This window comes from Ixodes scapularis, unplaced genomic scaffold (genome assembly GCF_016920785.2).
Source record: "Ixodes scapularis isolate PalLabHiFi unplaced genomic scaffold, ASM1692078v2 PGA_scaffold13__105_contigs__length_92229423, whole genome shotgun sequence".
In the NCBI taxonomy this organism is placed as follows: Eukaryota; Metazoa; Arthropoda; class Arachnida; order Ixodida; family Ixodidae; genus Ixodes; species Ixodes scapularis.
The window spans coordinates 17246175-17318263 of NW_024609839.1; positions in this window are offsets into that span (position 1 = coordinate 17246175).

Sequence of the window (72089 nt, forward strand, 5' to 3'; positions counted from 1 at the left end):
CGTCCCAACATATTGATGAAGACAACCTCTTAGGCAAGCAGAGTAGCACATCCTTCTTTCTCAGCCCCCTCACTGCAGACGTATTCTACTGAAAAAAAAAACAAACACATAATAGTCGGCATCTTGAAAGGCAAGAAGACTACTCCTTATCTCAAAGCGGTTGTATCAAGCTCACCAGCAGAGAGTTGTATTGCTTTGTCTTCTTTTGATTTAATAAAAAAGATAAGTAGTTACTTATGTATACGGAGTTCCCATTGAGGTTTCCTCATGAGCCTTTCTTGTTCTTCAGCTGCGGATTCATGAAGTTACCATGCCTTGCTGAATGCACATCTCAGGCCACGTCAGATGTGCTTTCAGAATCACATGGTGGGTGCATGGTTGTTTTTCTTTTTGGGGGAAGTCTTTGTGGGGTCGCTGTATTTGCTGTGATACTTGTGTAAGTTGCAATGAGCTGTAAATAAGACACGATTTTGGGCCACCCGTGCAGAAAAAGACAAATAATGCTTATACTACGATAGAAAATTTGGCCAGCTAAATCTACTCTGTTTGAAATGCTTGCGCGTCTATTTACCAGCCAAAAAAAAAACAAAAAAACTCAGAGCCAAACTTTGCGATTTGCGAAATCAGCTCAGAGACTGGTGAGGCGGAACGTCCGTTTAGACCTCAAAATGAAGTCTGCGTTGTGGAATTACGCAATCAAAGCGTCATGCTTGCATTGCGTAATGCCAGAGCGCAGAATTAATTACCTGCAAAACACTCGAAGATCCAGTCTCTGCTGTCTAGGAAATCAGCTCAACGAATGATGAGTCGGAACATCCGTTTAGACCTCAAAGAGAAGTCTGCACTGCGGCATATCGCAATGCATAGCGTCGTGCTTGCGTTGCGTATTGCCACAGCGCAGACTTCATTTTTAGGTCTGAACAGATGTTCCGCCTCATCATTCGCTGAGCTAATTTCCTAGATCGCAGCGATTTGCTTCTCAAGTGTTTTGGGAGTAAGTTCACGCGCAGGCATTTCTTACAGTAATAATTAGTATGATTATTATTATTGGTTGTAGCAGTTGTTGTAGCACCTGTTTTCGTAACGAATACTATTATTATAGAAATACTATAGAATTTTCATTTTACGCCCCATCGTAAGAAAACAGCTCTGCCCAAGCCATGAATTAATAGTACACAAAGAGCTAAAGTATCTTGGTATCTTTTTTGATTTTGATTTATCATGGAATGCGCATATGGCTTTTGTTGCGAACCGGTCTCCGAAGTGTTTTATGCCAGCTTTACAATATAAAAATGTGCCTTCCGCTTGCAGTGAGAAAGTTGATAATGCATTCTCTGGCCTATAGTGTGCTCCGATACGGCATTACTCTTTTTTTTAATTGTTCCCTGCAATGGCACGATAGAATCGATGGTATCTTGAAGGGGATGTTGAAAAGTGTGTCTTACAATTTATCGCTATGTTCAAGTGACAATATCGTCGCCTTGCTTCAGTTACCTTGTTTTTATTCTCTCTTTTTGCAAACTGTCGTGCAGCACTACTTTTGGAACAGGGACTTTATCATTCAAAGAGTTGCACCACGTACAACAAGGTGTAATACTCGGTTTGAAGTCCCACGTGTATATAGTCGCTATGGGGAAAGCATTAGGGCATTTTATGTTCCGAAAATATTCAACGCATTACCTGACTCTATATTTACTTCCAAATCGAATTATCACCTTAGAAAGAATGTCAAGAGACTGTTTAATGGAAGAAATAAGCATTCTAAATTTTGAGTACCAGTCGCTAATTTGTGTTGTATTTTTGTTGTGAAGAATGTGCTTCCACTGCCAGGTCGCGCCACACAAGCCCTAACCGGCTTCGGCAGACCTAACGTTTTGTACTGTTGATTTTGATCAATAAAGACTATTATTATTATTATTAATGATAATGCATACCTTAAATTAACATTTTCTACGAACTTTTTGTTTTTTTTTCATTTGCGGCGTCAGTGTACTTGGGAAACTTTAAAAAAAAAAACATCAATGAAGCCTAAACCTGCTGATAAGAACAATAAAATATATATAGTATTGCACCAACATTGCAATTTTGGGACAAACCTAAACCTAAATTGTACGTCATTCTAACGTCTCAAATGATCAGTTGGCAATGTGATCTCGCTAATAAATAAAAAAAAGTCTGTACTCTAACAGGCTTCCGTGTATCCTCTGATGTGGCTACATGCGTGTATATTTGTATATTTGCATGTGGTGTCTGTGGAAGTCTTTCTTACATCCAAACAGCTACGTTTTGTTCTCATTCAGAAGCTTAGTCTGACAAGTACTAGAACAGCTTAGACCGCGTCACCTTTGACCGCCTGTGACGCTTAACCTCTCCCACATTTACAAATACTTTCCCCTTTTTTCTTTATTTTGGTTTCTGTTTTTTGTTTCACTTTTACTGTTCCTGGATTTACATTTATATACACGTATCCTCGCGCGATGCCTAGTCTCCTGTCCACACGGTAATGACTAAAGCTCTTACGTGAGCTGCATTCGTATCGCGTGTTCTCCAGCCCAGCTGACCGGAAGCGAAGGTGTCAATGCCCTAGTCAGAATTCTGGACGGGTGACGGCGTCCCTGGTAAAATTAAACAAAACTATAATAATAGTAAGCTCTAACAATAAAAGAAAGAGAAAAGGCCGAGGCGATGATGGATGAAAGGACGGATAAGGAACTTAACCCAAAACTGCGCTCCAGGCGTCGCGAAGTTTGTACTTAGGAACAAAACAAATGTGTTAAATGCGGGTTCGAGAAAGTCGCTAGCAAGTTGTTAACACAAAGAAATAAAGGGCACTGTAGTTATAAATAATAAATGCTGCGACCGTTATTGAAACGGACACCCGCGTTGTTCCATGGTGCTTTTCGTTAATAATTAGCATTTATAGGGAGCGGCTTAAGCCGCAGTCACACTGATTATACGCCTTGCAAAATGTACGATGTGCCCTGCAAACCTGGTGGCAATATGCGGGCGCGAATTAGGGATGTTCGAAACACGTTTGCTTGATACATGCTTGGAACACATCGAAGGACAGTTTTGGCAAATACTATTGAGAATAATAGAGGAAACTCCGGAATAAAACAGGAGACGGAAGTTGAAAGCGATCCTTGCGGTATGGAGTGGACAACTTACCACTTTCCCCGGAAATGAATCAAGTGGGTGTGACTCACTAGAGAGGTTGATAGTCTGTGAAATATTCCCTTTTTTGATGGAGCATAGGGAGCATGAGCTCGTGATATTGGACCTCTTGGTATTTTGACATCAAAATGCAGTGTGTTATATAGACCAGTCAGGATTCATATAGCGATTTTGTACAATCTAAATAATTAATAACCTTTTCTGAGTTTGTTTATTCATTTGTTTTTTTTTCTACCGAAACATGTCTTATTAGATGTCCTTGGATCCAAGTGACCATAATTGGCAATAGACATCAATTTTTTATGAGATCGACTTGAAATGACTCTAAATGACTAGAACTGATTATTATTGATAATTATGTGATTTTTGTTTGTTTACACTTATAAACGGCTTCAAGTAGCTTTTGTTGGCTATTAGCTTCTTTGACCAGATTGACCTTAAATCGCTGCCAATGGCTATTGATGAGATAAATGACAATTATCCATTTGGGCGTTGGTGTATGCATATGGCTTCAACTCGCTATAATTGGCTATCAGTCTCCACATATATATATTTGCTAGATAGGACTACAAATATTAATCATGAGTAATCAAAACTGAGCTATTTCTGTTTATAAACTGGAATGACTTTAGGTGGCTATTATTGGCTATTAGAATATATTTCTGACCAGATTGATTCAATGGCTACTAATAGCTGTTAGTCAGTATAATAGCAATTATCTGCTGTTTGATTGTTTATGAGTGAGAATGGCTTGAAGTGGCTATTATTGGCTATAAGCACCTATTTTTAATTAGATCAGCTTCTAATGGCTACAAACGACTATTAGTGGCTGACTATTGCTTGGGCTATTTTAATATTTACGAAATGGGATGGCTTCAAGTGGACAATGTTGGCTATTTGCATTTATTTTTGACCGGATTGAATTGAAATGGCTGCTGATAAATATTGATGAAATCATTAAACAATTCTATGCTATTTCGGTGCTTAAAATGAGTATGACTTCAAGCGGCTATTATTGGCTCATGAATAAAATTTCAGATAAATTTGATTGAAATGGCTACAAATGGCTATTAGTGGCTATTAGTAACTATAGCGTTGATAGTTTTAGGTGATTTTTTGTGCTTACTAACTAGAAGGACTTGAATTGGCTATTGTTGTTTATTAGCGTCTATTTCTGACCAGCTTGGCTTCAGATGGTTAGCAATGGCTATTACTGAGTATAATTAACAATAATGAGCTATTTCAGTGTTTATGGATGAAACTGGCTACAAGTGACTATTACTGGCTATAAGCATTTATTATTTATTAGATTGGCTTAAAATTGCTACAAATGGCTAGTAGTGACTAGTGTTGATATTTATTAGTGTTTTATGTTAACTAACTGGAATGGCTTTTAGTGGCTATTGTTGGGTATTAGCATCTATTTCTGGCCAGATTAGATTCAAATTGTTCGCAATGGCTATTGGTGAGTATAGTGGGCACTTAAGTGCTATTTCACTGTTTATGGACGAAACTAGTTACGAGTGGCTATTAGTGACTATAAACACTTATTCTTTATTAGATCAGCTTAAAATTGCTACAAATGGCTATTAGTGGCTGGTCTTGATAGTTATGGTCAATTTTAGTGTTTACTAACTCGACTGACTTTTTGTATCTATTGTTGGCTATTATCATTTATTTTTGACCAAATTGGCTTCAAGTATCTAGCAATGGCTATTAGCAAATATAATTGTGGATATTCACGAATAGACATTCATAGCCATTCGATGGATATTTACGAATAGCCATTTATAGCTATTCGAAGCCAATCTGGTAAAAATGGATGATAATAACCAAATATTGCCACCTGAAGCCATTCCAATTTGTAGACAAAGGAATAGCTGCTAATTATAAATCCCGGTCACTTAATTATAGCCATTTATATCCGATTGAAGCCGCCCAGATCAGGAACAGATGATTATAGTCAATAATAGCCAATACAAACCAACCAAGTCAAGAATAGATGCCTATAGCCAATAATATCTAGTTGACGTCATTCAAATCTATACACAGTCCAATTGCATAAATTGTAAATAATTGCTGCTGAAAGCCATGTGTAGCCATTTCAAGCCAATCTAATAAAAATAGATGCTTATATTCAATATTAGCCATTTGAAGTCAATTTCATCCATAAACACCGAAATAGCACAGAATTGTCAACTATATTCACAAATAGCCAGTCATAGCCATTTGAAGCCAGTCTGGTGAAAAATAGATGTTAAAAACCAAAAATAGCCACGTGAAGCCATTTCAGTTTGTAGAAAAAGAAATAGCTGCCTAATTAAAAAATCCTGGTCACTTATAGCCATTTGTAGCCAAATAAAGCCAACAAGGTCAGTCATAGATGTATATAGTCAGTAATAAAAAATTAATACAACCAAGTCAAGTATAGGTGCCAATTGCCAATAATAGTCGGCTAAAGTCAATCAAATCCATACACACTCCAATTGCATAAATTGCCAATAATAGTCGCTGATAGACATGTATAGCCATTTCATGCCGATTTGGCCAAGAACTGCCCATAGCCAATAGTAGACAGTTGAATTCATTCATATTCAAAACCTCATGAATACTATGTCACTTATGGTCGCTGTTGTTCATTCTGAAACGATATAATGTGATGTTGTGAAGACGATACGCCACTGCCAACAATAGCCACTTGAAGCCATTCTCATTTATAAGTATAGAAATAGCAGAATATTGCGACCAATATGGTGTGCCGCGTGACTGTGAATCTTTTTTTAATGCATTGTGCGCCCTGCAATAATGCCTGCATAGACGCTGCGTGTTTTTCATGAATAAAGAAAAAAAAAAGCACTAATAGCCATTTCTTTTGGCAATTCGTGCCAACCAGGTCAATAACAGATGCCTATAGACAATATTAGCCAAATGAGGTTAGTCAAATCTATAAGCACGCAAATTGCATAAAATGTCAATAATAGTGACTGAGATTCATGTATAGCCATTTCAAGCCAATCTGACCAAGAACATATTTTAATATCCAAGAATATGCACTTGAAGATAATCCTACCCCTGTAACAGAAATTCCTCAGAAGTGTGAATAATAGTCGCTAATAGTTATGCATAATTAAATGAAACTGATCGGGCGAAGAATAGTTCCCAAAAACCAATATAAGCCACATGAAGCCAACCTCACATCTAAGAACATGAATATCCCAATGTACAGGGTCATTCAAGGACAGGCCAGGCTCTTTAAATCGACCGCGAAATTCGGTTTCTTAATGCGCTACAACTTTTTATTTATTTATTTTTTATCTTTACAGCCAGCCGTAAGGCCAGGGCAGGAGTGGTACAAATAGAAAACATAAACAAAAGGTCATAATTACATACACACAAAAACCACGGATAAAAAGGTATTAATTACATGTATACACAAACTCTAGTTCCTTCGCGAATGACATGAGATCTTCGGAATTGACAACACGTGCGGGTAGCTTGTTCCATTCATCTAGACACCGAACAAAAAGGAGTACTTAAAACGATCTGTTGAGCACCAATATGGTTGAATGTAACGATTATGTTGTGTTCTATGCCGCATGGGTTCGGGAGTTGTTCCGTATTTCGAAACATTTATTCTGCAACATACACTCAAAATCTGAAAAAAAAAAAAGTTTCATTCTACTTAGAGCCAACCTGGTTTGAACACTGCATAGGTTTGCTCGGGACCTGAGTGCGGAGACAGAGTCGGTTGATTCGTAAATATTGAATATAAATCGCACTGCTTTGCTTTGTAGTCTTTCTAGAATATGAACATTTCTAGTGGTAAATGGCTCCCATACAGGGCTCGCATAGTCAATGGTTGGTAAAATCAGACATTTAGAAGCCATTAATTTTACTTCTGGACTCGCATGATCTAGCTTTCTTCTGATCATCCACAGTTTTTTATATCCTTTTTGGAAATACATGATCAATATGGGTGTTCCAGTTTAGATTGGAGCCAAAAAAACAATTCCAGATATTGATACTCAGTAACTTTATTTAATAAAGACCGTTCATGTTATAGTTAAATTCCATAATTTGTTTTTTTACGCATTATATTCACATAGACAGTTTTCTTAATATTCAGTTCCATGTGCCACTCAGTGCACTATTTATCTATTTTGCTCAGATGCCTATTTAGGTTCTATTGATCATGAACGGAGGAAATACTACAATATACTATGGTGTCATCTGCAAAGTGCTTTAAACTTATCGCAGGATTGAATCCGTCATGCATGTCACTAATATACAATATAAAAAGTAGCGGTCCAAGCACACAACCTTGCGGAACACCAGATAACACTGGCAATGAGTTGGTCCTTTTGCCCTGGAGATAAACAAACCGTTCTCTGTCCGATAAGTATGCCTCTAACCAATCCACAATTTGACTGTTCTTTAAGATGAGACTAAGTTTATGTAATAACTTCAGATGCGGTACGCGATCGAAGGCTATTGCGAAGTCTAAAAACGCGACATCAGTTTGTCCCCCTTATCTACATTTCTGCTAAGGTCATGAAAAACTTCAATCATCTGCGTAGTTGTAGAACAACCCTGCCTAAACCCGTACTGATTAGTGCCCAGAATGCTGTTGCTTTCTACAAAATCTGTCAAATGTTTTGCTATTTTGTGTTCTAAAGTTTTGCAGCACGTACTAGTGAGTGATATTGATCGATAGCTGCTCAGGGTGGTTCTTGGGCATTGTTTGTGAATAGGAATTAGTTTCTCGCACTTCCAGTCTCGTGGAATCATTCCTCTGCTAAGTGTAAGTTTAAAAATTATCACTAAATAATGGGAACACCATTCGGCATATCTTTGCAGAAACGAACTTTGAATCCCGTTTGGTCCCGGCGACTTTTTTTTGTATCAATTTTTAACGGCAAATTAAAAAGACCTTCTTGATTCACGTATATGTTTGAAATGGGAGGTATGCTGCCAGAAACGTGAAAAGCGGGAAGGAAACCATTGTCTCTCGTGAAAACTGACTGAATGTACTCGTTGAAAAATGAAGCCGTCTGATCGTTACCCGTTATAACAGAACCGCGTTCAACTATGCTGGTTACCGCATCTCTCGAAAAAGATAAATGCCTCCAACATTTTTCAGGGGAAGTCTTCATAAAGTTTGGAAGGGAATTATTCATATAAAAAATCTAGCATTGCGAACTTCGCATTTAAAATATCTGGAAATGTTCCAAAACCCCCTCTCGCCTTTCAAAAGTTTTAGGCTTTTTAATCTGCCGCCATTTTCTTCTTAATCTATGCTTCAGGCAAGCAATATTTATTGTTACCCAAGGATTGTTCTGTGAATGCCTTCTCACTCGAAGCGGAACAACCGTTTCTATAGCATTATGTGCTATGGTTTTGAATTTTTCCCAAACATTGTCTATCGATGACGTGCCTAACAAGAAAAACTGTTTAAAATTATCAAAGTTGACGTCTAAAAAATCTAGTATACTTTCGCAATCTGTTTTCGAAAAATCCGGATATGAGAGGTTCTGGCTCGTCGAAATATCTCGCCTTTCCAGAGGATATTTTACAAGAACCATATAATGATCGGAGATCCCGTCAATAATCTGGCATGAGTATTTTATTTGCACCTTAGTAGGAGTTAGAAATACCAGGTCGAGCTTGGATTCAGTTGAGCCTTGCGTTCTAGTACTCCCTTAAACTATTTGTGTCAAATTTTGTGAATAAGCCAGATCTAATAGTGCTTCAGACATAGAGGCTTCGCCATTCCCTATGCACAAATTAGTCCAGTCAATGTTAGGCAAGTTGAAATCCCCGGCCAGGACAAGCCTAGTGTTTTTGCTATGAACATGTTCGCATAAAAAGTCATGTATTCACGTAAAATAATCATCATTCGACATCGGGGGACGATACATAGCTCCAACTATAATAGGAAGTTTATCAAATATTATCTCCAGAGCAGGCATCTCAACACTCCTAAGTTATTTTTACCGACAATGGCAACCCTCCCGTCACGAGTCTCCCGGTCTTTACAAAAACACATAATTGGGGGGTATAAAGTCTGAAGTTTCACAGAGGCACTTAACCAAGTTTCTGTTATTATAACAACATCAGGTTCATGCTCTAAAATTACAGCTTCGAGTTCAACCCGTTTGTTAAACACACTTTTTGCATTCATATCGATGAGCGTGAGCGCATCAGGAAAAACCTTCGATTCCGGAGACGATGACTGCCTCAGTTCTTCCTCCAGTTCCCCACTGTCCCAGCACGGCAGACGAGAGTTGGATTCAGGATCCCAGTAGAACATACGACCTTCAGTAGCCACTTTGTTGTATACCAACGGAACCTTTGAACCTCGATTCTTTTCCTCGCGTGAAGCTTCCCACAGGTGTTTTTTTAATATCTTGAACATGTTTAGAAAAGTCTTCACTAACGGAAATGTTCGTGCCTCTTAGCGTGTTACAGTTTCGCAAGGTTTTTTTTTAATTTTCTCTTTGTAGTCGTAGAAACGTACTATGACAGGCCGAGGGCTACGACGTTTTTCTGCCAAGACGGTGCATGCGTTCGATGCTTTTGGGATTCACGTTAACTTTGTTAAATACATTGGACTGAACCGACTTGGAGAGAACTACTGGAGTTTCATTTTCTTCCTTATTTAATCCGAAGATCCAGAGATTATTCCCCTCGAGCGGTTTTCTAGGTCGTCGTCCATTTTTTTTGCGTTAATACATGAACAATTTGCGAGAGTTCCCGGACCAAGGCCTGCAATTCTACAGCACTCTTAATTGACGATTTGAGATTCACCAACCGAGCATCCAGATTTTTAAAATTTTCTGTGTTTTCATTTACGGATTTTCGGATAGAGCGCTGATCTCGTTTAATATCGTTTAGCACTTTCATGTATTATTTTTGACCATCAAGGATCATTGACACCTTTTCCCCGAGTGAGTGCTGTTGTCCAGGGTTCATCTCGACGTCACCACTTAGAAGCAGAAGCTGTTCTACAATATCTAAGCACTCTAACGTCATGGAAAGCAGTTTGTGGGGGCACGGTACAACAACAAGGCACAGACAACTACTGCGTACACCACAACTCTTGTAACTTACCTGCAAGCAGGCGAAGACAAGTGGGCTAAGCATCTTGTCGCAAAGCGTACCGTGCCCACCACTGGCAACGTGCAGTCCGTTCCAGTGTTTTATAGCACCCCGAGGCGTAGTACTCGTTGACATTGATTGGCTTGAAGTGACATAGGTAAGGGCCGTGCGCACCATGGCCGATGTCTTGCAGATACCGACGTCCCGTCCTGATGACAAGACATGCCCCGCGCTGCTTGCGTTGGACGGTGGAAGCCTGAATGGCTCAAAGGCCACGTCATGCACGCACATTCCCATCGCTTGAAAAAACAGTACCTGCAAGCAGGCGAAGACAAGTGGGTTAGGCATCTTGTCGCAAAGCGTACCATGCCCACCACTGCGGGCGACGCTGCACTCTGTGGGCAACGCTGCGCTTTGTGCAGCGTTGCGCACAGATGGTGGATTTTTTTTTTTTTGTGAAATTTGTAAAGACCGAGCTTACCTGAGGAAAAAGTAAAGAAAGAAAAAGGCTTAGCTCCTATGGAAAAGCAGCGACGCCACCGGTCTTCAAACAACACGGCGCCGTTTCGCACGGGAGACAAGAGATGGCGCAACGAACGCCGCCAACGAAAGAGCATACGGCGCCGAGAGCCGGCGTGTTTAGCAGACGATCTTTTCAACTCAAAGGCGGCGCGCGTTCCGCAGGCGGCGACAGTCGCAGAAACAAAAACAGGCGCGTCAACAACAAGGAACTGCAGTTTCTTGTCTGCTAAAGACGCCGGCTCTCGGCGTCGTACGCTCGCTCGTTGGCGGCAGTTGGCGTCGGGACCGCTTGCGCCATCTTTTGACTCCCGCGCGAAGCGGCGCGTGTTGTTTGAAAAACGGTGGATTCGCTCCGTTTCTATAGGAGCTGAGCCTTTTATTTATTTATTTCTTTCTCAGGTAAGTTCGCTCTTTGCAAATTTTACAAAAAGCAAGAATGCACCATCTGTGGGCAACGCTGCACAAAGTCGTAGCGCGATGGTTCAGATACCGAATTTCGCGGTCGATTTAAAGAGCCTGGCCTCTCCTTGAATCACCCCGTAGTTCAGTTTTAGCTAATAATAACGACTTGAAGCTGCCCTAGCATATAAATAGTAAAATAACTAGAAATAATGACGAATAGCCTGAAATAGGCATTTAACTACAGAGGGTCAATATGAAAACAAAGTTCATTGATTTGTATATGAACTTTCTGGAATACATCAATTGATACCAAAGTGCCATAACCAAGTGCTTCTCAATTTTAATCGAGAGCTATGTATTTTTTAACCGATAGTGTAAGGGAGGGAGAGGGTAGAGCACATGACTGATATCAATTTAATTTCCGGCACCGAGTTGACCACACCACGGCAAGAGATGGCATCACTTTTGTGTCTCTTGCCAATCCTAAGCATTTTTGGTTGAGTTTTCTTTATTCGTCTCAACGTTATGTGGTATTTGCATCCCCGACGTGGCAGGACAGTGTTACAAAAAAAAGAAAGACGTTTACAATTTCCTGTAATGCCGAAGTAGGGCTCAGTTATTGAGGAGGAGGAGACGGGAGTACGGAGGGGAGGGTATGCCTTCCTCCCCCTCCGTACCCTCCACCCCTCCTCTCCTGGTCCCCTCCCATTTAGCGGAAACATTTCGCGAAAATTTCACCACTAAATATAGCGCGAGGACATATTCCTGATAAATTTAGCCGAAAATGTACCAGCATTTACCCGCTAAACTTAGCGGCAAATTCAGCGAGAATTTTCCCGCTAGATATAGTGGGGCTGCTGTATTAGCATTGAGGCCACGTCACGTCAATTTCCCCGCTAAGTTAGGGGGGGGGGGGAATTTTCCGCTCAGTTTAGTGGAAAGGTTTTTCCGCCCAATTTCACATGACCACATGACGTCACACATGGCGTCACGTGTGACGGCACGAGGGTAGACTTTTCCAGCTTAATCTTGCACGAAACTTTTGCGCTAAATTCAGCGGGAAAATATTACCCTTGTGACGTCACATGCACGTCACGTGGGACTTCATTATGGGAAACGTCCCATAGTGCAACGCGCCGTTACGCCAACGGCGACGGCGAAGGCGGTCGACCTCAAAACGGGTGCCTAAGAGCTGAGCTCTAAAATTACAGGACCCTTAAAACGGCTTGCGTGTAGGAGCGCGAAAGCGTTCGTACACGCAGCGCATTCGTACAAGCAGCGCACCCGCTGTCTTCCGCAGAGGCCGGCCACACGGCGCGCGGATGAGGGCTTCTCTGTCGGGTGGCATTCCCTGTGTCTATGACACGCCGCAGCCAATGGGAATTTATTGCTCGTTTCGCTCAGCCGGAATTGAGGTGCCGTTTGTCGCGGTTACAGACGACGCCAACTGCGCTCCATGAGACAGTTAATGCTTTTGCATTAATAAACGCCCCCGGACACTCTCTGCAGACTGTTTTTTGTACGATGTGTTGCAATGTGACCTCGGCTTCAGGGATATCGTGTTCGTGGCATGTAAGCTTATTGACGTCACCATGTCATGTGGCACTGGAACGCCATTCCAACGGCACCCTGAAGGCACGATTTTGTGGCAATCACGAGGGGACCCGTCATGCGTGGCCCCGCGGGGTACAAGGAAGAGGAAGACGAAGGCGACTTAAGGCAGAGCTTGAGGGGCGATTTCGAGGGCAGAGGTCTGATACGGAGTGGCGAAAGGACAAGGCGCTACCGACCAGATCGTCCAACTGTGAGAAAGTAAAGGCCTTAGCACCTTGCTCAGCGTTTTCTGCTTCGGAGTGGTCGAGGCGGCGTCTGATCGGGAGTGGGGTAATATGGGCACCCACAATTCATAGGTATCTCGTGACGTCACAAGGCACCGTGACGTTACATGACTCCACAATATTACCTGACACTCTGACGGGTCTACATATTAACAAAGCCTTCTTCTTGGGTCTTTCGGGGGCCCCATTACCGTGGCCGCAAAAGGAGGAGCCCGGTGAGGCCCTGCAAATGCAACGAGCTTGGATCGCCTTTGGGAAATGCCCGAGCGACAGAAAATTTTTGCTTTTTCAAATATTGCACAAGTAAATCTACCCAGGAACCAACACAAAATAAAGCGGCCAAAAAAGGTGTCACTGCAAGCTGCAGATATAAATTTGAATGTATCCGTAATGTGTTGCACTCACTAAATCTTTTAGCCAAACAATCGCACGCTTGCAGAATACTAACCGGACAACGGCAAACTTTCAGCGACTTTGCATAAATATGCACAAAACAGCATAGAACTGTGTACAACTAAGAAGTATTGCGTTCTTAATTGTTTCGGAGGTTACACACAAAGCTACGAGTATTATGAAAATGTCAGTCTGTAGAGCGCACCAACTTTGAGGGCACTACAACCCGCACTAAATTAAGATATAAGGTAAAAAATGGAAAAAAAGTGCCGAACACAGTTCCAGCTAACAATGTCCCGTGCTGTAGTCAAACTCACCAACGTATGCAAACAAAAAGCTCCCCTTTAAAGAAATCCACGGGGGCTACTTCAGATTTTATATTCTTATACGCTTCCGGCTGCATTCAGCCTTTCCAAAACACCTTCCAAGAAATCAGCTGTGCGACATTCCAAAAACTCGCTGAAAGACTTTTCAATAGAATTACCGAGGGACTTGTTGACAATAGGGTGCCCTCATGTACTCTTCCTTAGGGTGACGGCATCTCATCAATTTGTTACGAACGTTTTATTTTTTATTTTTTTCATTTGGAGTTTGTCTCCGCCATGTCTTCGGCACAAGCTAAGCGCTGATCCTGCTACGATGACATTTTGTTTACGGCCATTGTTGTTTTCTTTCTCCCGGGAGAGCATGCTGTCGGTGGAGGTACTACAAAGAATGTCATCAACATAAATGGAAGGGCATAAAGGCAGCCTAGTTGGGAGGTGCATAGCATCGTAACAGTTCCTTCTAGGCGTGGCCATAAACAGCATTCTGTTATCACCTCCCCCCCCCCCTCCCCCTAACGTAGTCAAGATACTCACTGCATGTACCCTTTTCGTCCAAAGTGGTCCCTGGTGCATAGCGACTCTCGTGATGTTGATAAGGCACAGGAACCGGAAATGACCAAAAGGCAAACTTCCGGTTCGCCTGCCTCTCGAACGAGCAACCCCTCCAGTTGCAGTTGCCGTGCGCTTTAGGTGGAACGGGAGCCGAAGCTCGCCTGTTGGTCGTCTGAGCACGTACTGCTGCGACCTCCCATTTGGGGTAATGTCTCTAAAGTTTATGTTAGATGGAAATGCTGCCTGCACCAGGACCCAATTACGAGAACAGGTGCCGGTGCGTTCGCGTCCCACAACGGCTCTGAACTCCAAGGAGCGAATATTCCGCGAATGAGTGACGCAGTTTGCAATGTGGCGTTCGCACGGCGTGCGGCGAAGAGTGACTGCTGCACTGTGGTCAAAGCGAACATGCCACTGGGCGTGTTGGTGAACTAAGAAAAAAGAAATCTGGTGCGGCTGATTTCGCGCAAATCATTCGACAGAACCAATCGCTGCCTTCTGCAGAGGGATCTGCTCAGATTACGTCTCCGAAAGTGTGTTTATAACTTTACAGACATAAAAATCTGAGCCTGTCGTCTCACTTATATCATTCAAAGTGTCAAAGCGCTCATTGCCTATTTTGGACTAGACATACCACGAGCGCAATCATTTGCTTAGCATATTTTTGGGCACAAGACTCCTCTTCTCTTTGGGAAGCCTTAAAAGTCTACACCGGTGATTTATTCGTGGTCGCCGATTTGCCTGAACATTTGCTTAACATACCAACAAGAAACCTTAAAATACTATCCCAAATATTAGACTAAAATATTTTGTTTGCAAAGTTACTGAATTCACAATTTCGGTCCCAACCTTGATTTTCGAACTGAAAGTCTCTACTGGGAAAAAAACAACAACACAAAAACAAAGTGACGCCAGCGGAAGGCAGAGCTTTCGGATTTTCTCTCAAGTGATTCCAATCAGTTGTATTATGTTAAATGAATGCTTTGGAAGCCTTTTCCAGTACCCGCTCAGCAACACGAAACAAATACTTGGCATGGTATATTTTTAGACTTCTTACTCGAATCGCAAGCCTGCTTCCACTTACGTCACGGCACTGAAAGGTGCCGCTATAATTTAACGCGGTTTTTCGCATCATTTTTCTTTGCTGATTTTACAACACCTATTATGCATTTAGCCAAAATAAGTAGCAAACCGGAAGGGCTAAATGCCCGAAATATAGAAAATACAGTTTGTTTGGGTAGCTAAAAATATTAACTTAGCACCCATTTAAAAGCTTGAAGAAACCAAGGTGAAGCTGACCTTGGCCTCCATGTTCGGTTTATATGTGGCAACTTTGGGCTTGAATTTCCGAACAAGTGCCAAAGCCAGAAATAGGCCAGTTTAGGTACTTTGGCACCAATTAACGCCTTGCAGCATATCAAACAATCGGCCACAGTTAGTCTCCTAGAATTGGCAAGCATTTGCCAAGATGAGCGTTTTTCTGGTGTGCTAACTGGGTCTCGCCCATAGTTTACAAATACGCTGAGATGAAAGGAATGTAGGCACAGGCACGCAAATGACCCCTGCGCGTTTACCAAAAGTGTCATTTTCCTTTCACGTCACGGATTCCTAGAGGAGCGAGCTTGATGGTCGCAGCACCCGGAGTTCTTAAAAGCAAAGCACGTCTCAGCGCAACACCGAACCGGCGACGCCATCGGGATAAGGCGTCTCTGTTTACTCCGATCTCGGAATAAAATCTTAAAGAAACACGGGTAGGCAAAGTGTTCGAGCTGTACTTTCATTATGCACACACACCTGGTAGGTAGCATCACTCTTAATGCAAGACATTCTTCAGCTTCACAACCGAAAAAAGCGCAAGCATTAGACGAAGGACGAGTGAGAAAAGCGTACACAACAAGCGCTGACTTACAACTGAATTTTATTAAGAAGAAGCATCAAGCGCTTTTTTTGGTTCTAGTGCATCCCCAACTGGCCCAAGTCACTACTCTTATTAATATTCTTGAGCTTACTGTATTGCCATATACCTGGACTCGTAAGAAAAGGAGCTGAACGCGCAGTCCGTATGCAGTAAACACTGCTTTACAATCGCACCCTTTTCGAGGGGGGCAGATAACGCATGCGCACTTTGTGCTCGCACCCGGTTGCCTGCGGCACAAGGAGCGAAACCCGCGCCGCCCGCACACAGAGCGGTAGCACGCACCCTTTCACGTTCACAACCAGGCTGTGAAGCACCCACTAAAAAAAGAAAACGATTCCGAAGTGTCGCGTTTCAGTCGTGGTGACGTCAATGATTGCGTCGTAAACTGCTTATGAAAACGAATCTTGAATAACTCGTTGTGTCAAATGAGATGAGGCCTCGCAAAGCGCCCACAACCCACAGAAGAGGAGCTCCTCACGAGGAAATGGAAATCGTGCAGCCGCCGAGCGTCGCCGATACGCAGGAAAGGCGGACGATGAGAAGTAACGGCGCCTGCAACATGTGCGGGAAGCCTATCGACAACGTCGCGGCCGCGAAACCGCCTTCTTGTAGGTGACATTGCGAGTCTTCATACAGGTTGCTTCGCATATATTGTAGACGATTGAAGTAGTTGTTTCTGGAACAATTCCCTTTCAAACAAGAGTGAAGGCTGCAAGAGAGAGAGAGAGGGGGGGGGGGCGTGAATTGAAAGAAAGAAAAAAAAAAAGAAGAAACAGAAACAAACATGGGACAAAAAAATAGGTTAAAAAAAGAGGGGAACGATAACATCTCCCAAAGGAAACCTTGCTTCCTAGTTTCTGGGTTACATGTGTTGCGTTCATTTAGCAAGCAGGCTATTTTTATTATATAAATAATGGGAAGAACATAAAACACCAAGACAGGAAATTGTCTTGTCCGTCCTTCTGTTTTATGTTCTAGTAATATTTATATTATCCTCACCAGCACACTCTCCATTCCAAGCTGCTATTTTTGCTTCGTTGGGATAGAGCGAAGAGCGAAGATTGCCTCAGAGTCGTTCAGTGCTGAACCGATTTTTTGCTTTGAGATCAAACGCATCTGTATGGCTAAAATACAAGCTTAGTACACCAGCGAACCATTCCGTTTTCCTTTAATGGAGATCAAACCAAAACTGCTCAGAGATGAGAAGGTTTCCAAGTAAAGCAGCCACCAGACATTTTCAAAACTTACTCCACCAATGGATGTGTGTCGTGGTCACGTCGCATTATCTAATCCAGATTGCTTTCTGAACAAGAGATATTTGAGGAAGCTTTGAAATGAGCCCATTACACAAAGATTTGAAGAATTTAGAGTAGAAAAAAAATTAACAAGTAAACAAAACCTTTATTCGAGGTGGTGTAGCTGAGTCTTGGTGTTCTTTGCGCCACCGTTACGCCACATCCCAAGTTTCCAAAATCAAATCGAATTTGTAATCATAAAAAATATCGGTTTGTTCAAGCAGACTGAGCACAAAAAACAGTTGACTATCGTTGATGCAATTAAATAGAAATACTGCTACGGCGGTTGAACGATTGTTTTCGCATTATCTTGAGGATACGTTGAACCACGGATCATCAAGAGATGCTTTAGGAAATTAAAGTAGTTGCATCGCTCAACCACGAAGGAACTTTTTCGAAGCGTCAACCAAACGAGCACGAAGGCCTTATGTCAAAAACCAGCTGAAAACCGGCTTTTTTTTAAAGGCACAAATGGCACGCATTTGAGGTTCATTGCATCAATTTGCATGTTAAAAAAAGCACATCAGAAAAGTTGAGAGTGTTGCGGCTGAAGACGCCTTCTTCACCCGCGACCTTAAGCGTTCCAAGTGCAAAAAAAAAAAAAAAAAACGTTAAGTTTTTACAGTGTATATTGTTTGTTGTACCCGCGCTATAAATGCGAAACAAGCAAAACAAAGTGCGAGTGTATTTATCTGGGAAGGCGCTAATGTACAAACGATTCGAAAAACCCACTGGTCAAATGTCAAAACAATTGCTCCCGATTCCACGTTTTGATCCTCCGAGCCTGGTCGCACGCTCCGCTGCCTCTTTCAATTGATCCTATACTCCATCGACACCGCGCTTACTTTAACGCCTGATACTACGGACGGTGATTGTTCAAGTCAAACTAGAAGAAAAACAAAAATTATCGTAAATTGCACACTACATTCTTTTGCAGGTTATACAAAACAGGCAAGCCCCTCCCAGATGCATAGCTGCTCGCCTCGATTGGTGGTTATTTCGTATTGTCTTTCGTACTATCCAGATTTAATTCAACACTCTCTAAATAAAAAAAAAAAGTAATAGTGATGAGATTTTAACGTCACCCTACGTAGGTCAACGCGAAGCACGGATAGGGAACGAGTCTCAGTTGAGTCTCAGCCGAACGCTTAGGCGACACTCGTCTGAAATACGTGCCCCGCGTTAACCCACTGAGGGTGTAATATTTTTCTTGCTGTTGCAGCTCTGGGAGGATTACATAACGCACTCGTTCAACAAACGTAGTCATTTGTTAGCTGTCCCTATAAAAAAAAACAGCTTAAGCTGGCCCCAGCTTCAAGCCCGGTTATTGCTCCAGCATGCCAAGTTTGGCGTCCGGGTTGATATGGTCATACTGGTCATGCTATTGATCTGTCCCGGCTTCAAGCTGAGTTATTGCCCCAGCATGCCCAGTTTGGCATGTCAGTTAAGCCGGTGGACTTTCCCACCAGTTTAACCAGTTTAAATTGATACACAGGATAGACAAGCCAAACTCTTCAGAAAAGCCAGCTCGGTATTCAATTTATTATTTTCAGACTCGCGGCCTGCTCACATCAGCTCAGATGCTACACATACTCGACGCTGACACAGTACTAGCCGACGCAGAGAGTTGTTCTCAATGCAAAACAAACAATGTTATTAAAACTTGATTGCTTATCTCTCAACACGAGAAATACTAGACACACAGCAAAAACAATAAAAAATACTACACGGATGAGAAAAGCGAACCTGGGTCCCGCCAGTAATGGGGGCGAAGCGGCCTCTTGCGTAGTCGGCAGAGGCGAGGAAATTCGCGCTGAACGGACTGCCGCTCGCTGTATCCTCAAATTCCGCTTCGCTTGCACCGCCGTTCAACTGAACTCCAAACAACGCGCACACAGCCGTCCCTTTGAAAAGCTGCCCAAGATAGCCAAACATGTCTAAAATTCTCCGTTCCTACCACTCTCTTTCTCTCTTCTCGCGCACAAAGGAAGCTCACAGCGCGCCTGAGGCGCCCGGTGTCTACCGAAAAACGAGAGGATGAAGAACAGGACGTGGCCTCGCCCCAGCCTAAGCCGACCTTGGCGTGTGCGCTCACAGCAAGACCAGCTTGACAAGCTCGAACCAGCTTGGGCCAGCTTCAGCACCAGCTCAAACCAGCTTGGCAAGCTTGAACCACCTGCAGTACTAGCTCGAACCAGCTCAAGTACCAACTTGCCCAGCTGCAGCGCCAGCTCCAATTAGCTTGAACCAGCTTGACCAGCTCGAACAAGCTCAAGTACCAGCTTGTCGAGCAGCAGTGCCAGCTCGAACCAGCTTGAACCAGCTGGACCAGCTTGAACCAGCTTGATTACCACGTAGACTAGCTCCAACCAGCTTGGCCAGCTTGATTTTCTTGCTGGTTTTTTCAATAGGATTTCAGGCTGCGCGCTCCGACCCCAAAAAACTACTTGCATACTTTTGTTCCGTCCTTTTATCTTTGGCGGAGCGTCGCTCGCGTGGCCGATCGCAATTCGCCACCTCGCGGTAGAAATCGCGAGAGACAATTTAACATGCGGGCAACCTGGTAAAACGCTGTGTATCACCGGGTTGCCTTCAAAAGCGACATTTAAAACTTAGTACCAAGGCCAACCTATCTACCATTTGCTTCGTAGAAAAAGTGGAGAGTTTTGTGGGGCAAGCTTGACCTGCTTTTCTTAACCTGCGACGGACTAAAGCATACACACAAGCGTATAGACCGCGTAGCTTTTCATCAAGGAGCGCCTACATCTATACTTCTTTTCACCCTGCGTTTAGACGCAGCCGACGCTATAGACTGATGGGAGCAATCAGACAGCAATAAAAACATATAATCATGGCGTTCATCATGTTCCTTTACGCGTTCTATCATGAATCTGCTTGGTTCTTCCCATAGGTCGTAGCGGCGGCTGCTTTGGACTTAAGTTTATACCAAGTATGATAAGGTCGTACGTAGGGGCATCAATATACCCTTCACATGATCTCCTTCGGCAACATGGGCGGTGGGTGATTTTTGGTCACGAAGCGTGTTAGTGGATTAGAGTTGTGGCTCTTGATACGCACTGAGCCGACTTCATTGGGAATGCTGCCAGAACCCTCGTGTCCAGTAAGTGGTCAGTGCTAGGGCTGGGCGTCGAATAAGATTTTTATCCCGATTAATCGGAACACTTTAACCGATTAATTATACGATTAATCGGTCTTTCGATTTCAGTGGATAATATTTTTAAAAGGTAAAATTACTTTTTTGTGTATTTTGCTGAATATGTGATAAACGGCGCAATATAAAAGTGTAATCATCCAACTTCAATATGAACTTAAGAACAGTTCAAAGGCACTCACCTTCAGAGATCAGAGACCTAGTCTCTGGAGGGAGAGCGCCGTTTTACTGTAGTAAAGTTGAAATGGACGGACGCTGCGGACCGCATGACGGTCTCACACATTATCACTTCACAAGAAACATGCAAGTACTTCAAAGACCAAAGGACACCCAACATGAAACATCTCATGCGGAAATGCAAGAGTTTAATAAAAAGGGAAGAAGTGTTGGCATCAACGGACCCACGTGACACTCGAAGTCAACTCGAAAAATGGCTGTTTCCAACGGAAGACACCTGCTGCAGCAAAAAGAGACTGAACCCCGTTTCCACATATTTGCAGAAAACGAAGCTCGGGAAGAAAATCTCAACAACAAATTTTCACCTGCCCTAACACTATTTTTCCCAGTTTATTTTACTCTCTAAAGTCTCTTTCATAAATATTCTCACCTCTGGCCCCACCAACGTGTAAAAGTCAGAGAATTTAAATGAACGTTCGTTAACCTTCACTCATAAGGCAGCGCTGAAAGAATAGCCGCCGCACGGTAGCAAGTGCATGCATTTGAGACACAGAACTTTAAAACCTCGCAGTTAGAGTTGGAAATATAAAAGGCAGTTTAAACAAATGAATTTCTTTTCAAAATTAAATGATCAGTCTCAACCACAAAATGGTGTCTCAAAATAACCATGTTGACTAACCCGTCCGAAACCAATAATTTTCAAAACCACATGCGCGTACCGCCGCACGCAGGCAGGCGCAGGTAAGCATGCAGTGTTTTTAAACTCTTCCACCATGCAAACGAACAAAAAGTGAAAGCCACTTACAACTCCCTGTAACGCCGAATTAGAGCGCAGCTCTTGAGGAGGAGGAGGGAAGGGCACTGGGGGGGTTAAACCAACGAGGGGGGTCCCGTGACCTTGGGGGGTCACGTGACCCCCAATGCTGATGATGTCATCATTGACGACACTGATGACGTCATCCGTGACGATGACGATGCTGGTACCGATGACGTCATTAGTGACGTCACTGATGACTTCACCAGTGATGATGACGATGACGATGCGAATGTCGGTGACGTCATCAATGACGTCGCTGATGACGTCATCAGTGATGATGACGATGACGACGCGGATGCCGGTGACGACATCAGTGACGTCACTGATGACGTCATCAGTGATGATGACGATGACGATGCGGATGTCGGTAACGTCATCAGTGATGATGACGATGACGATGCGGATGCCGGTGACGTCATCAGTGGTGATGACGATGACGATGTGAATGCCGGTGACGTCATCAGTGATGGTGACGATGACGATGTGGATGCCGGTGACGTCATCAGTGATGATGACGATGACGATGTGGATGCCGGTGATGTCACCAGTGACGATGACGTCATCGGGGGTCACGCGACATTGGCGGGGGTCACTTGACCTCGGGGGGTCACGTGACCTCAAGGAGGGCGTCACGTGACCTCGAGGAGGGGTTCACGTGACCTCAGGGGAGTCACTTGACCCCGGTAGGGGGCTCGCGCGGTGCATTATGGGACATTTCCCATGATGCACCGCGCGGTTACGCCGACGACGACGGCGACGGCAACGCCGACGGCGACGGCGACGCCAACGCCGCTCAAGCCGGAAACGGGCCCCTAAGAGCTGCGCTCTAAAAGCAAACGTACACACACGCACACACACACGCACCGAAAAGAAGTTAAGGACAAAAACTTTGACTGGGACACGAAATCTTCACTCTGGCATTATTTCTATTCTGCAGAAAATGAGAGCTGACAAAACTATGCCCGTCGCGGTATATCTTAAAGCTGGTTCACACTGCCCCATTTTCTTACGTTAAGCTGCGTTACAAAATGTTACGTTCAAGTCACCGGAACCTCTGTGCTTCATATTAAGCGAGGCTACCGGTTCAAGGAGAAAACAGGACACGCGACATTCGAGACACAAATGTTTCGGTTACTTATACTTAACGTAAATTAAGTAAATGTGGCAGTGTGAATGAGCCTTTATAATCAATATCTAAAACAACGTACGAGCACAAGAGGAAAAAAATAGAAGTCAGAAAAGAGCGTTGACTCCCAACTTATGTATTGTGAAAGAAAGAGAAAGTGGAATCTTCAGACATGAAGTGCACGCGTACCCACAAAGTAAAAAAAAAAGAAATGAATACATTGCTAAGTTGCAAAACTACAACCTCCTCAGCTCCTGACGCTGGCTAGAAGTGTGTCGAAGAAGGTCAATGAAGACTTCAGGCCACGCTCTGCATCGGAGTTCGTGCATACTCTTTAGAACCTGCCCGCTGGTTGTACACTTTCGTATGATCTCCGTCCAGTGGTCCAGTTTGCAGTGGACAGTCAGCTACGTTTTTAAAAGCTAACAAGGAAGGTTTGTTTGTTCTTATACCAGAAGAGATGTACCAGGACAGGGACAATGCATCTGTAATCAAGAATTTTTTATCGGAGCCCGTTAATTTAAAAGAGTCAAAGCGTCGGGCAATGGACCTCTGTAACAACATGACGCTGACCCACTGGCTGGCAACATCAAAAAAGCAGAAAGGTTACACCTTCGTGTGTTTCAGACTGCCAAAACCTGCCCGTTTTGTGCCGAAATTATTTGTTAGCCTAGCTGGTTAAAAATTACGAAAATAAAAAGCGCGAAAGACAATCTTTTTACCTTTTTAAATTCTCAGTCTTTTCAAATCCTTTCACACCTTTCTCATAAATATTTGTAACCTTTAACGTTAGGGTCTTAAATGTTTTCGTCTTCCTCATCTTCCGAATGAAAACGTCAGTTCCGAGTAAGCGGTTGTCCTGTGGAGTCTCCCTCTTGTCCATTTCTTTTGCGTTTTTTTTTTATTTTTGTGACGTTTTGTACCATCGTTACTGAGCGATTAACCTGCAAGCGCCAAGGCGCCTGTCTTATTTAAAACTCACCGATCCTTTTCTTGTTTGTAACTCCGAGGCAGTTGTTGAATCGTTGATTTCTGAGGGGTACAGCAATTATGGTGTTTTCTGCGTTGATGTTAAAGACCTTTTCCATTCCCTTCCGCACTTTTCCTTGCTCGCTTCGGTTCACTCATGTATTGAAATTAACGGTGAGCTCCCCTTGCAAAACGCCACCGGTGTACCCTCGGAAAGGAAAGCATTCTAGAGATGTAATGTTCAATCTCAAATCAATATTCACTGCGTGGAAGAATGCCCTATATCTGCAGAAATCCGGCATTTGTATAGGGTCATGTGTGTCCCCTATTTTTAGTGACCATTTTCTGTCAAGTGTAGATCATGCTATTCACATTGCACTTAGCCCTTTTCCGGAACGGAACGTTTTTCGATAAGGATAGATAACTGGGCGAGTTGGTGAGACTTCATGTTGAACTCTTTTGCGTTTAATAAAAATTGAAAAGATTAGTTCCAATTTCATGCTGGAAGAACCAGTTAAAAAAAATTTCAGTCATTCCTTATGTTCACCGGATTTCACACGGACTTAAAAAAGTCGCGTCCAGATACGAGGTGAACGTCGTTTTTTCAGCCCAAAACAATCTGAGTTTATTATGTTCCTCTGTACGTGCACGCAGGGAGGGGAAAGAAAGATCAGAATATAACACGTGTAAGGTAAAGCATGAGATACAGTTCGTGTCGTGCGTAAAAGGCGTGGTTTACCGCATTCCCTTTCTTGTGGGCACTGTTACATCGGGCAGACTGGCCGGTGCTTAAACATCCGACTAAGAGAGCACCAGCGCTCCTGGAAAGGCACCGCTAATTCACATCTAGCGATACATAGCAGAGATTCCGGTTGCGAACCACGCTTCGAAAACACCAGCATATTATTTCAACACCACGACCAAACATGTCGAGAGATGGTAGAAGCCTACAATATCACGAAGAACAACAGTTCGTGTGTGAGCCAACCTTCGGTGACTCTGACTCTCAGCGAGATGAAGGTTTTGGATTCAGGGTAACAAAAGCTCCTGAGGAAAGAAACAAGAAAACCAGTCTACAATCGGATGAAAAAAGAAGAAAGGGACATATTCCACGAGGCGCCAAGCAGGCGCGCGAACATTTCACTTCATGTTTTTCGTTTCATTGTCGTTCTTCCTTATGCTGTAATAACAAACCAGTTGATAGTCAGCGCTTTGTCTTGTGTTCTCTTCGTCTTTTCGTGTCCTCGTCCCAGACGCGCTGTTTTTTAAGGTGTTTCGATATGCCGATGATTTTTTTATTGTGTTTGAGAAAGATGTAGAGATTGACATGGTAAGCCAGGCGTTGAAAACCTTCGTTGGGTGTGGCTTAGGCCTCAGGTTCCCTTTCGAACAGCCCATGGATGGCAGCTTGCAATTTTTTTATCTTTCATTCTCCGTCCAGCCCAATCACCTCTGGTGGTCCTTTTCTTCCGATCCCCGAAAGGCATTCTGCGGTACATGTCCACCCATTCAAAGGTCGAAGAAAAAGCATAGCCATCTCTGTTTTAGGATCGGCCCTGTTTAAGTCCTGTAACCATGTGGTTAAGGATGGTTGTGGGTCTCAGCTTCAACGCGTATGGGTGTCTGGGTTCCCCTCGCAGGTGCTTGTTGAGGTTTTAAAGTCCCTGTTGCGGAAGGTGAATGGGATTCACAAGGACAGACCTCATTTACAGATGAAGCACCCGGTAGCGTTTCCCTAACTTCATAAATGTTTCCACAGTTTAAGCTAAGTTTACAGCAGGCACGAGTCGATCCCGGTGGTGTTTTATGCGGCCTACAAAGTAGCCAAACTCTGTTCAAAAGTAGATTCGGTTATTGGCAATCACTCAACACTACGATGCCAGAAGCGTGACAAGCGGATTCGGTTATTGGCAATCACTCAACACTACGATGCCAGAAGCGTGACAAGCGCCAGTTTGTTCCCTGCTCAGGGAGTCTTGTGTAGAGGATCCCCCTAACCTGCAGTGGTTCTTAAATTGGACAAACTGGACGATGTCCTAATACACCGAGACCATACAACACACCGAGCTCTTTTGTCAGAGGGCAAGAACAACACTTAAGAAGGAAATCTGTGGCAGTGAGAGAAGGCAAGAAGAAGTCACAGTTCTAGGAGAAGCGGCGCTTCCGTCGCCAATCAAGTCTTGCCTGAAAAACAGCCCCAAGTTTTACCAGGAACCGCGCCTGCGCCCGGTTACAAAACTGTCACTAGTGAGATCGATGGGAGATAAGGCCAAACCAGATGACAGAGCAATGTGTGTGGTCGAAGGCGTCGAGGTCCTATAGCGCTCTCTTGGTCGGACGGCAAAATGCTTGAAGAGCAACAGTATCGTTGTCCATTTTTTTTTTTCGGAAAACAACCTGAAGCTGCTCACAGTGGACAAGGAGGGAGGCTTCGTGGTCCCCCCAGATGCCCTCTACGGCACCAAGGCGAAGGAAACTATACGAAAGAACTTCAATCAAGTGAGTCCATCATCGTTAACAAAAGTGAAACTCCGTGCTATGGAGGTGTGCAGTGCGACGGAACTTTCCGGGCTGCTAAAAAGGATAAAAGCCAGCAAAAAACTGCAAATGGACATGTTATTTACAGAAAAAACCCATAGAGCGGGGTCCACTTCAGGGTTATTGTTACCGAAAGTTATTCATGGCAGTATCACGTTGCCTCCTCCATCTGCGAACATTTCACAGCCCTTGATTTGTTCGACCCGTTTATGGTGCAAAATTCCGAATATATAATTGAATTTTTGAGAGAGGGTGCGCAGGGAAAGCGAAGTGCTTTCTCTGTCGACGTGGAAGACCTTTTCTATTCAGTTCCTCACGACCCCCTTTTTTGTCTGAGAAAGTGCATTGGTTAAAACGGCATTCTTCCGTTCCAGAGTTCCTGTAGGATTAACGTTGACAATTTTCTTCAGCTTCTCACTTATTACTTAAAGCATTCATTTGTTTATTTTGCCCTAGGTACCTTTCTGTAAAACAGGGGCATTTGTATTGGTTCTTGTGTGGTTCCTGTGTTGTGCAATATTTTCCTCAGTGCGTGCGGAAGAGCCACCTCAGAGAAGCCACGGGTCTCTAGCAGCTTCAAAATATTCAGATTTGTGGATGACTTCCTCATTTTGAGTAATCAGGCTGAGGCCCTAGAATGTGAAGTGAAAGAAGAGGTAGAGGTGTTTAGGACTTCCTGGATCTTCGGTTAAGCCTCCAGAAGAACCAGATTTGCTGGATATATCAGCCAAGGCCAAAAAAGGCCATTCTCCCGTATAGCTCTGTCCATCCGAAAGTCGTGAAAAGAAGTATAACCTCTATATGTCTAGAGGTGGCCCTTAAAACATCCTGCAGCCATTGTGCACAAGGCAGTTTTGATAAACAAGTTGTGGTGCTTAAAGGGAAGATGGGCACTTCTACATTTGAGAAAAACGCTTGAATTGCGTTCATTCGGCCTTTAGAATAGCAGATATCAAAATTATATTTCAATGCGACGCGCCGGAGAGCCATACGAGCAATTTCAAAACAGGACTGAAGCCCCGCCTCCCTAGCCTTGGGCAGCCAAAAGATCCGTCGATGATGTCACGGACAGCGACTGTCTTTCGCGTTTTTCTCGTGTTTAATATGGTTTGGGTATTCGGGTTCACGGGGTAAAAATACACTAGAATTCACTTCTAACTCATTTTTTCCAAGAAGCTCCGTAGCTTCCCTTTAAGAAAGCGGGTTTCTCCCAGGGCACTCTGATTGAGGTGGCAGAGAGCCTGGTAAAGAAGAATAAAGGATTACAGAGGTATCCCCGAGAGAGAAGCACGACGAGGCCGGTGTTAATTCCGTATATGCGCACAGTCACGCATAATCTTAAGAAAGTCGCGTCGCGCAACGATGTGCCTGTGGTGTTCACTGCACCCAATAAGCTGGGGTGACTGGGCCGTAGGATCAACAAACACATTGCATTGAAAGATCCCTGTGATACCAGGCACCGCACAAAATACACGGAGTTGTCCACGGGTGTTGTCTACGAGATTCCAACGTCATGCGGCTCGTCTTATATCGGCCAGATGGGAAGGAGTTTAAATGATCGTGCACGTGAACACGCCGCGGCAACGACAGCCACTCCATCGGGACATCTTGCCACTCACGGCAGTCGTTGCCCATCTGCGCCGTCTTTTGGCGACACCAGGTTTCGGGCTCCGCGAATGAGTATTCCTTCTTGTTACAGGGGTTGAACAGACCTTAGAAGAGAATTTGTGTTAGTTCGGAGCTATATATATCATTGTTTTCACAAATAAAAACCAGTTGCGAGTGCACTCTTGTTTGTCTACTTCCTCGTCCTTGCATATTTTACGGTTCTTTAGGTGATGTCCTAATGGCCGACTCCGCGAACATTTCTATTCACTTCACGCCAACGTGGGAGGCCTCCTACCCTTGCACTGCCTCACTTGTCATTGTTCGCTAACTTTTTTCGGACACGCCAATATTAGGACGGTATCAAGATCGGGAAACTACAGAAATTTTAGAAGCCCACAAAATTAAAAAATCAGGCCAGCGGTGTGTGAGTCAACCTTCACTATCTTTGAGTGACAAGGAGGTAGACTTCCTAGCCAGTGCGTACAAATGACCTTGGCCGGCCTGCACTTGATGCAAATGTTTTCTGTTTTTCTTGTTGTATTGCTTTTTTTCTTTTTTCTCCTTTTTTTGTCGTGACCTTATAATGCCTTTGTTTTCTCCACCACAACCTAGTAATGTAGTCGTTTTTCTTCTTTCTTCTTTTTACCTTGTGGGTACGTGTGGGGTTCATGTCTGAAGGTGCCTCTTTCTCCTTATTTCATTCTTTCACATTACGTAAGTTTAGAGTCAGCGGTCTTTCCTGTCTTCTATTTTCTTCCTCCTGTGCTCGTGTGCTGTTTTAGGTGTGTCTTCTAAGTACCAGTTAGCTCAACTTTCTACGTTACTACAGTTGGTTTCTTAAAATCCGGTTTGTATTTGACCTGTCCGGATTAAGCAAACTGTACAGCGCCTTAACGAACAGCATTCGACCTCAGGAAAAAAAAGAAAATAATGGCTGCAATCATCTGAGGAGTTCAGTCATCTAGGATGCATGAAAAGCAGTACTTATAAAGAGATCATTTAAATTTGATAAAAATATATTGAATACTTGTCTGGGAAAGTGACGAGGAACATACTGTTTATTAATCTTCCTGCTAAAATTACCTGCAAAATTGGCGTCACGTCATCCAATCTTTTTGCATTGTAACATCAAGCGATACCATGACGTAACGTGTCGTTCTTTTTACTTGTAACAGGTGATCACTAAATTTTGCCTCAAAGCTCTCACTTTTTTATTTAGCGATGAAAGTGAAATAACTGACATTCATGTAAAAGTTTGAATGTCCTTTTTTTTTCAAGAGCACATAACTTTTCAATATAGTCCCCACGGGTGGCGACGCATTTTCGCTGCAAGTCACCCTATTCTCGGCATGCCGCGTTGGATGATTAAGGGATTCTCTTGACAACGTTAGGAAGTTTAAGTAAACCGTGTTTCCCCCTCCGCTAAGCCCGTCCGCTACACGGAAATCTACAGCCAACGTCATCGGCGCGCAGGCACAGCGGCGGTTTCTTCGTAGCGGAGGGTTATACTCTGGCGCGAGCGTGGGGCTTGATCCCGTTGATCATTTGCACGCGTTCTCGCGCAAACAAAACCATAAATGAAGCCACGCGCTCGCGCCAGTAGCTTTGACAGCGTTGCACGCTAAGTGTGAAACAGAGTATATTGAGGCTGGAAACACGGTATACTAAAACTCCCTATTAACGGCGCACTGCATCGCTAACCTCGTTGTCGGACGCTAACCACGTACCTTTCAGATGTTCATTTCTCTCGGAAAACAGCCAAAAGTCTGATGGCGCGAGGTCCTCGTTCTAAGATAAGTGTGGCAAAATATCTTGGAACTGCAGCTCCTCACGCGCGGCGCTGGTATCTTCAGCAGCCGCCCTTAATCATCTACGACGGCGCGCTGAGTGTAGTGGACCGGCAGCGGAAGTTCCACGCCGCCGGTGGGGACTATACTAAAAACGTTGTGTGCTCGTGGGAAGAAGTGGATTCTTAATTTTTTTTTATTTGAATGTAACATCTTCCATTTCTATCACCCAATAAAACGGTTTCAACTTAAGAGTTCAAAATAATTGACCATCCGTACATTTGGCAGGAACGTTACCGCTATATTTCTGCACTAGATTTAGCGGCAAAATTGACGACACGTCAGATCACGATTTCGCACCGTGACGTCTCGCAATGACATAACCTGACGTCATGTGAAAACAATTTGCCCACTAATTTTATCGCAAACGTTGCTGTAGACTTTTCCCGCTGAACATAGCGGAGAAGTTCAAGTAACCTGACCTGACGTCACTCGCAGTCGTCATGCAACGTCACGAAAGGTCTAATGCCCCACAAAACTTAGCAACAATGTTCCTACTAACTTTATTTGCTAAATTTAAAGAAAAAATCGACGTCACCTGACCTGACGGCACGCACTTCGGTCTCGTAGAGTCACGTGATGTCAAGCGACCGCGTGGTACAGGTCGTTAGTCGTCGGCGCGACGTAGATATCGATATCGGCTTCTAAGCTCTCACCCTTCCACCGGAGTTCCACCGGAGGTCGCACTTATCACTCCCTCGATGTCTCTCGTGAGACGACTCGTGTCTCGCATTTCGTCTCCTGGGAAATCTTCCCTTTCGCCGTCTGGAACCATAGAGACGCAGTTCACGCGCGTAGAGGTCAACCAGTTGGCGACATTTTTGTTGCTTCACGCTTTGTATATCTCAGCGGCGGCGCCCACTCCGATTGGTATCTTGCGTTTGAATCAATTCCTTCAGGTTCGGTTCTTCCGCAATATTTACTGGCAAACTCAGAGACCGAGAGGGCATCACTTTATTTATTAACTTATTTACAATCCCTGAAAATTGCATTTAAAGGACTTACATAAGGAGGGGGGGGGGTGATAAAAAATATATCAAGTACAACGCAAGGGTAGACAATAAAGGCACTTTTTTAAAAGGATTGCGCATAAAATTAACATAGCAATAAATCATGACAAACCGATCCAGACGTTCTCAACACCATGAAAAAACACGTTGTCATGGTCGTTGCCGGACAAAGAGTGAAGAGGAAAAAGAGGACGGAAGGGAACCAAAAGGGGGATGAGAGGCTTTCGAGAAAGGGCGGCACCCAGGGCTCGGGACAGTCGAAGTCGAATCGCAGACCATTTCGGAAGAGCACTATCGACCTCCGTTGGGGTACCCAGGCTGTTAGCGGCGAAACATCGGCCGAGACTCGAGGACACGGCAACGACCTCCGGCGGGGTGCCCAGACCCCGAGAGGTACGATTGCGCTGCTTCCAAGGGCTCGAGGTCGACTCAGCTGGTCAGAAAGCAACCTGCGACAACGATCGGAATCCTCAAGCCCCGGACTCCGTCCGACTCGCTGACCAACCAGCTACCCAAGTGACTGACTGCTCGACTGGAACGACTGACCGACTGCCCTCCGACTCTCTGACCACCCGACCACCTCGCTGACTGCAGGACTGTCTGCTTCCTGTACCAATCAACGATAGTACGTGCGCGTTAAGTAAAACTTTTGAGCTCGAATAACTCTAACGTAATTTGCATTGCACATATGCTTCTTTTTCAGACTTTTGTTGTTGCCCAGTGAAAGCTTATATAACGCATCCAGATTGCCTCCGTCCGATTACTTAACACCTCTCAATCACAACCGACATCACAACGTCTTTACAAAGTACTGAAAAAAAAAAGTCAGCAGGATTAATCACAAAAACTAGATATGTTGAAGACTTACCTGATAAGAAAAGCGCATGAAACTCAACCACTAAGTCACAATTTTTGGCAAGAGTGAAAGTAGCTTGAAAGATATAAAATACTGTGTGTGCGGAGCCCTATCTTGGTGAGTGCGCGGAGCTCTATGATGGCAAAGAAATGATCAAGGAGGGCACTACGAAATATTTTGGGATCAGATATGATGATTTGGATTTGGGAAGACAATTCCAGGTGTTTGATGGCAAAAGGAAGGGCTGAGTTATTATAAGCAGATGTTGTTGAAAGGTATTTTTTGAAACAATAAGGAAAATAGGGCTGGGACATTGGGCTTAGGCCAGTGGTGCTTTCCTGTGGTGGGTGGTGGGATTTATTTAAAAGGAGTGAGATGAGCCTCCTTCACGAAGCGAAGGAGGGCGTCGAGAATTTTGGTTGTGGTGCCTGGGAGGTCCGGATGGTCTTGCCCAGTCCCCGCAGCCATTCGATCTGTGGTCCGCGGGGATTCGCGTGACGACTTCGGCTGTCTTGGCGGAGTTCTGCCGGCGTTCCTAGAAGACGTGTCGTTCAGTGGCGTCTACTTAGCAGTGTGCGCATAAACCCTCATCTGTATCATGTACGTGTAAGGAGTTCGTAGTTTCTTGTCTAAACCCAGTTGACCGGGCCGGCCCTGTCTCTCTTGGAGCGTTCGTACTCAGCAGCTCTTTTTGGAACCATAATGGCCCTTGTATGCTCCTGAGGAAGACCTTATCCCAGCGCGAGTAGGTGTCTTCTGGCAGAGGTTGCGGGTCATTCTTGCGGAGTGCTTGCGGTCTCTCCCGGCGCGCTGTACGCTCAGCGGAGTTGCGTGCTGCTTGGTCTTGTTTTTCCGAGGAACATGAGAAAGGGCCACCATGGCCGAGGTTATAAGGCGGTGCTATGAAAAACAGACGTTGAGCCAAAACAGCGTCTGAAACGTTTGCTGTTATTCGGGCCATGATATATTCTTTCTGGCTTATCTAAAGGTAATGTGCCGCATTGAGCTGGGTTTTAATGTAACCGATGAAATAGGCAAAAAAGTGAGATTAGTGGACGGGTCTCTACAGAACAAATAGAATAATTTTGCTTAAGGAGGGAGTCACTGAGAGGTATAGAGTAAGAAGATAATACGAATCGAGTGTCATCGTTTTAAACAAATCTTCAATGATTAGTTAGGTGCTTTTTAAGGAGGCTCCAAATAGATGAAGCATATTGAAGCTTTGGTCGGACATAAGTAGTGTAAGCAAGGTGGGGCAGATATGCGGGTGCGGCTTTAAAGTTTCCTTTTATGTAACCGAGTGTAGGTCAGGACTCAACGCTGATAGTGTGAATATGAGTAGCCCGAGACAGGGTCGAGGTAAGGTGTGTGCCGAAGTATTTGTATGAGGAAACAGAGTCAAGAGGGGCATTATTTAACAAATATAAAAATGATGAGATGGAGTGTTTTTTGGTGAATGAAAGCAAGTTACAATTAGAAAAGCTTAGTTGCATTTGCCATTTAGTGCACATGTCAAAAACCTTAATAATATCACTCTCAATATTTATGGTCCTTGGGGCTATTAATTTTTTTGTATAAAACACAATCATCAGCAAAACGTCGTATGGTAGATGATATAGTGGTGTGGCTATCGTTAATAAAAATAATAAAAAAAACGTGGGCCAACAATTGTACCCTGTGGGACTCTTGAGGTTGTACCAGTTGTGCTAGATTGAAAGTCATTAATTGCGGTAAATTGCTCTTTGAGGGTTGAAAAATTACAGATCCGTGAAAACGTTAAGGAACCTGAATTAAGAAATGAAGGTTTGAATATCAGGTCACAACGGGGAACACAATCAAATGCTTTGGAAAATTAGAAGAAAAGAACGCAACGGTTTGCGACGAGTTTTCTATAATAGTATTAACATAATGGGTGAATTCTATCAGCTGTGCTTCGCATGAGTACCCCTTGCGGAAACCTTATTGATATTTCTAAAAGGGGTAGGTATTTTCAAGATGACTCATAGAATAAGAACATACGATGTAATCCAACAATTTTGACGCGACACTGGTTAGGGATATGGGGAGATGGATGGTAGCAAATGATCACGTGCCAGAGTCAAAAGCAGGAATAAATTTGCCAAGTTTCCAGCCAGCCTGTGAGAATGATACAAGATGATTGGAACTGTTGGAATATAAGGGATAGTATATTTGAAGAAATTTCAATTGTAGTTTTAAATTTTAGAGCGGATATATATTAGCACCTGACGACGTCGATATATCAAGATTAGTTCTGAGTTTTTTGGTTTTGGAACTTGTGATTAAAATAGGTGTCATAAATGCCTGCTACAGAGGGACTATTAGTCCCTCTGTAGGTTAATTAAACATGGGTTATTCAACATGGTTAATATTCACCAACTCGCCTGCGCCCTTACAATTTTTTCTAAATTCAACTTTTGTCAGATAAGGAAATCGGGATTAGTAAATGTAAAGGCTTTGAGCACTTTTATTCACTTCATGGACTTTCGATTTAAGATACTCTCCCCGAGCCATAATATGAACAATATGGGCAACGTTAGGCAACTTTTGGAGTGCCTGGTTGATGTCAGGCTAAGTTAAAATCGGTTACTCGTTTTGTCAACATAAATAAAGTTTCGGTCCAGCAAAGCAGTATTTTTTTTTTCTTTACTTTTCCTACACAATAATTCAGCGCAGGCAGAACATGGAGTCAGCACATTTCCCCTAGTCTGCGAATCTATTTCCTCTTTTACGACAAGGAGAAACATCTCTTCAGCACGTAGAAAATACCTAAAGCTGCAACCAGACAAGCGGTATTGAACGCGTTTAAAGAGTTCAAAATTAAGTTACGCTTTGAAGATTAGCGCGTTCGAGCTCTTCGGTGGGCTCTTTGATGTTAATTGCAACATTCCAATAGCCTAAGTTCTCAGCTTCATTCAATTTTGGTGCTAGCACTCATGAAAAGATATAGATGTGCTCCGTACCCAAACTGACAAAATTGAGTTCTCTTTAAAGTGTCTTTACAAGCGCGCTCTTTCTCTCTCTCTTTCTTTCGGTGAATTTTTTGCCTTCTTCTCCTTCTACCATAGTATTGCGTCAAAAGTGAAAGTCACTCGGCCGACGTTTCGTGGGCTCTAAAACTACACGTGCCTGTTAGAGATTTCTTCGATACTTACAGAAGGAAATAGTTATTAGAAAAGACGAAATAAAATATTTAGGCGGTGCGTTACGGCAAACAGTAATAAAATTATCCCACTTTTTGCCGCACTCGGAGCGGCAGCGTCATCATCCCAATAATTACGATATAAAGTCAGAAGTAATATCCTTTGTTTTTCTACTCACCACACAAACTAGGTAACTGCCGTAGAAACGTAAAATATGTTGGAACAGAGAGGGGAAGAGAATGAGAAAGAAAATAAATTGCAGTCAAAACGAGTTTGGCATCTTTTAAATATAATCTTAAAGCCGGTAGACAGGTGTGTATTCTGAATGCAATCAACGTACAAAGTGCACTGCTTGTGACATTAAGATGCTGTAAATGACTGAAACTCATACAAACAAATACAAACTAAACCGACACTGACCACAGTGGGTAAACGTGATTCATGTGAAATATCTAGGGCTGATTACATTCATAAGAAGATAAATATCTACTTTATTTTTATTCAAATATACCGTTCACCTGTTGTTCACAGCACTATCACTGTTTGAGATGCAGTAAATGGAGAGAGGTTCACGTACTGCGATACAGTATACGGTTGGGCAATGGAGAGACAAATGATTTTTTTAATGTAATACCATTCATGTGTTAATTAAACTGAGATTGTGTGCTCCCTTCCGCAACCACGCGATTAAAATCATCGGTAAACAAAGCAGATAACTGAGATTAAATAAAATTAGAATATCTTCCAACAAGAATCAAACACAGGTCCCCCAAATGTTCAGATAAAAACATAAACGAGCGTTTCACATTTGAGCCTGTTCCCGTTTCGACCTTGTCCCTTGGACATTCACGAAAGGGCGATTCTCAGAAAGTGATTCTCGGCTGGGCCCGCCGCACTCAGTCTCTTCTCGTTACTTGCTTAACGTTTCGTTCTTCAAAAAAAAAAAAAAATCAAGGAGAGGAAATTCGAGATGTCGGTGTTACGGATCCTTCACCGCATATCCCCGAAGAACCTTCTTCAAGTCCGCCCCCACCCAACCCCCAACTCCCCTGCACGCCCTCGCTCACATACACATGTGCTTTGGTCCTGCTGTTTGGTTAATGGTTCCTGAAATGCGTTCGTTCTGACATTGAAACATGCAGCGAAGGTCAGGACCCGCTCGATTGGCTTTTCGGGTGTGGTCGGCCCTGGACAATAGAACACCTAACAGCTTTTTGTGTCAAAGTGCTGTTTCACAGGTCCTCCTTTCCTCGAGACTCCGGGAGGATGCGCTTGGAGTGGATGTCCTGCCATCCAAACTATATTGTTTTCTTAAAGTGGACTGCATCCCACGTTGCGAGCTGTCAGAGCCATTGCAGAGCTGAGTAGTGCACTGTAACTATGCAGAGCTGAGAACCACATGCCAGTCGGTCTTAGTGCGAAAGGGACCCTATGCGAATGTGCCCCAATGCAAAAAAAACTCGTTAATGGTGAAATGCAGCGCGAAACAGAAGGGCACAGAGGCGAGAAACACATAGAGGACAAGGCGCTGACTGTCAACTTTCTTATTTTGAAAACAAAGTGGGAATGGGGCCTTCTTTTTCTTTCACTGCGGTGTCGCTTTTTTTTTCTTTACTGTGGGGTCGCTTGGCGCATTTTTTTCTTTTTTTTTTCTTTGGAGGAGAAGTTATCCAAGGTCCAAAAAGGCCATCTGACAGTCCCTGAGGTTCACTGATGGTTGATTCACGCGCGTTATTTTCTTTTTTTCAAGAAGGTAAGCCTCAATAATCTCCCTAGAAAACTGAGTTTGGTGTTTTTACGGGATATTTGTGTCACTAAACCGCAGGTATGTGCTTCTCTCCTCTTTGTGGTGCGCGCTGTTTTTCATCATAAACGTTTACAGCTAGCCAAACTCTCCATTCTTTTAAGCGAAAAACCCAGTTTCATGGTTTTAAAAAAGTTAAAACAAGAAGGTCCCAATGAAAATGGGGCTAAATGAGAATGGGTAAAATTCGAATGCATAGTTTTGGGATGCTTCCTAAACAGCCAAATTCACCCACTGTGTCAAGCGAACACTTTGCATCAAAGAGCTTACTTTGCTATCCCAAGGTTAACACGCGTGCGAGTATATCATACAAACGTATCACGTATTTGTACGTCGCGGAAAACATACTTAAAAAAGGAAGCCGTGAGAAGTGCAGAAGTCTAGAAGCAACCGCGTAATTGCATTATACGGCCAAACATCAATCTCTTTAATGTCACGGGAAAGTTAATGATGATACACCCGGAAAAGTGGAACTATGGGAAAGAAGTGAAAGGAAGCTGAAACACTTCTGGAAATAGCGAGTTAGAGGTGAATTCTGGAGTAATTTTATCCCGTGAATCTAAATATCACGTTCGTTTTTCCCGCATATGTAACGAGACGCGAGAAACCACAAAAAAACCTCTGACCAGTCGTGACGTCATACTAGCATCTAAGCGCGTGTCGGTCGTGGGAACAGCGCGAGCAATTGCAAGCTTGATAGGTATATTTCCCGCACTGACGTCAGTCCTGACACCTCTTTCTGACCTCTTTGGAAAGTAGCTAGAGCGCGTGAGCATAGCTTTGACAGGCGCTGAAGATACCCGATAGCAGAGGTTCCCAAAATTCCTAGTATGATATCACGCAGCGGGTAGGAGGGGCTTCCGCGGCACTTTAAAAAAATTAATTTCTGCAACCTCCGTGCACCAAATTGAAGAAAATAATGTCGATATTTGTGATCCTAGACGTCCAATGAAGGCGATTTATTTGTTCTTGCTCAAACACATAACCGCTTCAATTTCCCTTTAAAAGGAAACCACAAACCCCAAGGATGCAGCGGAGAATCATTTACTGTGTAAGCGGATTTTATTCAAGCGATCAAGGTAAGTCAAACGTGAATTTTAATAAAGCCGTGGCCTCAAACCAAAGTTACTAGAAAAACTCAGCTGGAAAACTGCCATAGAGCCTGTTTTGAAAAAAGTGGCTTCGATCTGTATTCGAGAACCAAACTGATGACGACCGCAACGCCGACATTTCTTCCGCAGTGGCCACTCCGAGAATCGCAGGTCTGCACGTATCGTTTCAGGTCGAGCCGCACAAAGGCCGGTGGCGCCATCTCGGGGTGCCATTTGCAGTGGAAATATAAATAAACTTTTATGATTCTACTAGCTGGTAAAGGATGGCGCTGTTATCGCATTTAGTTTGGTTTCGGTAAATGCGAGCGCTGAGGGTTTTAGTAAAGTTGCCTCAAACTTACCACCGCTAGAATGGATTTGAATATGGCGCTTTTTCAACACGTCAGGTGACGTCTGCGGGAAACAGCACCGGCATGGAGAGCTAGTCCCGTGGCATGATCTGGTGGAGGTTACGTATGCCCCTCAAAGCTGCCCATAGGAAAAGCGCAGAGTAGCGTCGTGTTTATTAATAGCAAGCAACTTTTTTACGCAATTGCGTTTTTATTTATATTTGTCGAGAGCCAGACAGGGGGTATGCTCGATTTAAAAAATAAAACGTAAAAAGACACAGTTTTAAAGTCGCCTTTTTATCTTGCTTAGAGAAAGGACTACGCTACTTTATGTATACCAGAAATTGTAAACAAATACCTTACCAAGAAATGCATCGCGTAGAATCTACCAGCTAAAACATAAATGAAGACTTATTCACAAAATGAAAAAGGGAGGAAAGTAAACCTTGTGACGCGATCGACAGTTGGAAACGGCTCAGGCAACCAAGGTCGACGAACCCATCACACGCGTAATTTACTCCTTTTCCCTCTTGCCCACGCAGGAGACCCACTTGCAGAATCAGTAAGCCTCCAGTTTGAATATTTTGTAACATCAATCGCCATCCGTTTCAGGAAAAAACAAAAACAAAAAAAAAACGTTTCCCAAAATTGTTTTTGGTACGTGTGCTACATATACCAGTCACAAAGAAAATTTAAAGGACACATCTCAGTTCTATTTAAAGAGAAAAACAGCTCGAAAATCGCCGTTTTTATAACTTCCTTTCTCCCCGAAGAGGGAAATAAAGGAGATATATAATAATAAAAAACAGACACAAAATAACAGCGGTGTGTCAAAAAGCAGGGGCCAAAAACGGCTTCTTAAGCAGGTCGTTGATTAATACAATCATTATTCGAGGAACAGTAAAAGCACGAGACGCGAGAGAGCAGCCAGCAGGGCGCACGGCTTCTACGTAATTAGACTCCGAAAAGCCATTACCGCTACTCCACGAGTGCACCGAAAAAAAACGTGCTACAAAAAAAAAAAGAAGAAAAAAGGTAACCAGTGTTACATAAAAAAAAAGGGGGCGGGGGGCGCCGAGAATGAAACGTTACAACCTACTAAAGAGTAATGCCCTCGGTGGCGAGTGCTGCCTACATCCATGGCGGTCTTCATTTGATCAAAAATACTCGCCCGTTAGAAGCGTTCACGCGGTATCCGTGGGTGTGTGGAATATACTAGTTTGTTCCTTTGTATCCGACCGTGAAAGCTCCCGGCGGTCCCAGAGCTTCCAAAGTTGCCCGACTGCTTCAAGGAGACATTGCTATCGCCGCCATTTTTGGTAAACTTTTCGTCATTTTTGTTACTTTATTGCGTTCTCTTTTTCGGCCGGTCGTTTCGTATTTCGGGTTTTAGTTCTCGAGGAGGAGGAGGGCCCCGGGCGAGGTACTTAATTTTCCGGGGAAACAATATCTCTCGCTCTTCGACGCTATTCTTTTCTCCTTATTTTTTTCGTCGTTTAGGTTTTTGGCAGTCATATTCTCCAGAGATATTTACCACTGCGCTCCCGCGAGATTTCGCCAGAAATGTAGGTTTTTATTCTGACCGAGCGCTTGCGCGGCTTTGGGGTTAGATTTTGTCGCCTAAACCCTTAAGGCTTTTTTTCTTTTTTGTTTAGAAGAGAAGTTACGAAAACATACACTCGGAATTCGGTTCCACAATGGGTATTTGATATAATTTTATATTTCGTGCTTGTGACAGTGAGGGCAAAAGCAAAACGTTATCGAACTACAGAAATGAAACGAAATTGAACTCTCTCGCCTTGAGACCTTAAATGCAAATTAACCAGGTATCGCTAAAAACTTTGGACTTTTCTTTTATGTACTATTATGTACTCATCGGGTTTATTAGAATATAAATCCGATGAGTACATAATGTGTCGTGAGAGCATTGAGTGTGCTTTATGTATTGTTATCATTGGTCGCGGGGACCTCTTGCTGGTTTGGAATTCCATGCACGCACAACTTACACAGATGCATGCTTCAGGTATTTATCGTACAAATGATGAAAAGTGTTAATTTATTTCACCGTACATCCAGCTGCGCATGCCGACGGTCCCTTTCAGGTTTACGTGAGTCATGCTTACTTGAGCCGCATGCGCACACGTTTCCCCTCCATGGGGCGCTGAACAAGAGTTTTGTGCAGCGGACCAAAAAAATCCGGGATTTGCCTTCTACTGGGCAGTTAAGTAAATATTTCTTGTTACGACCAATCGTGCGTAATTATAAATATTATTTAATATTGCTAACTATTTTCTTTATTGGTGTCGTGCGCATACTAGAGGGGGCGCTGCTCTAGCTATCATTATCATCATCTGTGATGGGGCACTAGGAAACACCGTGGCGCAGATCGCAGATCTCTCGGTTCATTACCTCCCTTCATGGGTTGTTTAGGTAGCACGGCAAAACATTTTCGACACTTTGTGTTTATTCGGTGTAATTTGCGGTACTCGATTTATCAAAGCTTGAACAAGGGGCACCTGTAGTTGTGGTCGGCAAACACTTTTAGTGCTCAGATGTCGAAGCTCCGGGGTGGTGGTGTGCTCTTCTCTACCAAAGTGCAAGACCTACTGCGGTGAAGAGGGTGACAATTTGATTATAGTCCAAACAAGAGAAAGCCGAGGAAGCAATGTATTATCAAGTTTAAAATGACAAGCAAAACTTAAAACTCCTCGCGTTTGTAGTAAACATTTCTATCAAAGCAACTTCGTTTATAGTCTTCGTTCTGCGAGTGATGGTCTCTTATTAGTTTAAAGTTAATTGGTTTATTAAGTATGCGACATTGTACAGAAATTGTTCCCAAAGCCACTCGCTGGATGAGGCGGTGCCTCTCTCCCTAAGATTTCATCAAAAGCGTTGCTTATTATAGCGGTCGAAAAGAAACACGCGAAATTCCCTCTGGGATAAAGGCTTGTTTGAATTTGTATGTCGGTGACGCTTTAGCGTCCCAAGGATGCGATGTATGCCTGTTATGAATTGCGACAGTTTGTGTATTTCATTTAGCGGATACAGAGGATTGCGCCAAACTTGGTGGGCTTCTCATGAAGAATCGTATTATCTTTAAAAAAAACATTGAATGAAACAGTTTCAGCAATTATTTTTAATTTGTCGGGAGATGCTTGACAATTTTTAAAGTTATGGAAATGTCAACATTTTATTTGAGCAGAACTCGTAATGCGGCAAAGTCCTGCGCCACGAATTAGTAGCGTTAAAAGGAAAGCGTCACTAAAAGAAAAAATCATTTAAAATTTGTTTGCACCGTGCCATATAAACCCTAATCCGAAACCGTTCTATTCATATTTGGACGAAAGAGTCGATATCGGTAAGCTTGATGTAGCAACAAAAAAAGAAAGTGTGCCGCGTCGCAGAACATACCAGCGTGCTTGTGCGCAGCTGTGAAGTCAAACGTCCTAGACTCTAATAATTGCAGAATATAATTATATGTTTCTATAAAAGCTTCCACGGGTTCACCAGAACAAGGTCCAGAGACGACGTCAATAGCCATGACGTACACTGCGCAAGCAGTCATTTGAATCTCCAGGATTTTTTTGGTTAATACATTGATTGTAGTATCAAAGCAGTTTCAAGTCATTGTAATTCGCTAGAAAATCCCTCACAAAGGCGTCATACACTTTTTATTTTGCGAAATAAACCGTAAATAGTTGACGCAGATGGAAAGCAACCTATGCACTGCATACAGCCACCTAACGCGTCGTCTGCTGGATCCTTACCCGCTCCGTTGCAAAAGAAACATCTCCAAAACATCTCGTCGCCAATATGCTATGGATGCTTATGCACTGCCTGTTATAGGTTACATGGCCTACATATCATCATTTACATCTTGTAACAATTTTCATCGTGTTCGAGCATAGGGCTTCTCCGCTTTTAAAATGGTTCAGTGTTAAAACGCACATCCCTTGAGAAAGAAAGCTCGATGCGTCTCACGCGTTTCTCAGAGCCTGAGACACGAAGAGACATGGAGCTGCTCAACGTCTCATGGCATGTAAAGCATTGACATTCCTCTACACGTCCACCGGTGCATGGAATCAAATGTTCAAAATAAACTTCGAGGTTGCGTGATTTCTGTTCCGTGCATTTAAAAACTATTTGAAGAGCTCCCTCAGACATGCGGTACAGGCCCGCTGGTAGCTTTAGATTACCATTTCTACTTTGTGTTGAGGTTGTCGTAATAAATTATGCAGTTCGCTTTGAACGGTAACACGCAGAAATGGGATAACAAGATATGGAAATGCCGCGATAAATACTTTGATTTACTAACGCCTCTCATTCATTTAATATAAATCGGAAAATATATATGTGCATGCTGACACTGCAATGAACCATTAACATGAGTGTACGATTAAATTTGGACTTGTAAAAACATGGAAGCGAACACTTACCTCGATCATAAGTCACAAATAAAACCAGACTTTTTGCTTTGCATCAATAAGAAGCTTGACCATTCTTTAACTCAAAGTGAAAAAAAAAGTTTGGGGGTTATTAGGACATTTGGCTTTAACTAAAACAAATATATATATATATATATATATATATATATATATATATATATATATATGTACACTGGGTGTTCATTTTTAATTCGAACAGATTTATTTTAAAAGATCCGTAAAAGATGCACCGATACGGTTTGTGCAGGTGAGTTTACGGCCAGGGGGACATATTATAGGGGGCTAATCGTAACGATCAATTGGCTAATTAATTAACATTCGTTAATCAACTTTTTAATTAATGAAAATAGACATATGGCTCCAATTAGAAACTTGCACAGCGTCACCGGAAACCACTAAATCACTCATTTCTAGAAAAACTTTGAGCGCGTGCGAAGCGTAGTAGTGCACTAAAGTTACCACTCGTGGAGCAGGTACAAGGCTGGGGCTAGATAAGAGACGGAAAAATCGCGCGGGCGCCTTACCCGCAACCGTTACCTTTGTACCTATATATATATATATATATATCTACAAAATAATCACCGTCTCCCTTTTCGTTCACTATAAATAGATATAGTGAATGAAAAGGGGAGAAGGTGATTATTGAATTTATTACATTAAAGTAAGGGAAAGGGAAAGAGAGCTGGCGAAAAGTTGGTCCAGGAGCGGGGATTGAACCCGCAACCTTCGCCTGACCGGGGCGACGCCCTAACCGATTAGACCATTCCGGCCACCTGGTTTCGGCGGACTCAATATCTGACCAGCTCTCTGTGTACTATTAGTTTCGAATTCGCTTAACTGGGTGGACGAAAACCGTTGCTGATTTAAGGCTCGCGCTAGTTCCGAATTGCGGCAGTGACGTAGCACGTCAACTCAGCTTTGCAAATGTCGGAAAGGGCCCGTCTTCCAAGATGTCTAGGGAAACACTACACCCCGTAGGGACAGGCTGCACCGTATATATAATGGGAATGAGTGAAGATTAACAAGTGCAGCCGTAGTAATATTGTGAACGAAGAGGGGAGAAGGTGATTATTGAATTTATTGCATTAAAGTTAGAGAAAGGGAAAGACAGCTGGCGAAAAATTGGGCCAGGAGCGGGGATCAAACCCGCAACCTTCGCCTGTCCGGGGCGACGCCTTAACCGATTAGGCCATCCCGGCCGCCTGGTCTCGGCGGACTCAATTTCTGACCAGCTCTCTGTGTACTGTTTTAGGTTCAAATTCGCTTAACTTGGTAGACGATATACACACACATATATATATATATATATATATATATATATATATATATATATATATATATATATATATATATATAATAGGTTCTCAGTTTGGTGCTTTGTAGTTAACTGCTGAAATGAAACACGCCATAATTTTTTTAATGTTTTGCCCCTGGTTTGAAAGAGGTTTAGATTTGAAATCGGCTTACAAGCAACTGGATTACTTTTGTTTTGTTTTACACTTTTCTTCTGTTTAATCTTTTTTTGTTCAATCTTTATTAACATTACGTATGGACAAATTTACCATTTTGTCTCCTTTTTATAAGTTACAGCCTCGTCCTACACGCCAAGTTGATTTTTTCGATTTATTTAATTTGGGTTTTATCTATCTATTCCGCTCTGTATGAGCTTGTTTTTTACTTGTTACCTAGCATATGGCACAATACGTCAGGAATGTAATCTGGCGATAAAGTTATAATGGTTTATTCACAACGATTAAAATACCAGTACTGAAATATTTAAAATATTTGGTACGACGGTTGTCTTTAACAGAACTAAGGGTAAATCAAACAGAAAAATAAACACCAAAACACAATTGTTTTATACATGGTGATTTTTAAAGAACCTAGCTAAACACACGAAAATCCGCTTGTGGCGTGTTTGAATAAGCCCCTGCTCGTTCATTACTATGCATTTAATGGATGTCAGCGAAGCAAATTCTTTTGAGGGGGTGGACAGTGTGTCAGGTTTTCGAAAAAAACTTTATATCGTATTAATAACCTGAACGTGATGAGCTGCTTCGTTTAAAGCCAGGTGATACTCTAACGGTTCCATCTTTCAGTGTAAAAATTATTCCAAATTTAATCGTAATTAGCATCCACTAGACAAGAAAAAATGGTTGCACGCCCCGATGCAGAGGCACAGATTCCCTTCGCTCAACTCCTATATTAGGTGAGGCGGCGAAAATATGAAACAACTGGCGACTAAAAATGGCGTAAAACGGGGATGATGTTATTTTTTCCTCTGTTTTTTTTTGCGTATTAGCCGAACACGTACACTTTTTTTAGCACCGACATATCATGTATCAAAGTAATAGTCAAAAAGCGTCTAATTAGTTACCCGTATTGCTTTTTCTATTCTAGAAGGCTGTTGTGTGGCCCTGTTAGAAGACGTCGAAGCGTATACTTAGCTCAGGCCTTCTTTCTGTCCCGGGCTTCCGGCTGGTTCACGACAAAATATATCCACCGCTTCACATTATCTCTACATAGATGAGTAAACCCATTTATCGCAAAACATGGTGCCATAAGTTTTGCGAATCATCAGCTATCGTTCACCATCGTAACTTGGGAGACGAGTTGACAAGTGGCCATCAAGTATTTATGGCTGCAATGCTGCGCTTTTACGGGACTAGGCCTAAGCGCTCACTCCTTGTCCTCATGACGACACCTAAGCAAGCTACTTCGTCGATGCGAGCCCTCTCTTCTTTGCAATACCATCTCAACGCTCCGAACCGTTCACTTTTGAAGCAGAAAAATGGACAACCTGGGAGCGACGCTGGGAGCTTTTTTGTTCAGCTTTACGATAGTAGCTCAAACTTCAGGTTGATCAGTATAATTATATAATTTACCTGATGGGATGAAAGGCGGAATACATCATTGCGACGCTCAGTATTCCCACATCTCCAGCTGAGAGCTACTCAATTTTCATCGAAAAGTTTAAGGCACACTTTATAATTAAAAAAAACAAACACTGTCTATGAGCGAGCTATGTTCAACAGGTGCGTCCAAGACGACAGCGAAACTGTCGCCGACTTTATTACTGCTCTTTACACGCTAAGCAGGACGTGTCAGTACGGTCAACTCAACGATGAGCTTCTTCGCGACTGGGTTGTTGCTGGCATTCACGATAAACGGCTCTCCATGAAACTTCAACTAGAGAGTTAAATGACACTCGAGAAAGCAGTCCTCCAGACGAAACAGACGGAAATTATCGCAGAGCAACAAGATGCCCTCCGAGAGGATGCCAAAAAACCTGATTAAGTTCAAGTCGAAACCTCGAATGTCTTTAAAAATCAAACAACGTCAAAAAGGAAGCAGCTGGTGACTGCAAAAGACATCCGGGCATGCTGTTGGTGTGTGAAACGCCCATTCACGGAAGGACTGCCCATAATTAACAAGCAATTACCACGAACGCGAAAGTTCACGTCACTTTACAACCGTCTGCAAATCGAAGTCGAGCGTCTTGCGCCATATGTGAGGCCCTACGGCAGCCCCTCAGCAGCTCGTCGAAGACGTCTACTTCACAGGAAATGAGACATCATCGAACAAATGCGCACTTTCGAAAGTCTCGCTCCGCGTTGGAAGCGAAGAGATGAACTTTCGCTAACACACATGTGCTGACGTCTCTGTCATACCAGAGCACCTGCGCACCAAACTACAAGATCAGACTGGGCTCCAACAGCCCTGAAGGTCTTTCTTGGCCCAACTAAAGAGTGCCTTTATGTTCTCGGCGTGCCTCACGTTCCAGCAACTTTCAACGACGACCCTGTAACGGGAGCGTTCTTCTCACGAACACAAAAAAAAAACATGTCAACGTGCCACTTCTTGCATTATACCTCATAAAATATTTAAGCATCTTTCAAGGAGTAAACAAAGATTCTAGTCCACAAGCCCCTGGTTAAATCAAGGGATATTCCTTGCTCTTTAAATATCTCAGTGAAGTTGCATACATTTGTAAAATAGAGTTAAAATAGGACGCTTATCCAGTTGCATTGTCGTCGACACGACGCCTGTACCATTCTATAAAGCAGTCGAACAATTAAAAAAAATAGATCAAGAAGACCTCATTACCAAAGTTCTAGAACCAACAGACTTGTGCTCGGCCATTGTGGTGGTTCCGAAGAAGAATGGTGATGCTCGCACCTGCAACGTTTATACATCCCTTGACGAAAATGTTTGGAGAGAGAGCCATCCGATATTGAGCGCAGGAACACTTCTGGAGTCTATTGTACAGGCCAATGTATTATCACCTTCAAGTGTGCTTTGTTTTTTATCAAACCAAGTTGCACCCCGATTCTATAGTAATTACGACTTTCATTACACATTTCGGTCGGAACAAATATTGTCGTCTACCCCTTGAAATCTCGTGAGCACCGGAGGTTTTTAGAGAATGATGTATGAAACTCTTGAAGGGGTTAGACAGGGTCACGTACCATATGGGCTACATCTTGGTTTACGCTAGTACTCGAAGGGAAGATAAAATTCGCCTCCAAAGAATTCTCACAAGACTGCAAGAAAACGGGGTCACCCTTAACGCCAAGCAATGCGTGTACGGTCAGGAACGAATTCAGTTTTGGGGACATGAGACTAATCCCAGTGGTGTGAGCCCATACACACGGAAAATATCTCCAGCATGTTAAACATGCCTTTACCAGAGCACGCCACTGAGCTATAAAGGTTTGTTTGTATGATTAACTTTATACCAAGATTCATACCCAACCTGACCGAAGGGCTTCAATCCTTGAGCGAGCTACTTCCTAAAGGTGTAGAATTCCTCTGGGAAACATTTTTAACAGCGAGCTTTAACAGCACGTTTTGACCTCTCGACCAGTCCCTGCACTCTATACCGCGACAAAAGCAAAAATCTTATTGGATGATTCTTCCAGCTACGGCATCCGAGCCGTGCTGATAAAGCGTTAGGAAGATGAAACCCTACGGGCAGTCACCTACGTATTAAAGTCATTAACTCACACAAAAAGAATGTACTCGCAGATCTAAAAGCAAGCCCTTGCAATTATTTTGGCTTGAGAAAAGCTGCAGAACTACCTCGTGGCACTAACTTTGCATATCGAGACAGATCACAAGCATCTGATAACATTGTTCACCAGAAAACCCGCGGACAACCTCAAGCCTAGGCTTTAGCGAATGCGCCTCCACATGATGAGCTACAGCTTTAAAATGAAGCATGTTCCGGTGAAAAACCTCGTAGTAGCTGACGCTTTCCCTAGACAACCCCTCAAGGGTGAATGCAGCTTATGCATTGCCGAAGAGGTTGCAGAATTTGAGCAAGCTCTCAATAAACACGTACCTGCTCCAGATGTTTGTCACAAGCAATCGTCGGCAGCTCAAGGCAGCGATCCGCTAATGGATGCTTTGGAAAATTCATTATCGAAAGGTGGCCCAAAAACAAATCGGAATCTTCCCTGTATTGCTTTCATTACTGGCCGTTCGAAGACGAGCCTATTTTTCGTTATTGCATTATAATGAGCATATCACGGTACCTTATACTTCTCTTAATGAGACCCACAGTGTAACAGTTTCTACATAGATGAGCATTATGGTATCCTCAAGTGTTTAAGCGAGGCCCACGAATCGTGTTGCTGGCCTGGAATTGTCGGAGACATTTCAGAAATGGTCGAGTGGTGTTCAGATTGTCTACAGCAGAGGCATCACAGAAGGCAGCAGCTCATTCCGAGTACGCTTCCAGATCGTCCCTGCTAAAAGTGGCCATAGACCTTTTTCATGTTGAAGGCAAGGATTACCTCCTTGTCACCGATAATTTGTCTCGCTACTTTGAAGTAGCCCTCCTTGAAAACCAACAACAAGAAACGATCATTCTGAAAGCAGTCTATCTTTGATAGGCAGGGTATACCGGAAACAGTCGTAACGGACAAGAGCCCCCAATTTCGCTCCGCAAGCTTCGTGTCATTAGACAGAGAATATGGTTTTCGACACGTCACATCAAGCCCCAGCTATTCCCAAAGTAACGGCGCAGCAGGAGCGTTCATGAAGATAGCAAAAATGAAGTAAAAACTGTCGGCTAACTCCTATGAAACGCTTTTGTCATACTGTGCTACACCACTAAGTTGTTGACAGTCCGGCAGAACTTTTGTTTAGTAGAAAGCGTCGGCATCAGCTACCGTTCCCACCACAGCTGCTTGATCCTAGAGTGCCTGACCTCTCTATCTTGCCGCAGACTGTACGGCAAGCAAAATCTAAGCAAGGGGCCAATTTTAACAGGGGTCATAATCACCAAAAACAAAAAAAGCGAAGTCTCTGGTTTTCAATTCTGGAGAGAGCATTCAGGGAGACAAGATATTTTGGGACGGGTTGGACAGGGACTACAGAGATTTTAATGGGAAGGGGCGATCGAACCTCTGAAGATATCGGAATGGGCAACCCCCATTATCCCTGTAAAAAAAAATAGAAGGGTGCGTATCTTTGGAGATTTCAAAGTGGAGGTAAATCCCTAGTCACATTTGGAAAGCTATCCAGTACCGCGTGTTGAGAAACTGTGGGCTGTGCTCTCAAAAGGAGACAACTTCGCGAAGCCGTATTTGAGGGATGCATTCTAGCAAGTTCCTCCGGAACAAAAGTGTCGCAAGTTCGAAACGATCAAAACCAACGTGGGTCTCTTCCAGTTCGCAAGACTTCCGTTCGGGGTGTGTTCTGCTCCAGAAATGTTCTAGCACAAATTGGATATTTTTTTCGAGGGTAACCATGCATAGCCGTTTACTTTGACGACATCATTATCACAGGTGTTGATGACCAGGAACACATGAAGACCCTCAATACCACTCTTCAGCGAATTCAAGATGCCGACCTTAAGGTGAGGTTACAGAAATGCGAGTTCTTTGGGCCTAAAGTGGATTATCTAGGTCACATCGTTAACAAATAAGCACTGACTTAAAAAGCGAAGAAAGTGGATGCCATCGTCAACGCCCTGTTCCTAATAACGTGAGGGAACTTCAAAGTTACTTTGGATAACACAGGTATTTCTTTCGCCGTATGCTAGTTCCACCATATCACTCCGCTTCTAATAAAGCAGCAGAACGAGTGGTTCAAACTTTAAAGGTGAAGCTCAAGAAGAGCGCTCCTGGTGAATTCAAGACTCACGTGGCAAGCGTACTGTGTCAATACCAAACGATGCCGCGGAACGTAACTGGTCGTGCACCATGCGAGTTGCTCATGGGCGGAAAGATAAAGATGTCATTAGACGTCATGCACCCCAACCTTGGGGCAACCGTGCAACTCAAGCAACTGACGCAAAAGTTGCACGCTGACCAGGGTTGCCACAATGTTCTACTGCTGAACTTTGGTACACCGGTATTTGCCGGGAACTTCTTACACGGAACGCCTGGGGTGCCTGCTTCACGCTCGGGTCCTGTGAGGGCATCATCAGCCGCGATCGCCTTTCAGGATGGAACATCCTGGCATAGACTTAGATATCACCTTAGACTAAACCCCATGGACTACTCACCCCAGTCAGAGGTCATTCCTCAAACGCATCCCGAGCTGCCGCAGCTGATGGAAACTTTGCGCCAAGTGAGGCACAACCTGTGCAGCAGCCGACAAAACCCTGCAGGAATTAGCTGATCACCAACCCCTGCCCTGGTCGAGGAAAATCCCGTTGTCCTATGGAGGAGTGCAAGAGCCAAGGAGCCTGTTCGGCGGTACTCCCCCGGATTACAAAGAAATAATATATGTATATATATCCTAATATTCTGAATATTTTTAATATCAAGAATAGTTCGCAGATCCGTCGTTTGTGCACCATATTAGTAGGCGGTTAACGCTCCTCCCCCCTTGGCGTCGTTTATATATATATATATATATATATAAACGCCACCAAGGGGGAGATGTGTTAACCACTTACTAATATGGTGCACAAAGGACAGATCTGCGTACTATTCTGTATATTAAAAATAAGTATACTGTGAACTGCATCCAATTTGTATATATTATCTTCGCGCTCCGCACTCCTATCATTAATGTAGCAATTTGGCGAATTACTAAACTACGAATTACTCATACGACGAAGACGAAGTGAAGAAAACAACACGAGAGGATGAAGCTGTAGTCACAGCAACATGTAATATTTGTGATAAATACAGGAAAAAAAAAAAACTACGCAGCCAAAACAGATTACGTCAACGAACACCTGCTCATATGTTAAGCATCACACTATCTTCGGAGCTGAAATGCTTCAAACAGCTCAATTAATATTAGCTTGCAACAGCAAACCTTTTTATTTGCAGAGCTGCCGACGGCGCGCTGACGCATAGGTCTCCCAAAGTGGAAATAAATGTGCTTTTAAAACCTCACTTCTGTTTTGCTCTTTGTATGACCAGGACCGCTACTTTACCAAAATCCAGTACACACTCGCACTTGCAATATCTTGCCAACTTCCCCCCGACAGTGTTCCTCAGTGAAGAAAAATGGTCTATACGTCTCTCATTCAGACATGAGCCCGTCGGGCACACATAAAACTTCCTACAAGATAAGGGTGCTTTGTAAACAATTGATGAAAAACAAGTCACGAACGATTTTCGGTGCGCTGTCGTGCACTTGGATATTGTGCGGCTATCCCCATCAAAAAAACTTGAACACCCTTCCTCTAGGGTTGGTGATGGGGATAGCCTTCCGAAAACTAAGTGCGCTACATCACACCGAAAATGTATCTGGTTTCAAAGATTCAATGGTACAAGAGTGCCTGTTACCAGTCTAGTTATAAAAGTTCTCATTACCTTCCGAATGATCGAAGAAAATTACAAGAGTATATTTAAGCTTTGCCTTTAAGAGTGGAACGAGTGAGGTTAAACATATAAGCACGCTTTTGTTCCCAAGGAGTACAAGCGTGCCAGCGTGGTTTCTTCAGTAACGTGTCTGGCTAGCAACGAGTCGTGGGTTCATATCCCGCCAAAAGTTTTTATTTTTTAAAGGCAAATATCTTACTTTACAAAGAAAATGATTTGAGACACATTGTGATCTTGGATTCGCGTTACATACCATGTTTTATTTACGTTCAGTCCACGCTTGGCGTCATGTTTCGCGTTCGCGCGTTATGGGTTGTTTGAAATTCCCATGCGAGGTTATGTGTCTGTGATGTCATGACCCTATTGACCAATCAGGACTTTCCCGTCTCACCGACGCCGACGCCGGCGTCGCTTTTTCTGCGACATGAGCTCTTCATAAATTGGATGTGATTATTTTGACGAGAACCACGTCGACCGGTGTATCAATAGGCACACAGATTACGAGAAAATTGCATCGCAATAGAAATCAGATAAAACGTAGATACTGCGCGACGGCTTTGAACGCCGCAGCAGTGATCCTAATGATCGCCTTGTTTTTGTTTTAGCGGTAATCTATCGCGGAAAGTGTTTTCTCAATCTTCGGAGCAGCGGCGCCGAGATCGATCGGCCGACGCAATTAAGCTGGGCCGCTCCAATCATCTTCAAGGAGCCCGAAATTTAAAAATAATTCAGCAAAGTATACGCCCAGTCAAAGCTTTCGAAAAGAAAATAGGATATAATTAAAACCAGAAATTATCAAGATAAAGAAAAGAAAGAAGACCGTACGTACGCTTGTTGCCGCGGCTACATCCATAGCTTCAGCCACTCTTTCCTTCCGCTTCCCATTGGCCGCGTTTCGGGAAGACCGGGAGGAGAGTGGGGAACCTAAAGTGTGCCTAGGTTTCAAAGTGTTTCCAACTACTCGTTCCAGCTCACTTGGTTTATGGACCGCGTCTCCAATACGAGCTGCGAGGAGGTGACAAAATAGTGTATCGTCTCCAAGCGTTGCCACCTCTTCGTCACCATTCCTGTTCACCGCGCGACAACACCACGGATGCGCACGTGCAGCAAGTCTGCTTACGAGCGTCCACCTATTAAACTGCAAACGCTGTCTATGATTCGAATAGCTCCCTCTCTTAAATGTAGGCTCCCTAGGGGAACTAATTTGAGCTCCATCATCATCAGAGGCGGCAGAGCAGCAGTAGCCCAGGGTTCCGCTAGCGTGCCTCGGGAGGCAGCAGCCCCGATGCGAGGAAGACAAGCCGTGATGGATTGGACACCGTCACGCGAGCCCCAAAAATAATAATATCCCGCTGCATCACTCGCCTCTAGTCAGCCGCAGTTGTTTTTTTGGCTGGGAATGGTTAGGTGCGGTGGAAGACGTGGGCGCCCAACAGGATATTTAGAAATATGTGCGGCTTAGAGATTAGGAAAGCGAAATTTGGATTGTGACTGTTTTACCTCGAAATTGGTTCAACGTACTAATAGACATAACTGGACTAGTGGCCCGATTTACAAGTCACAATAATTGTTTTTCGCAAAGTTAATTTTTTTGTTTTTTTTAGATTTGGGCCCGGAGGCTGGACTTCCAACATTAAGAAATGTGACGTCAGATGAAATACGGTGCAATGTAGGGCTTAATTTGACGATTTTGGCCAGTTGGTTCTTCGTCATAGAAAGCGCAGAAAAATAAATGGGGACAAGAAGTTGGCGTAAACAGTGGCGCACATGATCGTAGACAAGCCCTGATAAAATGCACAGGGTCAAGTAGTTGACTCAAAGTGTTTGACTCTTTATGTCAACTTCTTGCGTTTGCCTATATTTTCGGCGCTTGTCCACGCCAATGTGGGGCATTACAGAAATCACAGTAAAGATGCAGGCGAGGTAGTGTAAATACGCTGAACCGCACTAACCAAACTATAAAAAATTGATAATATACTTTATTTTCTTGTAGTGCCCAAAAGCGGGCACGACGGCCTACTTATTAGTACAGTATAAACAAAATAGCCATCACATTAAAGATGCATCTGTCTGTTGAGGCACAGGTTGAGGCATAGGTTAATCAGAACTAGCCACAAAATTAACAAACGCAGTACACACATATATCAAGACGCTACAGGTAACAAAAAGAGCTAAAATAAAAAGAAAACACAATGCTAGAAACGCAAACAAATTTTCACACTCTCTAAATGCTTCACCATTTTTAAAAACGCATCTGCGTAGATGTCAAGATCAGGAGAGGAAAGCTCGTTATAGTCTACAACACCTCTTTCAGGAGAAATGACGTGTGCGCGTGTACAGCTTTAATTGCCCTCAAGATGCGCAAGCTTATGTGTGCCCATACCTTTTATTGCATAGCTGCAGAACGTTGTCCAAATGTACAATAGCTGACTCTTAATTACGTAACGGTAGATCAAGTTTACCTAACGGCAGTTAGGGTACCTGTGTAACAACGGTATAAAAAGTAGGTGTATTATATGCCTATTTCGCTCAACTTGTTCACATATGAATTGACGATCTGCAACTCTTCTCGTTTGATAGACCTCTAGACTATCAGATTTCATATTTAAGGCAGAGCTGTGACGTTTGCTTTTAAGTACACACGCACGCACACACACACACACACACACACACACGGATATATATATATATATATACTGTTTCGTACGACGAAAAGTGAATAAGAGAGTAAAAGTACTTGGAAGTTTTTAGTGGAGTTTTATGATTTATTGGTCAACGTTTCGGTCTGAGTCAGGTTTGAGTCAGGACTGGTTACAAAACATTCTTCGTCTTCGGGACTCGAGACCGCCGAGTCCGGTCGCGTGACGTGCATATCTCATTAAAAGCACAGTAACAAGTATCCTATTATTTTGGGTGGGATAAGCGGCTCCCGGGTAAACTCAATCTTGTCCTCTTATAAAGTCCCCGAGAAGCGACAAGCGCACATACTTCCTTCCCTCCTGCCCCACTCCACTCCACCCCACCTCACCCTGCTCAAGGTTTGCGAGTATGGCGAGGGGGAGTAGACCGCCCTAACCCTGATTGGCCGAGGGGCTCTCGAATGCTATCCGGGCTCTCCGGGGCCGGAGAAAGTTCATTGTATCCAAATTTGAACCCCTAAAGGTTAACAGCAAGATGGCACGTTCACGTGACCATTGACGATACGCGTCTATCCCGGATTACTCCGGGACCATTTGCGCTCGTCTTGAGGCTTGGTTTGGACCGCGCTTTAGGCTTCATCACGGGTTGAGTAGCTGACACGTGGCATTTCTTGCTCAAGGATGTAACTTTGGCAATTATATGGCAAATATAGGCTATAAAATGCACATAAAATTACTTTGGCTTTAATTCATGTCCTGCAGCAAAACATTATAAAGCCAAAATTTGGCCCCTTGGATTGCCGAAGTTGGGTCAAGTTATGCGTTTCTCTAGTGTAATGCCTGGGAAAACTTTCTAATGAATCGGATTGGTTGAAAACACCAGGTTTCGCGTATTTTGTGTTTAGAGATTATTTATGCTCGACTCCAAACAATGTAAATATACGAGCTGGTTCGCATGCATACCACTAAGTGAGGAGACTGAGGTCGATGAAAAGGAATTACTAAAAAACACGCGGAACGTATTTGGGTTTTCTTCGTTACCCGCGAGGTACTGTGAGTTGTCTGAGCGACTGACACTGTGAATAATAATAATAAATAGAAATGAATTGTTTCATTTTTCTAGTGCCCAGAAACAACCTCTCGGTGTACAGTGTGATGAACTAAACGAACATGTAGTAGAACCTGAAAATACAGGAAACAACAAAGTTAAATCAATTAAAGTAATGCAAAATTATCATAATGCAAAAATTAAATATTTATTAGTTCGCAGACATCCAGTCACATAAATTAATATAAACTCATGAGTGGATGAAAGAATGTTGAGGTTAAATGTTTGTGAATCATAAACTATTTCTATCCTTGACGAAGGGATCACAGCGTGCAAGCAAGATGGAAAAAAGTTGAAATGTTTTGACTCAGGCGACAAGGAACATAAAACTCAATAATTTGTAATAAAGCCGCGGAATTTACCCTGCCTTGAAAAACTTTGTGAAGGAATAGGAAATCTCTTTACTGCCTTCTCACGGCCAATTTACGCAGCGAAAATTTACGAAGCAATGTTTCGTAGTGATAAAAATATCTCTTTCTAATGTAGCCGTCATATAAAAATCTTACCATTCGTTTTTCCCCGTTTTAAATACCTAGCTCTTGCGACAGATTCAAAGAGTTCTAAAGAACTGAGGCAGATTCCAGTCGCGATCCAACTAGGGACTCAGATAAGTGTTGCAAGCAAGAGCGAGCTAAAAATTGACGACAAATTTTTGAGATCATTCCTAAAGTCCTCAACGCTGCGCTTACTGTAGCGAAGATATGATTGTTGATATACTGCTGTAAATATACACTCTAACGTCCCTGATAAAGGAGACTGGAGGAACTAATGCGCCATCCAGGTAGTATGCAAAATAAATAACATCACGCTTCTGGATAACACCACTGATTTGGACTTCAAGGGGTAAGTAACAAGCTGTTTGTGAACACCATCTCGGGAGTCGATGTAAATCACCTAAAAGAAGAGAGAAGTCGGATAGCGACTTCACACTTAGAAATAACATCGTTACCAAACAGAAGGATGTTATCATTGCTAACACAATAAGCAATGTCATTTCCAAACAATACGAACAAAAGCGGGCCAAGAATCAAGCATTCCGGCACGCCAAATGTTGAAATAAACTGTTCGGAGAAGATGCCATTGACACAAACGGAATTGCGACGATCACACAAGTTGCTATGAAACCATCTACACAAATGCGGGCTGAAACCATGTGAGGCCAGCTTGCTCAACAATAAATCGTGCCTAACGCAGTCAAATGCTTTAGACATGTCTAGGTAGATGCCGTCAACTTGACCTCTACTGGTTACTACTGGTGCGGTGTAACTTAAAAACAAAACTTCGGCATTCGACAAAACTGCCAGCTGCTATTAGAATTGCGAAGTGGCTTGTGTTAATATATCTTAGTAATAAGGACGAATGCATTGGCTCATAAGGAGACAGAAATGTTACACTGTATTTAACGGCGGATTTGTGTTGATGTCAATATGTTAACAATGACGTCATTTAATTGAGGGATTGCTCAATCTTCAGTAATCCCTACCCACCTTGTGTGATAGCTAGGCTGTATATTTTCCTGCGCATATTTAATAAGAAAGCTCTCGAATGCTACACAGTGTTTATGTATACTCTTCAGAAATTTCCTGGCATAACGCTAATGCGACTCTTCAATCTATTGAAATGATTCCACAATTTGGGACTAGACGGGTGCTGGATTTTACGAGTGAGCACCCGGCAAACATGCAAGGATAAAGGGGTTTGACCAAAAATAATTTTGTCTTGCACGAAAATATTTTTCTTAATTTGTGGTTTTCGGTTTTAACAATTTTTTTTTTTATTTTTAACATATATGGATGCTTATTGACGTTCTTCGATGAAAGGCTGAAAATCTGCTGCTTAGTGCGAGCCAAGGGACACCCCCTAGTTTCGGCATTAATTCGGCAGAGCAATGCGAAAAAACAGCCTTCGAAACAATATTACACAAACTGGGAACTATTCAGTTTTTTTTTAATTCCTGTAATTAACGGGCAGGAAGTATTTTCTCAAAATCTGCTTAAACAGAAAAAGAAACACAAAAACACAAAAGCAATGATGATTTTAGGAAAATTTAATACTCTAACTTCATCGGAATACTCTGGCAACCCCTGAGTGCATAGGAACGCTTGAGATGTCATCTACTATTACAATATATTAGGAACCCTCTCGGTCCCCGACATTACTAAAGCTTTTTTCCAAAATCCAGTCCATCCTTATTCGGGATTTCCTCTCCACGAGACTTACGTGAGCGAACAATTAGAGCCCGCAAAGCCGTTATGTTTTTCGGATTTTATAGGCTTTACCTAAAAACGCTGTAAGCTAAGACAAAATGCACATCAACACAGAATATGTTCTAGGACTAGGTCATGCGAAAAATCTGCAATAGTTGCTTGCAACGCTTCCTTGCAGTGCTGGCCATTAAGCCTTTCACTGTGACACAGTCTCTCTCTCTCTCTCTCTTTCCCTTCCTCCCTTCCCAGAATCTTTTCTGGTTTGTCCGGGTACAACCCCCTCCTCCCCTTCTCACCCTCCACTCTCCTTTTCCAGGATCTTTCGTGTAGTCGTCCAGGCCCCTCCTCCTCCCCCTTCTTTGCCACGATCTTTCGTGTCGTAAACTGGCTTACTTAATGAAGTGCAACCTACTTAGACGATAATGAGAAAACCCAAAATTTCAATTGTCATAACTGATTATCGTATCTGGACTAGAAACTGATTATTTCTAGTCTAGAATCTCATCGTTGTAAGCGGTACATCGTTATATGTGGTATCGTTGTAAGTGGGTTGCACTGTAATAGTAAACTGGCTCACATGTGAAATCTGTAGCCCCAATGCGATCTTAGCACGCAGACATTGCTGACTTCAGCTTTGTCAGCATGTACAATACTTGGCCCTTTTCTTTTCCTTTTTTAAACTTATATCTAAAAATCAAGGTAACTAACTAATTGAATAACTAATAATTGAAGGGTGGTCACCAAACATGTTAAAAGGTTTAGTCTATGCCCACTCCTGATTTATATAATTTTTAAGATTACCAGAATACAATCCTAAATTTCATGTAATGCTAAGCAGTGAGCAATATATATACTTCTAGCTAGTAACTACTGATCCAATATTCTTTCAGACGCCTTGAGTTACTACGTCCACTAGCATTCGAACCCCGAGGCTGCCAACCTGCAAGAGGACCACGCTGTTCTTGTGCGGCAAAGGAACAACACCATGAAAAACTTGCTCTCAGATCTGAACCACACCGAACTGTATTTTTTTTTCTCTTTTTACTCACTTTTAGTGGCATTTTTTACCTTTACGGTAAAAAAAAATAATATTCATGGGCACCGCAGCATGAATAATATTGTTGCTCGTCTCAGCCAATCTACCATTGAGAGAGCGTCACGTTTCCTTGAGCTCCGCCCAACCAAAATGTAGCGTGATACCCTCCCGGCGCTGAATTGGCTGGGGTGGCTGTAACCTCCGCTGCGCTTGGACGAAAGGTGAGACAATGTGATATCTTTACGGTTTTATGTTGTGCACCGCACTGAATGTTTTTGTGGTCTAGTCGGACTTTTTTTAAAATCTTGTTTAATGTCTCGAGTATATTTCGAAGGCACCACGCAATGTTCTTTTTTAGTTCTTGTCTAGTCAGACTCGATTTTTAGTGTTATAGAATTGCAGGCATATTTTGAACATGCCCGACATTATTAGTATGAATAAGTCACATCAAAGTATTGGTAAAGTCGGGTTTGTAACCAATACTCGAGGACTCTATTTCGTGTCCTTTGCTGTTTTTCTTTTAGAATATAAGGTAGAGCGGATTATGTGAGAGGTAATATTTTCAAAATAAACATGGTTTTATTAAATTTTCTGCACTTTGGAGCATGACCTTATCAAAAAAAAAAGTTATTCAGCCCTGGATTTACCAATCCTTAATATGTTATTTATTCCTGTTAAAATTTTCAGGCGCATCCAAATGTGACCGAAATCAGCTTTTTGGCATGGAGGTACCCTATACAAAACGACTAAAGGATTGTTTAAAGTTTGAATGCAAATAAAATGGTTGTGATAGTTTATGGCCTGTGTCTTCAGTATGGTGAAGCTGGCTGTACTGGTCTCTCAGGTAGAACCAGATGTACCGGTTTCACTAGTGAAACCGGTAGACCCGGTGTGCCTGCGTGACCAGTATGGCTAGTTTTACCATAAGCCCAGTAAATCCAGTATTACCAGTACATCCAGCATACCCATGTTCGATGATCCCAGTATTCCCAGTAAAACTACCAATATTCCCAGTATATCCGTCCAATAATCCAGTCTCATACCGGACCAGTATTCCCAGTAAAACTACTGCCAGTATTCCCAGTTTGCCCGTCCAATAATCCGGTTTGATACTGGCCCAGTATGCCGAGTATGGAAAGATTTTCAATAGGAAGGGTCTCCAATAGCCTAATTGTGGTGGCCTCGTCTCCTTCGTTTGATTAGCTGCTGTTGAAAATTGTAGGGAAAAGACAAAGTGGCTAGCGGAAGTACAGGGAATACAGAGATTAAAGGATTAAAAAAAACTATAAAAACTAGGGAAGCTAGTTAGATACCGCTGGCCACGTGAGACTTGGGGAAGAATACATGTTAGTTCATTTACCACGTACATCTTAGAGTAAAGCAGTTGAACTAGACGTTTGTGCCTACTAGAGAAAATTGCACGAAACAAAACTATTTTTCGCAGGATAAAAAAATGCATAACTATTTTTTTAAAGGCCTAACGCGGAAAAAACATAAACACTTGCGAGTACTAAATATCAAAGGGTATTTCCCTCGATGGTTGAGGTCTACTGTGGCGATCGTAGGTTTTAAGTAGAAACGGTTCGGTACTTGGCAGGTCTTCCGACCAGTTAAAAACCTAAAAAAAACTTTGTTTCCTTTTACCAATATAAAAACGTCGCGCGAGAAAGTCTGAAAAATACTGACGATGTTGAAACTATCTACTATACACATATCGCTTAATGGTTTGACACACTACAATTAAAACGGCAATTCGCCTTAATAAACTATTAATTTTCAAAAATAAAGGCATACTCGAAAAAAAGAACAGTTTTGTGGCAAGTCCTTGGTGTGAAGCCAAAAAATATTTGGTGTCATAATAAGTTGATAATTTATTAAAATCTTCGGTCGTGCCGTATCAAACCATCAAACGAAAAAATAAATAAAAAGAACACTGTGGCATCAATTAAAAGATCAAAAATCAAATATGAAGCAAATAGGACGGTAAAGTCCCTTTAGAAATGTTAAGGCCACTTAGTTCTCGAGTATTACATTTATAAATTAATTGTGATTCCTATATTTTCTGGCATCTGGTGGTTCTAATGCTACCTTAAAGTATAATAAATCTAAAATCAGAAACTTTATTTAAATGAACAAAACTAAGGTGAGGAGAAACCGTTCCCGTAACAAGTTTATGTGCCTTTATGCGTATTTATACGTTCTTGTACACTCGTTCAAGTTTCTCCTATATGGGTGATTTCATCTAAATCGTGCAAGAGAAGTAGGGGCTACTCAAAAAATTTTGGTAAAAATATATTTTTGCGCAAAATGTGTGGCTCAAACAAAACAACAAATTAGAACTACGCAACGCTTTTTTTTTTTTTAGATTTGGGATTTAACAGGGCAGTAGGGCAGCTTCACATTTTTGCAGTTTTCTCGAGTAACACACTTTGGATTATCGCAGCGTTCAAATTGTTTTTTTTTACACACTGATGACTTTTTTCTCTGTTTTAGGACTTCGTATGGAAGAGCTAAATTTATAGCAGTGTTTTTTATTTTATTTTACGAAATAAAAAATTCGGAATCTTGAACCTTTGTCAATAATGGGAAAAGTTTAAATCGGGCTGGATTTTGATGTACAATCAATTAAGGTATACGAAACCTATTTCAAAATTATAAGATTCTTACATTATGTATAGGATATATAAAAAACACTAAAAACTTAAAAAGACAAGATAAAAGTACAAACGTCAACGTCATTTAAAATAAATACGTTTTTTATAAAACTTTTTTATGGAAAGTTTTTTATGTTTATTTAAATATGCAATACAATTTATTCGCCATTTATGGTTTCATCCCATTAAGCAGTGCGTTTGAAAATAAGAGATATTTCTACCTCCATTCTGCGACGCATATCCCTGTCATTTAATTTTTCACTCAAATAGTAGCTATTTTTGTCACATGATGACAGTTTTTATTGGCTTTCGAGTCCAAACACAGTTTGGTAAATCTTATGTATCATAAGTACATATAGTATAATACGGTAAGGGGCTCTTCCGCACGTTAAGTTTGTTTACTTAGTAATTACAGAAAAGAAACTGTCTTAAAAAGCTTTCGGTGAGGTATAATGGGGAAGATATTTTAAAGCGGCGGCACGACAAGCCTGACAATAAAAGCGTGCATTAGTTTTTTTCTTTATTCAAACAACTTCCTTTACACGTTAGCTAAACTAGGCTTGCTGAGACCTCCGAATCTCCGACTTTACTATGAGCAATTCCATGTTTGCGAAACCAAACATAGTTTCCCAACAACGTAGAATGATTTCGCGTAAAACTATCAGTTCTGATAGCATCACGCCACTTTTGCTTTTGCTTTTGCTTTTCTGCAATTTGCGCGTTGTCCATAAATTATCCTTTCTTTATATCTCCTTTTTTTTAGATATAAGTACGTTCAACGTTCTCTTAATATTTATTGCGTATTTTTCTTCCACGGAAAGTGCAAACGAAAGGGCAATCCACGGGCCGAGCGCGACATGGACATGCCTTTACCCTTTTTAGTCCTATGAGTGTCACATGCCCTTTTTAGGTAGCTGTTGTGATTGCTTATTTAGTGCAGACAGGGTCACTCTGAACCTTAGAAACGAGTACCATGTGACAATTTATGCACGTGATAGAAAGGGAGGGGCTAGAGACCACCTCTGATTACCAGTAGGCGCTGAAAGTGCTAAAGATCTCGTGCTGCTACCTTCAAATGCTGCAGCCTTTCAATTTCATTTTGCTTCGCTGACAGGTTCTGTGCAGAGCCGTATATTGGGAGAGTTTGGCCAGCGGGTGTGGCGACGAAGCCGCCGGAGAGGAGCAAAGTAAAAGAAAGGGAGGAGAGTGCCGAAGGAGCGAGAGAGAAAGAAGGGAGCAGAGAGGAGACGACCGCCATTTTTTAGCAACGCTGTTGGAGACTGGTCGGAGAAGAGCACTGCTGAGGCTACGCGTCGTCTGTTACGGGCCGACTTCTTTTTCGCCTGAATAAACGTTTGTGGCCATACGCCGAAAAATCTTCCTTTATTAGCTTTTTAACTCACCGAGGAATAACAGAACGTAATTTTCTTGCCAGAGCCAGCGATATAAAAGGCAATAATCGAGATTTAGATGCCGATCCCACGCATTCCGCCGGGAAAATGATCGAAGGTGGCGGCCCTCCCCACTCAGGTGGGAGCAGCCGGGAGTTCACGCGCATGCGCTCATGCCTCTCGCTCTATGCCGCGTGCCGATTGGCTCACTTGGGTGGAGAGCGTTACGGCGGCGAGATCATAGACAGACCAAACTCTTCCCATATACGGCTCTGGTTCTGTGGTGTCCACATATCTGGGATCTAATCTGAGTTTTTTAGACGCAGCTTAAAAAAAAAAATCGAGCAACTGACTCTTTGCCTGGTAGCAATATGAAACATGCTCGACCAAAATTTCCGTTTTGAAGACGTCAAGAGTCGGTGCCTGTATGCTGGTCCAACTGTAAAGGGCGTTTTGCTGACCTGTAAAGGGTGTCCAAAATGAGATGGTTTAACCTTGGAATTGTTGTCAATAAAGGCAGACTAATAAATAAAAGTAGATTTGTGGGGATCCAGCAAACTGCTCCAGAAACAAATGTGAAGTAACGCATTTTGCAGTGAGATCAGAACGTTTGTAACAAAGTACTTAACCCATTAATTCACCCGGCATGCTCAGCGGCTTTTATAAGCTCAAAAAGGTCGCATCTGAAGGCTCGAATCATATTGCATTTTGATGTTGTGAACAGCTGCAGCGTTGTTCTTCCGCGAGTGGCACAATGCTTTCATTGGAAAAACCAAATCGTGTCTATCGTAACCTTATTCGCTTCACCGGAGCGCAAAATCTAGTTTCGAAGTCGTTACCGACGACATCGTCCGCAATGCAGCACAGTCACTGTTCGCTCTGCACGCAGTTAAACAGTGGCAGCCAAACAGATTCCGATATTTACAATATTTGTTCACATCTTCGATAGGGAGGCTAGTCATCTCAAAAATAGGTTTCATCTTTACGAGATGGCGAGAGACAAGTGGTGAAGAAATAAATTTCTTTAAGCTCCAGGACGCGGCAAAAGGCTTGTAATGGCGGGGAGGGAGGAGCCATCAAGCATCAGCCTTTTTGCACAACCTCAGGTCGTCAGAACTGAAAACCATTGCAAGAAATTATGATTTTGCTTGTGTAATAGTACCGGAAGTGCCCGAAATTGTACTCCTCAAAGGTAAAGGAGATTCTTCTCCCAATAGTGTAACACAATAAAAAAAGGAACTCCTTTGGTTCTAGTAAAAAAAAAAAAAAAAAAACATTCAATCCTACCACATGTGAATGAAGGCTCGAAATAAAAACGTTTTTTTATGGTTTTGATAAAAAAAACGAACCCTCAACGGTAATGTTAACCTCACTTAAAATTTCTTTCTCTTTTAATATCGTAAGCGGTACTGTGAGCTCATAGTACTAAAAATGATATGAATCGTTATGCATTTCTTCTGTTCATCTGAATTTTGTTATCGCCTACAATAAATGGAGACTCAAGAAGTTTCTAATGAGCCTCGGCAGTATGCGTGAAAATGCGGTCCCTTCATTGCCTGGCATAGAGTTTTGTGAAACTTAATTTTTATTCTTGTGAAATAAAAAAAAAAACGTTTTAATAAGTTTATTTAAGGAAAGGTTTTCAATCTGGAGATTTTACAGGTGAACATGACACGTGCATGAACTTATTTTAAATTAAAACATACCAGCCACGCTTCATTTCTACTGAATCGTACAAGAGGTATATCGTAAATACTATGACCATGTTCTAATAATATTGTATATATATATATTCATAATAATTATGTAAAATTTTGGTGACGGTATAAGTTATTTCATATTAAAATGGAGGTACAAATATGTCTTTTAAACTAACTGCTTAATACGACGAATCAATTTGTGTCGAAAATCTTTTATCGCATATATAGAGCTCGATAAACAAATTTTCGTATAAAAAAGTAGTTTCAATGACGTTGAATTTTGCACTTTAAGCTTCTCTTCTTTATTTCACAGTGTTGTTTATTTACAGGGTGTTTCAGGGAACGCAGGACAAATCGCTCCTGAGAAAAATACTCATTGCACCGAAAAGAGGCTTGTGGCGTTTTGGTCCTGAGCCAGGGGCCCATTTAGCAAAATTATTAAGATCCAGGATAATTAAGTTGTTCATTATTTTCGCGTAATTAACTTTTTTAGTATTGTGTTTAAGGGCAAAGATTAAATTAGAAAATTGCTCAGCATCATCGAAAAACATTAATCAACAAATTGCAGAACGATAGAAGGCACGCGAATCATTTTACGGCTTTCTGAAAAACCGCACAAAATCGAAGGGCTTTTAAGTTTCGGCTTGCTATCGGAGCGCATCTCAGCCCCGGCGGCAACGCGCCCCGTGGAGAAATAGTGCAACCAGCCTCTGCTGCGTCGCTCCGCAGGAGCGATTTGGCATGCGTTCTCTGAAACACCCTATATATACAATATACTACGATGGATGTTCATAAAGTTCGTTTTTTTGGCACCAAAATCTGAAAAGAGGAGAACGAAACAGGCATCAACACGAGTGCGCGTCCCTCTAGTTTTTGCAGAGAATAAACATAATAATAATAATAATAATAGTTTATTTCCATGAAGCATGGTGGAGCATAGGGTAAAAGCCTCAAAGGAGGCTTGACCAGCCCTCGGCCCCGTATATTGGCATTGCAGCGAAAAAAAAATTATTTAAAAAAATTATATATATATATATATATATATATATATATATATATATATATATATATATATACATATATATATATATATACACACACATATATATGTATATTATATGCACCAGATTGCAAAACAGCCATTAGACACCTAAAGAGATGGCAAGCACAGTCGTTGTTGACAGAAATCCAAAAAAAAAACCACAAAAAGAGTGCATTCTGTATGGCATAAACAAATTAACGAATCATTTGAGTGGGGGAGGTAAATCATTGCTAGATATAAAGAGAACGCAAAAACCTTGAAGGAAATAGAGTCAATGCAAATTTCTTTTTCTAGAAGGAAATTTAACAGTTTTGGTATGGTATGTCGCAACTTTTGCCTACTGTAGTTAGTAGAACAGTAAACAACCTTCTAATACTCCATGTGTCTAGTTAAGTGAACGTGTATATTTGGTGTCAATGCCGCTAGAGTTGACAACACTTTATAATGTTTCCTTTTTTCTGATTTTAAACTCAGAATCAATCTATATTCATAAAGGCTATGAATTTTTATTAAGCTAAACTTCTTAAACAAACTGCCGGTATGGAAATCATAAGGCACGTTGCATATCATTCTAACCATTTTTTTATGCAGTAAAAATAACTTTTGCAGTTTTGTGAATGTGGTCTTACCCCCGACGAGGTTTCAGTAGCTGAGATGTGAATAGAATAAAGAATTATAAATTAAAAGCTTCACACTGACTGGGGGTGTTTTGCCGTTACGGAATGTCATACCTATGATGGTAGATAATTTTGCAAGTAAGTGGTTAGTCTGACTGTACCACAACATATGTTCCGAAAATATCACTCCAAGACTTTTAAAATTACTGACAATTTCAATTGGCGTATTGTTAAGCACAATGCTTCTCGTTAGATTTACGCACTTATTTTTGGGTCGAAAAATGATAGCGTTAGTTTTATCAGTATTAATTTTTAAGCAGTTATCTTTTGCCCACACCCCCAGTTTGGACAAAGTGTCATTGGCGATTGTGACAGGATCGTCGCTATTATATGAAGAAAAGAGTAGGCTGCTGTCGTCTGCATATATGACAAATTTTGCAAGACTTATATTTACTATGTCATTTATGTTCATATTAAAAAGAAACGGTCCGAGAATACTCCCCTGTGGGACGCCTGAGCGAATAGGTTTAACGTCAGAAGAAGATTGGCCAATAGAAACATATTGGCCACGGTGTTGCAGTTAGGAACGTATGAGTTCTAATGGCAACCCGCGGACACCATAAAGCTCAAATTTTTTAAGTAAGATGTTATGGTTGATATAATCAAAGGCTTTCGTGAAGTCAACGAATACACCTAGAACCTGCTTTTTTCCTCGAATTTTTTTTAAATATATTCTTTTTGCTCTAGAAATGCTAATTCTGTCGATCGACCTTTCCTAAAACCAAATTGGGCGGGAGTCAGCAGGTTATGCTTATCAGAAAATTGAACTAGACAAGTATGTATTATTTTTGTAGGCCTTTGGAGAATACCGGTAGGATAATAAAGGGGTCGATAGTTGCTGTGAATATTTTTGTCACCCTTTTTATGCAACACTGCCACTTTCGCAACCTGCATATTTTCAGGAAATAACACCGTAGTTAAAGACAGATTAAAAATGTGACACAGACAAGGTGCTACTAAGTCAAGTATGTATTTAATAGGTCGAATTCGCAAATTATCACAGTCACAGCTACTGCTATTTTTCAGTTGCATAAAAACGGAGAAAACCTCAGAACTTGTAACAGGTTCAAGAAAAATATAATGGTTATTTCTATACTCTAAGTAACTGCGGAACGCATCTGTGGTAGTATTGTCACTAACTAAGCCTGCAAAGTAGTCATTAAAAGTGCTAGTTAAAGAATTACCATTCAAGTACACTCCTTCATGGACAATGCCATTTACAGGCTGCCGATTTGGAACGCGATTTAAAACGGAGTTTAATTTTCTCCAGACAACAGCCGCACGTGTAGATTGCGCCTGAAAAGAGTTAGTGTGATACACTGTCTTAGATTTCCGTAGTATTTTTGTTAATTGATTCTGATAAACCTTTAAACTTAATAGCTGCGACGGTTTCTAGTTTTAAGGAATTTCTGGTATGGCATATTTTTTTTCTCAATTTTCTTCAACAATTCAGGTGTTATCCATGGCTTGCGGATCTTTTTAGACACTTGCAAGGTTTTCCAAGGAAAATGACGATTGTAAATAGTTGTAACTTCCCCCAAAAATGTATTATACGCAAGATTAACATCCTCACAGTTGTATATTGGGCCCCAATTAATTTCAGAGATATCTGCTTTAAAAGCATTTAATCTGTCGTTTGTTATGTCTTGAAACGCAAATGTGTCTGTGTTTCTAACTTCTTTATATGGCTTGGTATTTAAGCATAGGAATATTGGAAGGTGGTCACTAATATCATAACCTCATCGCGTGCTTATAATACCGCGGAACGCCGGTAGGGTGTCGAGGCAAAAATGGCACCGCCCGTCAAAAAAGTCGAAGCGTACAGTGATTACTTTTCTTATTTTTAGGGAAGAAATGCCTAGAAGATTTCTTTTGAGCTTGTCGCGGTGCTCAGGGAGGACACCCCGGTTTATGACACTGGTTATATGGCGCACACGCTTTAAGTGTGGCCAAATACGTTTGAAGGATTTTCAAGGACCACGACCAAGTGATTGCTGAAGCGGAGTGATTCCTGAACACTCACATTGAAGAGTTCCTTAATAACGACCTCCGGCAGGTTGTCCATCGCTGGCAAAGGGCATGACTCGGGGGGCAGAATACGCAGAGAAAGCCTGAACTCCCACCTGAGTTTTATTGGTGAATCGCCATTTCTTTGTGACCAGAATACTAACTTTATTAACTCCCCTCGTAAACCTAGCAATATCATAATTTTTAAATAGGTTTTGGCGAAGCTTTCATTTCATATGTTTCTTATGCTTTAAAATATAGATCAAAAGCTAGCTTGATTCAAACATGGCTTATTATTGTTAATGGTGCGACAGGCAAGAACTTTTATTTTCTATAATAAAATAGAAACACACTTCTAGAGAACTTTAACCCTTCTACACGAAGCTTGAAAGCAGTACTAGAAAGTTTAAATAGTTGTAAAAAAAAAATCTAAACATTTCGAGAGTTCAGAATGCGTCACTTTTGAAAACCTCAAAAATGTCAAGACGTACCTTCTGCCCCGTCAAAACCCAAAACACAAGACCAAAAAAAAAAAAAGTTGAGTAGTTTTAATTTGCAGTTTGGTTCTAGTCACACATTTCCCACCAACGCAATTTTTTTCAGAATTTCTTGAGGACCCATAATTTTTTCTTACAGAATTTTAATTGAAATCACCAAGATATTAATTTGGCCTCTCTTACAAGAAACCAAATAAACAAATTTCTTTTAATTACAATCGAACGCGTTGCTTATTTTCCAATTAGCTTCTTTTCTGTACTTATTATAGAGTCAGCAACCACATTACAATAACATGACTTCCCGTCGATCACATGCCCCGAAAGTGATTTCGCCTAAAATAAATTCATTTTATTTTTCATTGTAAATGTATATTAATGTGTGTAATAAGTCATTTTTAATTCTATTTGTTAAATTATTAAGTTAGATCATTCGTGAGTTAATATTATTTACACCACAAGTATTCTTTTCAGATTTCTTCCCGTGACGTTTTTATATCCTCCTTGCACCTGACAACACTTCCGGTTAGACTCGAAATCAAAACCAAGATTGTCGGCTGTCACCAGTGCCTTGGCGCTTTGTTTGAGGCATTCGGAGTCTCATTGCGGTAGCACAGTAGTACCGTAGTGCCATAGAGCCGTGTTTGTATAACCACATTTCACCATATCCTCTTGTATCTTGTTTTATTAACTCTAACTATTACCACCTTGGTAGCGTTTCACTAATGAAGTCTAATGCGGGTATGATTGAACTAATGCTTCGAAGAAAAATTCTGGGTTTCTCTTCTTTATCTGCATTTTTTTTCAAAACGAAGTGTTCAAACGAGAACTCCTTTTACAGTCTGCATTCCTTTCATCCCGGGTTTATCACCAATACAAAGTTGCCACACTTCATTACAGCACTAGCATCTTTTTTTTTTTATCTTCCTAGCCAAAAACTTGTTCAGAGTGAAACCACTTTCCCCAAGCATCACCGCGATTGAAGATGTGTTTGCTTTCAAGGCAGCCATAATTGATTCCTTTTATAACTCTCCAATTTGTTGATTATATTTTACTCATGTTTCGTTATTGTTGTTTATTGTTGTACTGTGACTTTATCATAATAATTTGTAAACCCATTGTACCCACCCCCTCTGTAACGCCCGATGGGCCCTGGGCGAAGTAAAATAAATAAAAAAATCGCTAAGAGGATCCTCACCCGACACGAAGTGCAGTACCCGAACCCTTAGTTGGGGTACGAAGCTTTTCTGTGAAGATCGTAGATTTAATATAAGAATTTAGAGCGGAAGGCCCCCTGCATTCGGCCGCTCCGGCGTGGCAGGGCAAAGCGGACATCGGCGGTTCCAGGTGTCGGTCCCGATGAACATAAATCGCTGACGACGCCTTAATATGCACAAAGAAGCAGCAAAACCTTTCCTGTAGCGCGTGCACCTTGTCATTTTTTCTCTTCGTTTGCAGAAAAACTGAGGAACCGCGCATTGACAAAATTAAGTAAAGCTAACAAGCGCTCGAGGAACTTCAAGTTGTCGCAGCAAAACGAACACGCCTCAGCCTTCGTCTGCTTTTTTTCTCTGTTCTTTTGTCGCTTATTTTCTTGTTTTTTTTTTTTTTTTTTTTTTTCTCGGGACCGGAGATGTTAACGCCCAGGATTTGCCGAGTTTTACTCCCGTCTTTACCCTCCTGAGCGAAGACTGGGCCGGCTTATCTGTCGGAGCCATTCATGACGCTGGCGAAACGATTGCTCCAAAGTAACCTTTTCCTGGATCCTAATGATTGCCAAAATTCTAGAAAAAACAATACGGCTAGTTAGAGTTGCGGCTTTTTTTTTTTTTTTTTTTTTTGCCGACGTTTACGGCGGGAACAATTAATTACGGCAAAACATCATTTTAAACCTCGAGCGAGAGGACAAACTACAGTGAAAACAAGGCCTCAAAGCACACAATACATAGCATAACAGCGACGAATTCATCCAACATAGATTCCGGCTACTTCTGGGGAGATTTACGAACCGGTGGTAGGGTTGCATCATGATTTCGTGCAAGAACCCTATACCGTTGAAAGAAAACGAGGATATCGAGGTTTACAATTGCACTGAGGAAGGACCTGCAAGCTCACGGAACCTTTCCATTTTGAAGCAACGATCGCCGCAGAAGGCCTAAACCCTCAAGGGCAATAGTGTTTGATAATACGACTAGTTATTCACTTGATATGTTCAATGAACATATCAGGAGTTATATAAACTTTACGAAGCGGATATAAGTTATTCTGGAGCTATATATATCCCCCTGTTTTTATTGGGGTATTGGTGGCCCAATGTGATCAGGCACCACAGCTCGAAGCACGTGCAGCTGCCAAACCAGGAATTTTGGTATGAATCCCCACCCCTGCCAGTTTTGATCTCTATGAACATTGTACCGGCGTGCCGTCTTGCGTCACTACCGCGTGATGCACGACCCGATGGGTACCAGTGGTGCTACTCTGGATGAAGTTCTCATCTACGGCTGCGACACCAGACGCCCCTTTGGATTCAGTAACGTACCTATGTGCAAACATAGAGACACCGCAATTACTTATAACTCCCGTCGGAGGCTCTTCCTTGAATATTGTCACATTCTGATCACGTCAAGAAACATTAATAGGTCTCTTGGCGCACTTCCATGTGTATGTGTCCAAACATCCACACAACACAATTACTTATTTACATTTGTTACACACATTAATCTTGTTTTTTCACAAGAAATCGGGTTTCTGACTTAGAAAGCAAAGTTCACCTTGTTTGTTTGTTTTTGTTTGTTTTTGCTTTGCGTTCTTTCGAAGGACCTTACTTGTGCACCCTCATATCGGCTGCATTCCTGACGGGCCAAGTAGGAGAGCTTCGATGGATCGAGCAGCTGACACCGGGGAACGAGCACCCCCTTTTACGAGGTCGGTTGATGGCCCGGCCGTACACGTCTTCCAAAAGGGGGAACTGTATTTTTTTTATCCTTTCTTAAATATAAGGACGTAACACCACTTCGCGTTGTTCCGTGGCCTGTCAATGTTGCTACAACCCGTCAGTAATTCTCGGCGAGTTATGTATTATTTGCTAGGCTCTAAATTTACTGTGGGCATAAGTGCGTTTCCCTCTGTCTCGTGGGTTTTAAGTCGTATGTAGCTGACCCCGTCAGCGTTAGAGGATTTTTACTCTGCAAATAGGGACATCGAATTAAATTTAGGGTGAAATTAGTTTAAGTTAGATATGTTCAGATGGCATCATCAACGTGCTCGTGGAATACGGCGACCCTCCATAGCAATCTCATGAGCATGAAAAGTTTCGTGACGACAGAGTGTAGTAATGAAGAGAAACAATATAACATTAAAAACGACTGTAATCAACGTAAAGAGAAGCATGTGTAGTTTATTGATAAATGAATAGGCCGCACTTGCGGGCACGCTGAAAATGCGAGATGCTTCAAGAATGCAAGGGGGGGGGGCAGCTTCCCGTACTAATTACTCAAATTGGTGTTGAAATATTCATTTAAGCGTGAAGCTACTCTTTGGTGAAAAGTGTGATCCTGTGCGTCAGATTGAAATAAAAAAAATAGGAATGCCAGTCTCGGGTGGTAATCCGCGCCCCGCATTAGAGGTAGTATACAGGCAGAATGGACACCAATATTCGTTTCGGTTTTTTTTTATCTGAAATAAATAGGTATTATATTGTGTAGCATTGCATTGTACTGCATTTCATCATAAAGTCATCTAGGCTGGAGGCTTCTTAGAATGATGTCATCACTTTAGTGGGTCTGCACTTAAACAGTGGATCTGATTCAAATAAGCTTGCATTTATGACAAGAGAGAAAAAAAGAGAACGTTA